This window comes from Typopeltis vanoorti, chromosome 4 (genome assembly GCF_054136105.1).
Source record: "Typopeltis vanoorti isolate ZY-2024b chromosome 4, IOZ_Tvanoo_1.0, whole genome shotgun sequence".
Taxonomy (NCBI): Eukaryota; Metazoa; Arthropoda; class Arachnida; order Uropygi; family Thelyphonidae; genus Typopeltis; species Typopeltis vanoorti.
The window spans coordinates 31,062,787-31,134,875 of record NC_143552.1 but is presented as its reverse complement, the minus strand read 5'-3'; the positions used below and the strand labels follow the sequence as shown (position 1 = coordinate 31,134,875).

Genomic DNA, 72,089 nt, shown 5'->3' with positions numbered 1-72,089 from the left:
GAGTTCGTTGAATGGATTATGGAACAACAACAAGTGGATGCTTATTTTTCGAACAAAATCATCTTCAGCGATGAGGGTCATTTTCATCTTGATCGCTTCGTTAATCGACAAAATTGTCGCATTTGGGGTTCAGAAAATCTACGAGTGATTGTTGAGAAACAAATGCATCCACAACGTGTCACTGTTTGATGTGGATTTTGGGCTGGAGGCATCATTGGTCCATTCTTCTTCAAAAATGCGGCTGGTAAGGCAATAACAGTTAATGGTGCTCGCTATCGCGACATGATAATCCAGTTTTTTGTGTCTAAATTGCAAGATATGGATGTGAACGACATGTGGTTTCAACAAGACAGTGCCACATGCCATACAGCCCGAGAAACAATTCAATTACTGCATGAATCATTTCCTGTTTTGGTGATCAGAATTGGCCGCCCAGATCATATGACTTAACGGCGTTGGACTTTTTTCTTCGGGTTTTTTTGAAGTCTAAGGTTTATGCCAATATGCCCACAACCACCCATGCCTTGAAGGAGGAAATTGAGCGTTGTATGAACGAAATTCAGCCACATTTATGCAAAATGGTCATGGAAAATTTCGACAAAAGAGTGCGTATGTGCCAGCAAAGCCGTGGAGGCCATTTACCCGATATGCTATTCCATACATAACCCTATACTGTATACTTTATGAATCACTAAGAAATTACAATTTTTAATTAAAAACCTGTGTTTTCTATCAAAATTACTTCTTGCGTGAATTTTGGGACACCTGTACAATAGATGCCAGCTATTGTATACCTCCCCCCCCCCTTCAGATTAGCCAAACAATTTGCAAAATTTTCAATCCTCCTCACTAGCTATACTTCTTAATGTATATATAAAAAAAAAAATCCACCCATTTCAAATCTTTGATCCAAATTTAATTGTAAGCTGATATGGTCAGTTCTGACAGTACTTTTTTTTATTCACCAGTATTTCCCTATCCGATTCCCCCCCCCCCCCCCCCATTACTGATCTTAAATTTTGCCATCTATATTGGTTACTTTACCTGGATGGACAAAATATATAGAGGTACAGCTATGGGTTCTTCGATCTCACCTACTGGCCTATTTTTATATGAATCACTTTGAAAACAAAGCCATGCTCTTGAAACTGCCATTCTTCCACCTTGTATTTAGTTAAGATATACATTGATGATGTGTTTTCCATTTGGCCATATGGGCTCAGACACAATAGATGCCTTCCTTCTCTACCTCAATAGCCAGAATACAGAGAAAAGGAAAATAATATTTGTCTTTCTAGACACCCTCAATCACACATTTTAGTAATAGTAAACCATCTTTCACAGTTTAAAGGAAACCAACTCACATGGAAGAAACATTCACCCCCCCCCTCTCAACCCAGCCCAATATGGCATTATTAGCCTCTCTCTGTTCTAATCAGGCTTCCTACACAGCAGCTGAAATTAACCTTTTTTATTGCTCCTTATTTGTTGCTATACTTCTTAGAAATTTAACAAAATACTTATTCCACTCTCAATCTGACAGCCCTCTCAACATACAGATTGGAGTACTTAGTATTTCCATTCCAGAGTACTTCAGAAAAAAACAGAACTTCAGAGAAATATAATAATTATGGGTGAGGGATCAGCATCCTAGCATATGCAAGAAGGGAGGTGGGACAGAAACCAGAGTCCCTGCTCTCCAAACACAGCAAAATGTGACTTCAAGGTGGTGCTTTACCAGGCAATGAAACAAATCTACCATGTCTTTTCACATTTTATTTTCTCATGGCTTTTATATTCTCTAGTACTGAACTATGAGTGCATTCTTTTGGGGTTGCTTTAAGGTCAGAGCTAGATAACTAGGAGGAGTCCATAAAGCCTCTGAAGAATGCAGACCCTGGATAGCATTTCTAATCCAATGCCCATTTCTCTCCATCTCATGAAGCATCCTAGTATTATTAATATCCACTGAATGTTAAAGGAACTAGAGTGGACTCAAAATTTGGGATTTAGCCAATCAAACTGTATTCATTTTTGGCTTAAATTATAAACAAATATCATGGTAAAGCATAATGGCAGAAGGATCAGGATCACTGGTAAGAAGTTCATTACTGTTTTCATCAGGGAACCTCTGAAAAGTCAGCTACTAGAATAACCTCAAACTCAACAGAATTGAAGATAGGCACCAGAAATAGAGGACACATCAATGAAAAGCAGGTAGAGGTAGTAGAAGAATTAAAAAATTACCATATTGGCATAACTGATATTTACTGAAAGAAAAGACAAACAGGTGAGATACGCCTAAAGAATGCAATGAGGAATAGAATCGGGAGGCCATATCAATACTAGAGGTAGATAAAGCTATCAAAAACCTCAAATGGGGAAAATCAACTGAAGCAGATAGCATCTGACCAGAACTGCACAAATATGGAAGTAAAAAAGTTTTGCAGTTGCTGAACTGCATAATCCAGAAGTCATGGTCAGAAGGTCAAATTCCAGATAATTAGCAGTAGTAGCCATCTATAAAAAAGAGGAAATTCCTGAGTGTCCAGGCAGGATTTATGCAAGCATACTTGAGAAGAGGCTTAAAAAATGTGGAAGGAAAACTTGTTGAACAAGCTGGATCTAAGCCAACCAGAAGTTGTGAGGATCAAATATTCACTAGAAGACAAATAGTTGAGAAATCATGGGAATATAACAAGGATTCTATACTTAAGTTTAGTATATTTGGAAAAGGATTACAGCAAGGTGCCAAGAGATAAGTTGTTGGAAATGCTGCAATTATACTATGTAAAGAAATTAAAAAAAAAAGTCTTAATGGCTCCATTATTGCTGGTTCATAACACAGGCAATTCAAAATAGGAAGTGATCACCATTTAGTATTGAGAAGAATAAAAATGAGTGACACTGAAAGAAAAATATGTATGCAAGTAGTGTTTGCAGTATTGGTAAATTGGTTAACCAAAATAAATGCAAATATGATTTTTAAATGTACTGGTAATTCAATATTTTATACTAATATTTCAGTAAAAGAAAAATATTTTTAATGTATATTGTAATAATTTTATTGTTGATTAATTCTGTTGAATATAGATCTTTGTCATTGAATTATTTATTGTCTCAGTCTAAGACAATAAAATTCATGATTCATGGTCTTGGTGCTTTAAAGGTGCTGCTTCACATGTCCATTGATTTTCAGTTAAATTCCATATAAAACATACAGTAGAGGTTTCTAATAGTGAGATATTCTACAGATCACCAAAATAAAATGATGATATATTTCAAAAACATGTAAAGAAAGAATTTTATAAAAAACTTTCATTAATATTGGATTCCAGAACATGTTGGTATACTTTTCTGACTATTATTATTATGTCACACCTCCAAGAAGTCCAAAGACTCATTGAGGGAAGGATCTACTGCCCACCACCACTAGTATTTCCACAGACAATCACAAACATCCATGCCCACAGCAGGATTCAAACCCGCAGCCTTTTGGTTGGAGAGTGGATACACTAACCACTCGGACAACCAGGCTGGCAAATGTTGGAACACTTCTTAAAAATTGTGTCAGATAGAGTCTCACAGAGTTGAAATCTGTTATCAATTAATGAATTGAATATCAGATAGCAAACAAATTTGAAATGCTCTCCCATACAATATTAGCATTGCAACTGATAAAAGTTGCTTTACAAGCACTATGATGAGAAAATGCGAATTTGTATATCACTGATGTAGTGTTAAAATGTATGCTCTATGAACCAACAAATCAAAACACATTTTTGATTTATTAGTTATCAAATAAGCTAGCAAAAGATGTACTAATACTTTGCACTAATAATAGAAAGAAACAACCAACATCTTATTCTAATATTCTGCAATATCTTTATGATCCCAAGAAATCAAACAATAAAGATTACAGATTAACAAAACCAGTAAATGTACAATAATGAAGAGAATTGTGCAGTTAACTAAGCACATTTATAATAAAAATGAAACAAATTAAACTGAATTTAGTAATTATAAGTCCAAGGATTATGCAACTTCAGATTCAGTTTCTTTGACATCATCTGCATTATCAATGACAGAAAAAGTTCATTTGGCAATAAAAAACACTAAAGTAGCCTATAAATATTCAACTCAAAAGCAAAAAAAAAAAAAGGACTAGAGGCCTAACACCAGTTGTTAGAAAGGAAATAATATATTTTCAAGAATAGAACATAAGAAAATATTTTAAAATGATTGATTTTCTAATGATCAGACCAACAAGTGCTTCATCTAAGAGAACTTTTTTTCCGCTGCTAGATTAATTTGTACAAAAATTAGGTCAAGTAAGGGAACACCATTGCCTTGCTAAAATATGTTTTCTACATAATCATTTTAATAAATTAAAATGAACACACAGAAAAAGACACTAATTAAAATAGATTATGTCGTGTATGTTTTCTTTATCTTTATAAAGTTTCTATTTATGTTTTGAAATAAAAACTTATTTACAATTTATATTAATAATATTCATTATCCGCAAGGGCTCACTTTAGTGAGTACGGGCATGGCAAACCCGAGGTACCTGATGCTGGACCATGCCTTACTTCATGTAATATATATCTGTTATATTATTCTGTAGACTGGTCCCTCCTCTTCTTTCTTTGCTTCTTTCTCCTCTCCTTGCTCCTCCCACCTGATGCTATTAGAGTATTCGAGGGCTAGAGGTGAGTCTTTCCTATCTTGCTAAGTCATTTCGTCTTATGCAGCCACTGAAGGAGGCAAGCTAGCCTCAATAGGTGCCGGTCCCAAGCCCGGATAAATGCGAGGGTTGATGTCAGGAAGGGCATCCGGTCGGAAAACTTCAGTGGCAACTCAAACTATGATTATGAGTCGAAGAGAAAATAATATAAGGGCTAGGGCGCAGCCCTTAAGCGACGCGCAGCCACATCACCCTACAGCTGTGAGAAGTGGACGAGGGCTACCGCATCAAGGGCGGGTGCAGTTAAAGAAGCGAGCCCAGCAGGTGGAGAGGATGTTGCGAGTGGGAACACTGAATGTTGGAAGCATGACTGGAAGGGGAAGAGAGGTGGCAGACATGATGAGGAAGAGGAAGTTGGACATTTTATGTGTGCAGGAGACAAGGTGGAAAGGGGGAAAGGCAAAGGAACTGGGAGATGGATATAAATTGTTCTACTCTGGAGCGAATAACGAGGGAAGAAATGGTGTAGGAATTGTGGTGTGTGGCAGAATGAAGGGTGAAGTACTGGACGTGGGTAGAAGGAACGACAGGATCATGCGAATGAAATTGGGTCTTGGAGAAGAGCGGGTGGTCGTATTATGTGTATATGCCCCGCAAGTTGGTTGTACAGCAGAGGAAAAAGATGAGTTCTGGAACGTGTTAGATGAAGAAATGAGGGAATTGGAAGAAAATGAGATGGTGATTGTCGGAGGAGACTTGAATGGGCACATAGGAAGACAGAATAGAGACTGTGAAAGGGTGCATGGTGGCCACGGAGTGGGAATGATGAACCAGGAAGGAGAGAGGATTGTGGACTCTGCAGTAGCGTTTGATCTGGCAATTGTGAACTCTTTTTTCTTCAAGAGGGAAGAACATTTGATAACATTTAGAAGTGGTAACAACAGCTCACAAATTGACTACATTTTGACTAGAAGAAAACATCTTAAGGTTGTGACAAATTGTAAAGTAATTCCAATAGATCAAGTAGCACAACAACACCGACTGCTGTGTGCAGACTTTAAAATAAGATCGAAGATAACGAGGGAAGAAATGGTGTAGGAATTGTGGTGTGTGGCAGAATGAAGGGTGAAGTACTGGACGTGGGTAGAAGGAACGACAGGATCATGCGAATGAAATTGGGTCTTGGAGAAGAGCGGGTGGTCGTATTATGTGTATATGCCCCGCAAGTTGGTTGTACAGCAGAGGAAAAAGATGAGTTCTGGAACGTGTTAGATGAAGAAATGAGGGAATTGGAAGAAAATGAGATGGTGATTGTCGGAGGAGACTTGAATGGGCACATAGGAAGACAGAATAGAGACTGTGAAAGGGTGCATGGTGGCCACGGAGTGGGAATGATGAACCAGGAAGGAGAGAGGATTGTGGACTCTGCAGTAGCGTTTGATCTGGCAATTGTGAACTCTTTTTTCTTCAAGAGGGAAGAACATTTGATAACATTTAGAAGTGGTAACAACAGCTCACAAATTGACTACATTTTGACTAGAAGAAAACATCTTAAGGTTGTGACAAATTGTAAAGTAATTCCAATAGATCAAGTAGCACAACAACACCGACTGCTGTGTGCAGACTTTAAAATAAGATCGAAGATAAGAACTTCTGGTTGCCATGGGATGAAGACAATTAAGTGGTTTCGCTTAAAAGAGGAGAGTGTGAGGAATCCTTTTAGGGAGAGAGTGTTAGAGAGGATTTCGGATGGACTGGAAAGTGTACAAGATTGGTGGAAACATAATTCAAAAGTAATCCTGAGCTGTGCAATCAAGGTGCTTGGTGAGACATCTGGAAAGATTAGAGAGCAGAAGGAGGGTTGGTGGTGGAATAATGATGTACAAGTGGCAGTGACAGCTAAGAGGAAGGCAAAGCAGAAGTGGGATGAGTCAAGAGTGGAAGAGGACAAAGAGGTGTACAAAGAGAGAAAGCAAGAAGCCAAGAGAGTTGTGGCACAGGCGAAGGCCATGGCATATCAAGATCTGTATGATCAATTAGAAACAAAGGAAGGACAGAGAAAAATTTACCAACTAGCGAAATGTAGAAATAAAGCAGCTAAGGACATCTTACATGTGAGGCAGATCAAAGATGCTGAAGGAAGAGTATTATGGAGGGATGTGGACATAAGAAACAGATGGAAAATATACTTTGAGAGACTTTTGAATGAGGAAAATGCAAGGACTCACAGAGGAGATGGGCAGCCTTCTGAGGGGATGGTGCAGAACATCAGTAGAATGGAAGTGACGGAGGCCATGAAGAGGGTGAGGAATGGAAAAGCGGTGGGCCACGACAGAATTCCAGTGGAGGCATAGAAGGCACTGGGGGAAGAGGGAATTGACCTGCTGTGGGACCAGTTCATGAAAGTTTGTCAACAGGAAAATATACCCGAGGAATGGAGGGAGAGTACTCTTGTTCCCATCTACAAGGGTAAAGGGGATGCACAAGACTGTAAAAATTACAGAGGAATAAAGTTGATGTCCTACACAATGAAGATCCTAGAAAGGGTTCTTGATGGTAGATTGAGGGAGGAGGTGGAGATTGCAAAGGAACAATTTGGCTTCATGCCTGGTAGATCAACAACAGATGCTATCTTTGGGTTACGACAGATGATGGAAAAATATCGAGAGAAACAAAGGGAGCTACATCTGGTATTTATTGATCTCGGAGAAAGCATACGATAGAGTGCCAAGGCAAGAAGTCTGGAGGTGTCTGAGGGAGAAGAAGGTGCCGGAGAAATATGTCAAGTTGGTGCGGGAAATGTACCGAAATGTGAAGACAAGTGTTTGGACCTGTTTGGGACAGACAGAAAGTTTTCAAGTAACAGTTGGCTTGCATCAAGGGTCAGCATTAAGTCCGTTTCTGTTTAATATTGTGATGGAGGTGGTAACAGAGGAGGTGAGAGAAGATGCACCTTGGACAATGTTGTATGCAGATGACATCTTGCTATGTGTAGATTCAAGAGAAGAAGCGGAAACTAAACTGGAAAGATGGAGAAAAGTACTGGAAGAGAGAGGTATGAGACTGAGCAGAAGTAAGACAGAGTATATGTGTTGCGCAGTGGGCAGTGGCCAGGAGACAGATCTGGAGCTGGAAGGAAATGTCATCAGGAAGGTGAGAGACTTTAGATACTTAGGTTCAACAGTGGAAGAAGATGGAGAAGCTGAGAAGGAAGTGGGATGCAGGATACAAGCAGGTTGGAGGAACTGGAGGGAGATGGCTGGAGTGTTATGCGATAAGAGGGTGCGGATCAATCTGAAAGGCAAAATTTATAGGACAGTAGTGAGGCCATCTATGACATATGCTATAGAAACTGTGGCCCTGAGGAAAAATAACATCAGCAGGATGGAAGTAGCAGAGATGAGAATGCTTAGGTGGATGTGCGGTGTGACCAGAAAGGATCATCTGAGAAATGACTATGTCAGCGGAACAGTGAAAGTTATGAACTTAGGAGCGAAAATACAGGAGGCAAGGTTGAGATGGTTTGGTTATGTGATGAGGAGGGAGGACGAATATGTGGGAAGAAGGGTCATGCAGATGGATGTGCAAGGAAGGCGGAAGCGTGGGCAGCCAAAGAAGAGATGGAGGGAGCTGGTAGAAGAGGACTTGAAGATGAAGAACTTGGATGTGGTGACAGCCCAAGACAGGAAGGTGTGGAGGAGACCAATAACAAACAGTGACCCCACTTAAGTGGGAGAAGCTGTAGAAGAAGAAGATTAATAATATTCATTATATTTTTCTTTAGAATAAAAATTTTTATACTGTGTATATTTTCATCTCATGTTTTATGTTTTAGCAATTTTTGTTTATTAATATTTATTGATTTTTCTTTCAATACACATTATTTTTGTTTTGTTTTTTTCTAGGGAATGTAAGAAATTACCAGTTAATCTACTGGCAAGCTGGCATTATTTATTTATTTACTGACTTATCAGTAACTGAAAGTTTTAAAAACAGTCAAAGTCAGGCAGCTTTCAATAGTGACTATACACTCAATCATGCAAATATTATTGGAGATAAAAGGAACCAAACTTTGGAGACTTGGTGGAAAATTTTGAAGAAAATACTGATTTATCCAGACAAGCATGTGATGAACTCATTGCATGGGTAGAAAAGTCAGAATTTCATAGTCCACTATGATATTCTCAGGAGTTCCTGAGAATATCATACTACATATTGATATCTGAGACCAAAAAACTCATTAGGAACTTGAAATGTAGAAAAGCAGACAAAGCAGATGATATTTAAACTGAAAGGCTCAAATATCAAGGTAGAAAAGTTTTACAGGGGGCTAAAGCTCTCATAGTACCCCTCCTATAAAAAGAGAAATAAAACAATGTGAGAATTATGTGGAAGAACTTCTCCACTTAGTATTCCAGGTAAGATTTATGCTCATATACTTGAGAACAGGCTAAGAAAAAGAGCAGAAGACAGGGGAAGTGGGGAAGAATAACAGGAATTCAGGCCAAATAGAAGTTGTTAGGATCAGATTTTCACTTTTAAGAAAAACAGGTGAGAAATCATGGGAATATTTTATTTTAATGTGAATCTCAACCATCAAAAGCTGTTAAAGCCTATGGTTTATTACTATTATTATTGTTATAATGTGACACCTCCAGGGAGTCCAAAGACTAATCAAGGGAGGACACCTACTCTACATCTCTCTGTCTCCACCACTCAATCCACCAACTACACCAATGCCATCTACTGCCCACCATCACTAGTATTTCCACAGACAATCACAAACATCCATGCCCACGGCAGGATTCAAACCCACGGCCTTTTTGCTGGAGAGCGGATACAGTAACTGATCGGCTAACCAGGCCTACTATGGATGGGGTAAGAATTAGATAATCTGAAACTTTACTCCAGAGACCAAACGTACAACTTTTTCAAATCACTTCAGGATTCTAATAAGCAGGATGGCAATCTCAGACAGGTGACGAAATTCACATACCACCTAAAGACATTCACAATACATCTATGCCCAACAAATTTAAACATGCAGCTTGTTGGTTGGACAGTCATCATCATCATCAAATTCCTGCTAGGTACCCTCAAGGGGTGTACAGGATATGATAGTACTACATGAAAAAAAAATTACATCATTATTAATTTCCTATCTACAATTTTCCTCCAAATCAGTCTGTTACTTGTCAAGACTCCAACATTATCAGATCTTATATTTCTATCGTCTAAGGCACTTTGTACCGTATCAATCCACCTATATCTTGGTCTTCCTCTGGGTCGTTTGGCTGCCAACATAGCAGAGAACACTTGTTTTGCTAATCTTTCCTCGCCCATTCTGTTTAAGTGACCATACCACCTGAGATTAGCTCTGCTAACGCATTCCTGGATGCTGACAATGTCAAGTTCTTTCCTAATAACCTCGTTTTTAATATGATATTGCCATTGATGTCATCTGTTCACGCCTATAATCTTTCTCAGGACTCTCATATCTGTGGTCTCTAGTCTTAGGTCAAGTGTTTTACTTCTGACCCAACTCTCAGATCCATAAGTTAAAACTGGTGTGAACGCTGTCTTGTATACAGCTAATTTAGTGTTCTGACTAATTTCTCTCTTATTCCATATGAATTTATTCAATTGACTTCCCACCATACCAGCTTTGCTGATTCTGTTGTCTATTTCTATATTTAATTTACCATCTTCAGTAAAAATCGTGCTAAATAGCTGAAATGTTTTACTTGTTCCACAGGTTCTCCATTCACAACACAGTTGACATTTTCAATGATTCTGCCTATTTTCATTGTCTTTGTCTTTTTATTGCTGACCTTCATACCATATCTATTACAACAGCTATTCAATTTAGTCAGAGAAGCTTGCAGACTTGTAGCGGATTTATTTAGAAGTATAACATCATCCGCATAAAGCAAAGAGCTGACATTAACATCTCCAAGTTTGATATCATGTTTCATACCACTTTCCTTCATAATGTGATCCATATAGATAATGAATAACAGAGGAGATAATGTACATCCTTGTCTCACACCGGATTTAACATTAAACCATCTTCCTGTACTTCCTTCAATTCTAACTGCTGACTTACAACTCAAATAAAGACTAAGTATTGCTTGATATAATGCCCCATTGACACCATATAACTGTAGAGTATTGAATAGGTTCTCTCTTGGCACCTTGTCATATGCCTTTTCCAAATCAACAAAACTTAAATACAGATCTTTTTTATATTCCCATGCTTTCTCGACTATTTGTCGTAAAGTGAAGATCTGATCCTGACAGCCTCTATTTGGCCTGAATCCAGCTTGTTCTTCACCAAGCTTTTCTTCAACAATTCTTCTCAACCGTTTCTCAAGTATACTTGCATAGATCTTGCCAGGAACACTCAGTAGGGAAATACCTCTGTAATTCTCACATGCAGTTTTATTTCCCTTTTTATATATGGGTACTATGAGAGCTCTTCTCCAATCATCGGGAATTCGTCCCTCTGTCCAGGCCTTCTGAACTATGCAGTGCAGCCACTGTAAGACTCTTATACCACCATACTTCAGTATTTCTGGTCGAATATCATCTACTCCTGCTGCCTTTCCACATTTCAAGCCTTTGATAGCTTTTCCTACTTCAAGTATGGATATGTATTGCTGACTGCATGCCTGGTCAGTGTTTTTTTACCACTGTGCTGTCATCACTTCTTGTTTCATTTAGCAGTTTTTCAAAGTAATTACTCCATACTTCAAGGATATATTTTTCTCCAGTTTTCATGTCACCTTTATCATCTCTAACTCCTTTTACAGCACACTTTCCTCCATTCCTAAGCTTCTTCAACAACCTCCAGAATATTTTGCCACCTTCTTGATATTTATTTTCTATATTCTTGCCAAAGTCCTCCCATGACTTTTGTTTAGCTAGTTTTACACAGTGTTTAGCATTCTTGCATTTGTCTCTATATTCTCTAAGAGCACAAGCTCACTTATTTGCCAGGAACTTTTGATATGCTTTCTTCTTTTCCTTCACTGCCTCTTTAACTTCCTGTGTCCACCAGGGAGTTCTGATTTTTTTATCCTTACATACAACCTCACAACATGCCTCTCTGGCAGAATTAATCAATGTTTTCTTCAGAGTTTGCCACTGAATCTTCAAGGTTTGATTCCTGTTCTCAAACTCTTTCATTTTTTCTGCAATAATCTTTGTGTATTTTAGTCTACAGTTCACATCTGAGAGTTGCTCAACTTTTATTCGCTTTAAAACTTTCTTACATGTTATTCTTTTCAATATGAAATTCAATTTTATCCTGCTCAAGACTAAATAGTGATCACTTCCGATTTCAAATCCTCTATACACTCTGGTGTCCTGCACCAGGGAGAAAACATCACTATCAACAATAACATAGTCAATGAGACTTTTCTTATTCCTAGCCTCTTCTCTCCATGTGAATTTGTGCACATTTTTATGTTGGAACATGGTGTTAGTAATAACCAGTCCATGTCCTGAGCAGATATCCAACAGATATTTGCCATTATTATTAGCTTTGCTCTTTTCTCCAAATTTTCCCAAAATATTTTTGTATGTCTGACAATCATTTTCTACTCTGCTATTTAGATCCCCAACAAGGACCAATTTTTCATTTTTCATTGTGTCAGTGACTTTTTCTAAACCCTCAAAACATTCCTCCACTTCTACCTTAGTAGAACCTTCTGTGGGACCATAGGCACAAATAAGTCTCATTGTCCAGTTCCCCATTCTCATATTTGCCCACATTACTCTACTTGAGACTGACTGCCATTCAAGAAGATTAGCCTCGTATTTTGTGTTGAATACTATGGCTACTCCTTCTTTTCCTTGATTGTCATTGCCTGAATATAACATTTTGTATTTATTGCTCAGAAAGATCTCACCAATTTTGGTCTTTTTTGTATCAGTCACACCTATTATGTCGATCTGGTACTTATCTAATTCCTCAGCTAGCTCCATTTCTTTGCCATTCAGGCTTCTTATGTTGATAGTACTGATCTTTAACTATGGTGATGTTGAGTTGGGGTTTGTTTTCAGATTTGTTCCAGTAGCTGACTTTTCGCTGTTCGCCCTGGTTCCCTGGCGAAAACAACGGGGGCCTTGTTTAACCGGGCGACGCCCCAGCCGGCATGAAATTTTGTCATGTTGTACCATCATTTTTTATTTTGGTTTAACCAATAAGAATACAATCTGGTCGGCTAAATCCCAAATTGCCAGCCCATCCTCATTCGTTCGGTATCCAAGTAGATACCCAACAGGGTGCACCACGAGAAGGTGAGGATTGGACATTAGGTCAGAGGCCCTGGTCGGTTCTCCACATTCCTTTAAAGGCTATGTGGAGGTCTCCTCTCAGTTATACAGCTTTGACCCTTAGCACCCCTGGTTGGACAGTGGATATACTAATCACCTGGCCAACCAGACTAGTAAAAGTTTCTGTAGATAAGTTTCAAAGATCTGGAAAGGGTATATGATAGCATGATACGATGTTCAAAAACACTTTATAATATACTGAAAAATAGACAGGAAGATTGTATCATATAGACAAAGGGTGCATATTATGTAGTTTGCACCCTTTGTCTAGAATTTAGAACTACATAATTTAGAATTATGTAGTTCTAAATTCAACAATTGTTATAACAAATTTAGTATGAAAATCAGCAATAAGAAGATAAGAACAATGAAAATACACAGGATATGGAAAATAACTGCATTTTCAATGGTCAACCCATAGAACGAATGAAATATTTAAATTATTTAGGCACAATTTTTGGAAAGTGAGCAAATTAAATTAAAACAGATAACTAAATAAACAGAGATAATGAGAAGTTATCTGAATAAATTTATATCGACTAAGAGAGAGAGAGAGAGAGAGAGATTAGCCAGAACACTAAACTAGCAGTATACAAGATACTGTTTAAACTAATTTTAGGGATTTGAGAATTGGATTAGGAATAAGACCAGTGGCGGCCCGTAAAGTTTTAAGTGGGGGTGCTGCCTATAGAAAATAATTTTAAAAAAATTATTTTTTTCCTAATCAGTAAGCAATTTATTAATAAATAAATTTACATAAATTATTTTGTATAGGCTGCACCCCCATTTAAAACTTCATGGGCCGTCACTGAATAAAACAAAGACTAGATCACATATGAGAGTTCTAAGAAAACTTTTGGAATCAAACAGCTGTCATTAGGCAGAATTATGAACTATATTAGAAAAGAGCTTGACATTATTAGCCTTGAAGAATACTTGTGAGTGTGTGTGTGGGGGGGGATATATCTAAACTGAGGAGAGCAGGTATGGCAACTTTAAACAGTCATTGAGAAAAGGTTGTCAAAGTAAGTATTTAATGTTAGCATGGTAGGAAATATCAGAGAAAGATGCTAGATGGATTCATACAGTTAAATATGCATTAGAAGACTGAAATATAAATTATGAATGCTAATGCAGACCTGACAAATAACGGATTAATTTTGAAGAAAATCACAGCTAGGAAGCTACTAATAATTTAAATGTAAGTATATCAGGAACTGTTGTTAATGATGACTGAATTTTTCCTGGATATTTTCTATCGCAGTTCTGGCTCCTGAATATTCTTATCATCAATTTTTATATCACCTTTATAATCTTTGATTTCTCATTTGATTCTATTTATTTATTTATTTTTATTATTTTTCTTTATATTGCTCCTGGAGCCTCCGTAGCTCGGTCAATATAGATGAAATCCTTTGGTCGGAAAGACCCGAGTTCAATTCCAGTCAGTGATGTGAGGAACCTTTATCTGGTCTCTTTCGACAAAAGGTGAGTTAGCCAGTTTCATATTGAGGTAGGGGATTTTTTCATCCCCCCTCAGAACAGGCAAACTGGCCTCGTGAACACACACTTCTACAGACATAGGACACCTCCAGGAATAAGGAGCAACCAACCTATTCCATAGGATTTTGGTTCTGAATGCCTACACGGTAAAATGTGTAGGTCTATGCATGAGTGTTAATTAGGATAGGATAGGATGCTGCTCCCTCCCACAAAAGGTTATTTGCAAACCTATAGTACATTTTGTACCATGGATGGTACAAAATGTACTAAGGATATATATATATATATATATATATATATATATATATATGTACTAAGGATATATATATATATATCAAATAAAAATAAAATCAGCTAATGCCTTTTTATTCCCGTATATAGGGAGTAGGCGAGGCCGTTTTTAGCTTTATCTAACTTTTGGAGACTGAGTGGGCAGTTCAATCTCCACTGACAGCCAATCAGAGATAGCTGGCCCAAGGCTATCACTAATTAAGCAGCAACAGTGAAGAGAGATGGCTCAACAAGTGCTGCAATCTAGTGGTCCCTAACCATAATGCTCGTATTTAATGTCTGAAATAACGTGGGTTCTACGGTTGATTTTCTTGGGTTTATGGGACGAAAAACCCGCTTACCCGTGCCAGTGATCAACTAACTTGGGAACTGGTCGAAAAAAGGCTTAGAAAAATTTCCTCTAGTCGCCGACTAGACTCGAAATCAAGTCTTCCTTTGTGCGGCCAAGTGCTGTGGTGTGCAAACCCCACATCCACTGAGCTACACAGGCTCAATTATATATATATGTGTGTGTGTGTGTGTATTTTCATCAATTTTATATATATTTTTGTATTTTCATACAATCACAAACATCATGTCCATGGCAGGATTAGAACCTGCAGCTTGTTGGTTGGAAAGCGGGAATGATAACCACTTGGCCAACAAGGCTGGCGATTTCCTGAAATATTTCCCCATATTTCATATATTTCATCATGTAATGAAATGATCAGATCTAAAACTCTCAATTCCTGTGTCCTTTACATACTGCTTAAGATAGTATTTCTCAAGAATTAAAGTAACTCATTTTCCTTATTCCTAAATGACACCTCTACATTCTAATCTATACTGCCATAATTAAAATCACCCATAATGATTGCTCTTTCCTTGTTCACTAAGTCAAGTTCTTTAGACTCTGAGGTATTTTTAAAATAATCATAGAAATACATGTTCTCTTTCAGGAGGAGGATATCTCTGCACTGATAACACTCTGGAGCTAAAGAAATAGTTTAAGACAAAAATGAGGAGATTGATATGGACAAATGAAAAGTCTGAATGAGCATGCACTTTGATATTCTAGGATTAAAGCATGACAAAAAAAAAAAAAAAAAAAAAAAAATGCAACCCATTCTGAAAAAGCAGGAGTCTTTCAAACTTTTAAAACAGGTACCATAATTGTCTCATAAATGATTTCAAAACATAATCATCTACCACAACATCAGGTTTTTAAATAGTATTGTATACAAATATATTTATATGTCAGTGCAAAAAAAAAAAAAAAAAAAAAAAAAAAATATTAGCTTACAGAGAGAGAGAGAGAGAGGGGAGAGAAAACTTAGCATTGTATGGTACTCACCAATAGATAAATGTCCAACTTGAATGATTTCAATAGCTCAACTTAAATGAAGATGTGCATTTTGCTCTTTCCACTGGAAAAGTGACATAAAAATTATTAATAATTATACATTAACTGTAAATCTTAATTTAAAAATTAAAAATAAATAAATGATACACAGTACTGCAGTGTGAAAGATGTTTTAGGGGAGAGTAATGTCAAATGCATAAGACTGATGAGCATCTTCTATTTCCTCAATTAAATTACAACACATGTATTTAATGACCAGTTCAGGAATTTTTTTGCAGATTTATGATATTGCTATTTGTTAAGATAAAATTGTTATAAATATACATATGAGAAAAATAAAACGTTTCCCATAGGAAGTACATTATAGATGCATTTCAATTATGGCAAAAAAAAAAAAAAATATATATATATATATATATATACATATACTAACTTAAACCTACTAAAACAGCTCAATTTGATGCAGCTCACAGTATTACTCACAGTATTACTATTACTGAATGGGTATCTTCATGAAGTCTGGAGACTCACTACATGAAGCCCATACTAACTCCATCCAAACAATACCTATCATACTCTCCTAGCACTGCACAAAGCACTAACAAGAGACTATGGAACTCATTCCACTCTTTTACCACTCTCTCCAAGTGAAAAATCTAGCGCTGATGTATCACTAGTTGACAGGCAGAAAAGATGGGATATGACAGGAACTCATACGTTTATATCATATACCCCCCTCTTCTCTGTCTAATAATCAACTTCTCCAACTAACAAATCCCTAATCTCTCCTCATAGAGCATCCACAGATCACTCACTGCTGATCCTCTCTGCCAGTTCCTCATTCCTCAGAAATCTAGTGACTAGATTTCTGAAGAATAATCCAGACATGGTTGTATCAAACTTTATAAAGAGGAATGATAATTAGCATTTGTTACATAAATGATATTTTATAATGTTTTTAATAATTATAATTTTTTATAATTTTATAAAGATATATTATTTCCCTATCTCTGCATGTCAGTGTCTGTTCTTCATTAACTAAGTAATCCTATGAGCTATATTTAGGCACTTTTGCAATATCCCATCAAACCACTCATTGACCGTCCTTGCTCTCACCACTCTATCAGGCAATGCATTCCATGGTTCAACCCTCCATGCAAAGAAACCTCTCCTTACCCTCTTGCTCCCAGCTTCCTTTCAGAACTTCCAGGGATGGCCCTTTGCAATCGCTCCTTCCTGCTGTTCCACCAAGTGAAAGAACTCGCCAGTGCCAACCCTGTAACTGCCTCTCAACAGTTTAAAAGTCTCAATCATATCACCTCTTGTTCTTCTATCCACCAAACTCTGCAGTCCACGTTCCCTCATAATTAACATTGTATAGTCCTGAAACCATCCTTCTCAGTATTGCAGCAATCCTCTGGGTTACCTTTGCAATATGCTCCCCGAATTTCAGTTTTCTATCAATCATCACCCCCCCGCCAGATCTCGTCTCCCCTACTTCCTCCAGTACAGCTCTTCCAATCGAGTATGCTGCCTCCCAAACTTTAAGACTTTTACGTTTTGCTGCATTTAACTGCTAACTCCATTCATTTGCACATCTGTCTAGTTTATTCAAATCCTCTTGCAGGGCTGTCACATCTGCAATATTGCTAATAACCCTTCCCAGCTTCACATCATCTGCAAACAACTGAATATCCCCTTGCAATCCATTGGCAATGTCATTAATATAAAGGTTAAGCAATACAGGTCCCAGTACTGAGCCCTGTGGAACCCACTTGTAATCTTCTGCCTCCTTGATATTGCCCCACCATACACAACTCTTTAATACCTATCAGACAGTCAATCCTGAATCCAGTTGACTAACATGACATCTAAACATCTGCTGCAACTTAAATATCAGCTTATCATGTGGCACCCTGTCAAATGCTTTTGCAAAATCGAAAAAAATGGCAGTACATGCCTTTCCCTCATCAACTGCTCTTGTCACATTATTATAAAAGGCAATCAAATTACTAAAACAAGAGCACCTTAAGAAATCCATGTTGATTCTCGCAGATAACATTACCCTCATCTGCCCAACACTGTATATAGTCCCTCACTAATTTCTCCAAGACCTTAACAACTATGATACACAAACTGACCTAGAATTCGACACTTCAAGTCTGCCACCACCCTTATGCAATGGCACTATCTTACCTTCCTTCCATTCCTTGGGTACCTTTCTTGTAGCCAGGCTTTCATTGAAAAGTAAGGTCAATGGAGCTGTCAATTCTTTAGCACATTCTCTCAAAACCCGTGGTGAAATACCATCCAGTCTTACTGACATCCAAAGTACTCAATATTTGGAACACACTCTCCTCTTAACCTCGAACCTGCCCTATCCCTCTAGTATTAAAACCTACTTCTCCAGGATGAAATACTCCAATAAAGTGTTCATTGAACAATTACAGAATGTCCTCTGCATCAGTCACTCTATTCCCATTTTTATCCCACAATGTCATTCTTCCATAATCATTTCTCCTCCTACTGGCCACATTGCTAAAAAATTCCCTAGGATTTTCTTTGGATCTTAGTGCCAATCTCTTCTCATATTTCAGTTTTGCCTTCCTCACCATACTAGTCACTCTCCTGGCCTGAGTCTTATATTCTTCATGCATCTGCTCTACACCCCTCCACTTATATATTCCATAAGCTCTTTTTCACCTGTAGTTCCTGTTTGATATTGTTTGTCATCCACTTTACATCAAATTGTGTCCTCTTCTTCACTCATGGAATAAAGCTTACTATTGCTGCTAACAAATATTCCTTCACAATTTCCCAAGCATTGATGATATCCTGCCCTTCCAATTCCACCCTCCATTGAACTGAGCCAAGTTGATATCTAAGACTATTATCCTCTTTGAACTTTAACTTCCTATCCACTAGCAATCCCTAATCTGTAGCTTCATCAACTTCCTGAAGTACATTTCTGCACATAGTATGTAATCTTTATCCCAAAATGTTCCAATTCTGAAAAGAAACACCCCAATTTTTTTTGTTTCATTTTTGCAAAGTAAACTAATTCATGATTGCTTTTGCATATTGTTAACCTATTTGAATAATTCTGTAAGATCACTGTATCACCTTATTTAACTATTATGACACACATTTTTTCATATTAGCAAAAAACAACAACAAAAAAAAAAAAACTGAGGTTCAAAACAGAAAGTGGGAGTGCACTTTATTTTTAATGAGTGCTGTTTTTTCGTACAGATGCTGGATGGAAGACCAGAGTAAATCAGAAGTATTTTTCAATGATACTTATGATTAATAATAGATGGTGTTGTTGACAGTAGTGTGGCAGTAAGAAAATTTAGTAGTAGTGGAGAGGGTGGGATGCATTTGGCAAGATAGAGTGTCCTCACACGATGAGTCCTTGGACTCCATGTAGGTGTCACGTAATAATAATAATATTGGAGCATCTCCACATCATAATTTGTCAAATACTTATTAAGAGTCATTATAAAATATCTTTTATGTAACAAATGCAAAATCTTGATGTACATTTTGCAAAATTTATATTATTAATCCATCAAAAGTCATTTCTTTAGTGTTAAAGTGTGGCATTCATAGTTTATCTCGTAAGTTCCTACTAAACGAGCAGGGCCATACTTACACTTTTCCTGTAGTGGATGTGACCTGAGGTACTACAGTACTCTGGGGCTCATGAATTGGCCCTTTTTTTCAGGGTCTCGTGCACTTGTGCATAAGTACAGCCATGTTTGTGAGTAAACTTATTATTTCCCAATGTTTCAGCACATGAGATAAACTACTGTTTTATAAGTAAATTTATTATGTTTTGACATTCACCTACCATACTGAGAGCATCCTTAAGATCACACAAAGAATATGTGGGTAGAGTTCTTGTTATTTAACCGAAAAATTCACATTTTTTTGTTCTGATTTTCTGGGGGATGATCCCTTCCCCAAGCATATCTAAATTTTTTTATTTATCTATTTTTAGAAAAATATATTTCACCACGGTTACTCATTCTAATTACTTGCATTTCCTCAGAAATGGTTCTATAACATAAAACTTTGCCTTGCCACCAACCTTGGGCAGTGCCCTCATCTTGTTTTCCTTCCCATCCTTTGTATATCAAAGGGAATTTTACCAGCGAAATAACGGTAAAAATTACCTCTGCTAGTTACTGTCTTCTCATACTGCATTTTCCACATTTTTTTGCTATTTGTTTACTAGTACTTCTCTAGCCTGTACTTCGTATCTCTCACGCATCTTGTCATTGCCTGATATCTCGAAGTGTAATGCATCTTATATAACTTCTTTTTTCAGACTGAATAATTTCAAGTTCATCTATTTCTCTCTTAACTTATTAATCCGCCTGACTCTTCGATCACATTCGCGTTCAACTAATTTCTTATCCTGTCTACGAGACCCTTCCAAATACCACATTATCCTCCCCCCCCCCCCCCCAATACACACGCAGACAAACCGAATTTTTCATCCGCTTTCTTAGGTCACAATTTAAATCAGACACAAATAAACAGAATTACATATTGAACAACCTAACTACCCTTCTTAATGTTGGCGGGGAAAAAATCCTGCCATCTAGCGGAAATGAAGTATTTAATAATAATAATAAATACAATATACAACACTGAATCATGTAAATTTGCTTCTGTGTTGTATTGTATGTGCTTAACTTCTTCAGATCTAACTTTTTCGAAATCGAGAAGCAACTTATCTTTCCCCTTGATCATCGTCTCATCAAGAGCCAACTTTACATATTCAAATGGCAATGACAATATGAAAAACAACTGCTGCCATCTCGTGTTCTCACCTGTAATCGATATTACTGTCCAACTAGTGCAAAATTCTACTGTCAATTTTTCTGAATCGCAGGGGTTTTATAACGAGTGTGTCCTAAAAAGGGGAGAGTCTAAGTTAAACAGCAATTAACTCGGGAAGGACCTGGAAAAGATCCTTTAATCACTGACTAGATCTGAACCCACAGTGATTTCTCTTCTAATGATCTAGTGTCATGGAAGTTTTACTAGGAGGAGATTGCATAAGCAAGTCTGTCTATAAAATGTATATGTCAATAAATATACTACCCATATCGAAAAGGATATCTTATTTAGAAAATTGATTTTCCTTTGAAAATAATACAGAACCTGTTGAATAAGAGGTTATTGATTAATCACCCAAATTAGACACGATTGTAACAGAACCATAAACATTGCTTATAAGCAGCGCAACGATTCCTTTTGACATATCATCATTCTAACATCAAGGTAGAGTTCCCTAAAGGAAATGATATGCAATTAGTTATGTTGTTTAAGTAAAAAGTGCATTTGTTAAGGTAAAATCCATAGAATCCGTTATTGCGCAAGTGGATAGACACACTCCCAAACTTTTCCAGTGCATACTTGGGAAGCTAGCTGAAGAGAAGGTACTATTTTGACCCAACAGACTGACTGTTTTTTTTTTTATATATATATAATTGTTGTGATTTATTTGAACTTTTCCAAGAGTATTTTAGCGAGGCCTGCATTGAGATAGCTTAATTATTAGAAAATTCAAACATTTAAACTTATATGAACCAATCCATGATCCAAACAAAATGTATTCATCTTTTAGCCAGCAAAATCTAACTTCAGTTTAATTCACGATAATGGAGTAAGTTGAAGAACATATTGCGAGTACAACATTAAAATGCGATCTGCTATTTTTTAATATTTAAAACATTAGCACTCTGGTAATATTTCCCGTTGATTATTGAACAGGAAGGTTAGCACTATTTTTCTGGTTGGTTGGGAATAAGAATTTATTATTATTATTATTATTATTATTATTATTATTATTATTATTATTGTTGTTGTTGTTGTTGTTGTTGTTGCATTGTTTGCTGTCTCTTCATTGAATGACACTTAAAATTAGTGATAGTCTTATGCTGGTTGAAATTGAAATAACTACTCATCTCCAAAGGTTAGGCAGGACTAAAACGGCCATGCTTGCTCCTTATAAAGAAGGAATAAAAGGCATTAGAGGATTTAACATTTTTCAGTTCCACTCGCCATAGTGCTTGTCTAGCCGTAAAGAAATAATATTTATTCAATAGCACTAGGCTGCTGGAAGAACTTTTCGAAGGCTTTTTTTAAGCCAGTTCCCGAGACAGTCGATCTTTGTTAAGGACAAGTAGGTTTTTTTCCTGGAAACTCAGTTATTATTCCCCGCAACTAAAAAAAATGGATTTAACTATTTCGGAAGATAATATATGGTATTTTCAAATACTCGTACAGCTTCCGCATTAGAAAAATTTAGAATTTTATTTAAAAATTCCGATATATTTCATTCAACATAACATAGAGATGTTTTTGAATGTACATAGTTATCAATCTTTCATCGATGTCTAAGTTGTGTTAGATGAAATATATTTGAGTTTTTGAATAAAATTATGTTTTTTTCTACATGTGTAAGCTGTATAAGTGTCTATAAATATGTCTAGTACACATGTATCCTTTAAACAATTCAGTATATGGTGTTAGGATTAGGGCCCATGAAGTGGCAGCAAATGTCTACTGTACTCTTCTTCCTGGATGCCTTTGGATCATTAATAATCTTGAACCAGCCATCAGTGATGGCTAAGGATAGTGACTGACGAGCTATCAATAAAGTAGGGATAAAACAGCCTCATCTACTTTCGTTAAGGGAAAAGGGGATTATCTGATATTTGACACATTGAAAAATACTGACAGTTCCAAGCACTAAAGCATTTCATCTTCAGATTAAATCATAAGCTTTAGTGAATGGATTTATTTATTTTTTAATTTTAGACAAAATAAATGTGCGATAATATATTTATTTAGATATTAAAAAATCCTCCTGAAACAAAATCATTAACTGCTGTACAGCCGGTCTTTATACAACAGTATACTGTGTGTGTGTGTGTGTGTGTGTGTGTGCGCGCGCGCGCGCGCTACCCTTTCTAGAAAAAAGATCTTGTCTCACCATTTCGCATTGTTTTTTTTTAGTTTTTTCCACCGTTAAAAAATAGACTATTCTATTAAACAAACAGCAATAGCAATTTTCCTACTTTTTATTTATTTATTTTTTTTTAATTTTATTTTCATTTCTCTCTTCCTTCTAGTGTCTTGCTACTGTTTCTTATCGTAAACCCACCCGGAGTAAATCTGCTTATATTATTCCTTTTTGTTGTTGTTATTGTCTTTTAATGGAATGAAAGCGGGGGGGGGGGGATGTTCAACCTTACATTATACTGATTTTGGATTTTATGAAGGCAATGTCCCATCAACACAATACAATCATATGTACATATATATGCATGATCCAATTTTAGAAAATACTTTCCTTGGTCAATGCATCGAAATCACTGCAGTTTTTGGTAGAGTTGCTGGAGTCATTAGGTGATACTGGATTCAAAGAGATACAGAACTCGGATTAACATCTCCACCGTACCGCCCTGTGCGATTCGGTATTGGGAACAGGAGTGTCAACTTGCTGGGTGATAATTAACGCTTCCAAATATCATGGCTAGCGAAATGGATAGTGTGCCTGCCATTCATCTAGCAAGTTGTGAATTAAAGTTCGCCTGTGGTATAGATGTTTATAGATGTCTTGAGGTAGTAGACAATTTTCTTACCCCAGTGTCTGATCACAACTTTGCATCCTATTTATTTCAGCCCGAATTCGATTGAAGAAAATTCCACGTTTGGTCTAAATAATAATTAAGAGCCTCCGTAGTGCAATTGGAAGAACGACTGTAAATTGCGCCCTTCGATTAGAATAAGCCTAAGTTCGATTCTCGTCGCGACGGGAGGAATCTTTATGTGGACAATTTTCAATCGAAGGTGAGTTAGCCGATCTCATACGGCGGTAGCAGGGTTTTTTCTGCCGGAAACTCGGGTTTTTCATCGCGCATACAGACAAAGCGGCCCTTCAGAACACACGCAATTTACAGACAAAAACTACTAGTTGTGGTGGAGGTGGGCGGTAGATGGCATTGATGGAGATGATTAGTAGTAGAGGTTCGGTGTAGTGGTTGAGACAGTTGTATAATAATAGTAGGTGTCCTCCCGCGATGTGTCTTCGGACTCTCCTTGGAGGTGTCACGAATAATAATAATAATAATAATAATAATAATAATAATAATAATTAAAAAAAATGGACACTTTCCATGAAAACAGTATGGATTATTTCTTTATTTCTTTATTTTTTACTTTGTCATTTCAATGATACCAATATCTAAAGATGTACGAGTATATCAAAATTTTATATCGCTTGTGAAATATTTGGGAAAAAATAACAAATTATAGCATCAAATTAAAATTTATCCAAATACTGGGAATGAAAATATTTCAACAGAATGAAGAAGCGTTAATATCCTTATGTTACTAAGGAAGTGCATATTTTGTATATTTTTATGTTATATGTTATAGAGGGCGCACATTTTTTCCCCTAATTAATTCGATTTTATGTTTGTGGACAAGAAGTCGTTTGATTGAAGAAGTTTAGATATCCAAGGTCAAAAATATAACAACAGGTAAATATAAGCTTCTATATAATAGTCAACATAAGAATATGAATTTGTTACTTGGACAAATTCGTCTAAAAAATTCTTAAAATTCTTCTTACGCTTAACGTTAAAATGTTAATTTTTCAAAAGTAGTATATCTTAACATTGCAGGTACTGCATACCTTGCCCAGTAATTATACATGAATATAATTACATGTCATTATAGCCTAAAAACTGAAGCTTTTATCTCATTTGTTATTGACAAAGATATTATAGAAATGCAGAAACGTGTGGAAGAAAGATGAGACATGAGTCCTTCAATTCGAAAAAAAAAAAAAAAAAAATCGAATTCGTTTGTTGTCATTGAAGAGAGGAATTCGACAATTTTATACAGAGATAAGTTTTTTTTTTTTTTTTTTGATGGAGGAAAAAACCTAGTTTTTTTCCTCCATAAAAACAGGAAAATTAGTCAGAGAGCACATGAAGTATATAGGCAAAAGGATTACGTACTGGATAGTAGATTATTATTATATTAGTTTAGGTGCATTGTTCAGTGTAGACGGTGGATCGTGTATTACTGTGCTTGCAGGGAAGGGAAGAGAATTATTGCCGAAAAAACTATCGGCGGAACCAAGTGTAAATGATCACTTGGATAGTCTTAGGAGCTGGGTGTTTTACATTATGAAAGAATATTAAAGTTAGTGAGGGATCTTGCTCCACCTTTGCATGGAGTTGCCCTAGTGTTGTACTATCCAAGTGATCATTTACATTTGGTTCCTCCGATAGGTTTTTTCGGCATTGAAACTCTACGGATGTCGATGGATTTCGACCGAGTTTCGTACCCGGCTGTAAAATAAAACGGGATTTAACATGCCGGTAAAATAGCCTTTCGGCTTATTATCTTTGATGGTTCACATATTTTCATCTTTGAGTATTTCAAATATACTAACCAAATATAGCATTCTCCTGCATCGTTGTTTTCTAATTAATCATAAAAACGGATTGTTCCCATACTCTACCCAGAAGTATTCAAAGTTATCCTGCAGTTAATTGCATTGGACCAATTAAGATGAGTGCTGATGCGCTATGCCCTCTCAAAACTTTCATACATCGATAAAATGCAATTTCACGGTCATGGGCGTCCGCGCGGGGGAGAGGGGGTCCCAGGGATCGAGTAAAAAATTCCACAAATTATAATCGTAAAATTGATTGAGATATGTAATCTTACACCCTCTACTCTGGGAACGCTTTGTCTGTCTTAAAATTTTATTATGGGTTGGCCTGTTGCGGGGTAGCCATGGAACACGTGTTTTATTGCAGTAAAAAAACACGTGTTCCTGTTTTTGGTTCATCTTTTTCATTTGTGAACAGTGACCGGTTAGTTTGCCCTCTGTGTAGTAAATTTATAGTGAAACAAATTTAAACAAAAAAATACATTTTTAAAAGGTAAGTGTATGTATATTTTAATATTATCTTACTTGTTAGTTTTATGATTTTTGCTTTTAAACTGAAATAATTTAATTTAGGATTAATTAATTAGTTTGATTTTTAATAAAATATGCCGGTCAATTTTTTTGTATATGAAATTGTGCTAAAAGCTATTAATTCTGAATACATTTTTTCCTCCCTAGAATTAAAGATCATTAAAATCGATGCAAAATGAAAATAATGTATATATAGTTTATATCGACAAATAATTACATAAAAAAAGCTAAAAGACGTTTACTGATGTAATTATTTAATTAAATCAATATTTATAAAAATTGATTGAAGTAATTCAATAAATTTGATTTTCTTGCAATATGAAGTCTGGAAATTTAAAATCCATTTTATTTATCTTTCTACTCTGCATTGCTGTTAAGCTTAAAATGGCCTGGCTCTTCATTTTATTTGTCTCTAAGCTCCCCCCCCCCCCCCCCTTTCCTGGAAAACATGACAGCACACCCAACCGAAATGATCACACGACGCCACTGGTCGTTAGGATATGAAGTTTGATTTTCTTGCAATATAGAGTATGGAAATTTAAAACCCATTTTATTTATCTTCCCACCCTTCATTGCTGATAGCCTAGCTCTTCATAATTTATATTATTATAGGGAGGTTAATCATATCTACGTAATCTTTGATGTTTGTCAACTGCACGTCTTGTGTTTTCTGGCTGATTTATTTCTTTGCAGAAAGGAAAATTTGAGTTTCTGGAAAGAGGGGCGACCATTCTGCTCTTATGAGGCCTTTTTACTCTTCAGACGAAAATCCTTGATAAAGGCTCTTCTAGTGATAGACAGATTCGAACCTATATTGTTCTAACCCACCGATTATTTTTATTTATTTTTAATTTCATTTTGCGGTGTAGATAGGTCTTAACTCACAAAACGACTCTGGTGTAATTATCAGCGTTTGCGAATCACCAAAGTATACTATGCATTCGCAGTAATTTGATTAGATTAGATTTGACATTCGTTCCATTTAACTGAGGCGATTAATTTTTTTTAAGTTCTTTTCGAAAAGTGCATTTTTAAAATGCGCAAGCGCCTTTTATATTCATTTTATCTTTCCATCCTTTTCTCATGCTATTCTGGTTCGACTTATTCTTAGAAATTTGATATTTGGCTTATGACATCATATCCTAACAATAATTAGTCGAGATCTCTGGACTTTTGTTTCAGTGTGACCATTTGCAGGGTAAGATTTGAATATATATGATTCAAATCTACAAGTGCATTATATAATGTCGACAAAGCCTGCCGATATTACATATTTGCAATAACTTCTGTTAGCTTGATAGAATTTAATGAACTTTAGTATTAATGTCTCTAGAAAAATGTGTCGGACCGTTTCAGATATGATGTCATAAGCCAAAAATGACTTAATAATGACGGATAAAGCATTTCATGATCCCCCTATCTCTCGAAAATTTTCAGCCTATCCGTTGGATTTTCACAAAAGTAACACTGCCATTTGGTAGAACATCCTTTGAGTAAAGCTGCCATAAATGATGATAGTTTTTGCGAAATAACCAAACTATCGGCAAATGAAAAGCTACAAACTCTGAACAATTTCAAAATGCATTGTACAGTATGTAAAAAATTATGAGCCATCTGCTGAGCCTATGTTTATTTGCTTAAAGTAAAAAAAAAAGTAGTTATATCTACATCACATATGACAAAAGTTGTTTTTGAGATTCAGTTGTGTTTAATAAATGTCTTCACTATACAAGCGTTCTATTAAAGCAGAACTTCCCAAACTGTGTGTCGCGACACGTTAGTGTATCGGCTGCAGTGTGAAGGTGTGTCGCGTGAACATAAAGCGTTAAACAGAATAATCGCTGAAAATTTCTACAGCGGAATCCATTTCGCAAAGTACCGGTACGACTTTTAGTTAGCGCCGTCAAAATTATATATACAAACTATCTTTTAATTATTTTTAACCTTTAAGAATATTTCATATCAATATATTTCGATAAATAATGGAGAATAAATGCAGCCGAATTCATCCCTGTGGTTTTATCACGTAGTAGTCGCTCGGTTCTTATTATCGTATTATTATCGTTCGACCAATAAAAATAAAACGCACTACTTATTCGTACAAATGTTATTATTGATGTTTATTCTAACTGCAACGTGAATAAACGAAGAGCTGGTGCTTGTATTTTATGTTTAGTTACTGTTAAAGCTTTACAATAAATTCGCACAGTTTTATTTATCAAATTGGTATTGAATTACCCGTAAAATGGATAAGTTTCTAATTAATAAAAGACAAGCTAAAGGTGACGTTTGTGATGAACAAAATGTATCGACTATAGAGGAAACTACGCAAGAATCAACTGTTGAACGGTCTGCATTAATACGGACCACGTGACCCATGAGAGGCACATCAGACTGAATTACTGTGCCGCGAAATTATGTTTGTCTAAAATGTGTGTCACCAACATGAAAAGTTTGGAAAGCACTGCATTAAAGACACTGTTCTTATGATTTTCTGCAATCGTTTACTTAAGTGTTTCAGTCGGATTTTTAATATTGAATAATGTTATGATGTTTCAATAAGTGATGTTTAAATTGATAAGAATAAACCAACTTATATTCTTATATGTAGAACTAGAAAACTTGAATAGGAAATTGACTCAATGGATGAAAGTTCTTTGGTTACAATGAAGCCTAAAAAAATTTTGAGGATAGCCAGAGAAAAGTTTTCACAAGTACGTATATTTTTAAGGTTTAACTATTTTATTATTTTCAAAGCACTTTTTATGTCTGAAATAATATCTATTTTTGCTCCTATTAAGGAACACAGTACATGTAGATATTATTTCAAATTAAATTTGTTCCATTTTTTGTAATTGAAGTTTTGGTTATTAGCCAAGGCGATAGTGATTGTTAACAAACACAAAATTCTACAGCGTAAGCGAGTGTTCTTCACTGCTATTACGTAGTCGTTAAAATGCCTCCGATGTCTCAATAATCGTTCAAGTACATTCTTAAGTAGCTGAAACATCTACTTACCATCTCTCTGTGATTGTTATATACTGTATATTTAACAGTAATTATTATGCGAATTAGAAAAAAAACGATAAACATCTACCAAATACCTGTATAAAGTTTTTTTTAATTGAAGATGAGTTAACTGGTGTCATACGGAGATTGGGGATTTTTCCTACCGGCAACCCAGCAACTCGGGTTTATCATTCCACAACTAGGCAAAAATAACGCCTGTATAGAAAACCAAAACTATATTTAGGCATAACACACACACACACACACACACACACACACACACACACATACACACACAATTTAAAGTACTATTATATGTCATTTTTGTTAATATATAAATATTAGGACATTTCATTAATAAATTTTTAATGCAATAAAATATCAGGCAATATATTTTAAATATTATGCAATAAATATGCAAACGCAGAAGATCCGCTTAGCTCAGTCCATATCAGCGATGCCCTTTGGTTGGAAAGTCGCAGATTCGAATCCTGTCCAGGATGCAAAGATCCAGGGTTTTTAAACTGAAGGTGAGAGCCGGTCTCATATGGAGGTGGCAGATTTTTTCCCTTCTGGAAATTAAGGTTTTCCATTTCCGTCATAATAATAAACGCAATTTATAGATATAGCACACAACGCAGATAGTATTAATCATCCTGTTATAAGCAGTAAACAAATTTCTAAGAAGCCAAGTTACTTGACTGTTACATGCCATTTGATCTAAACACGAAATGGAAGAATACGAGTATGTGAATACAAAAGAAAACTTACTTCTAATAAACGCAAATATTCTCTGAGGGAAAGAATCCTTTGAGATAATGGTTATTATTTAACAGCACTTTTGTTTAATCAAATAATATTATTCTTCTGATATTGTTTGGCTTCTCTTTTTATATTAGGGCCAGTACACAGAAGCGCAAGAATTACTCCAACAAGTTCACGAATTATTTCTTGAAGCAGTTTTCCTCCTGGGAGTGATTTTCTATGATGGTCTTGGCATCGCCGAAGATACCGTAAGCGTCCTTTGCAGTAATAGTGATAATCATATAAACAATTTAATTATCACATACTTATTAATTCGTTTTATGTTTTCAATAATGGTAGCTTACATTTTTGTTTTGTTAAAATGTGGTGATTTAAATATTTATTTTGTTAATGGTCTTAGCAGAATGAAAAAGTGTGTAGGGTTATATATATCTGGCACATTATGACGGTGATTACATAGCACGCCTGGAAGTCTAGGTGTTAGACACAAAAGTTAAGTATCTTAAATATCATTTCACAACCACACCGGAATATCAGTTGTTACCTAAAAACGTAATCTGTCCAAAACTATAAGAATACCCATTTTTCTTGGCTACATTAAACGGCAGGAAAAATATCTGCTGGCTTTTCTGACGTCTGTCTATATTTCTAGGAATAAAACTCTGTTTCAGATAATGAATCCTTGATCAAAAGCTCTTTACACAGAACACTGGAACCGTCATTCGTGAAAACTCTAGACTCTCCCACCCCTCCCTCTCCCCTCGCATTCTCCTGTCATCTCTTCTGCATCTACTGGATAGGGGCTGGCCGTGAAGTCTGATCCGTGATAACCAATCATAGATTTTTTTTTTTTTTTTTTTTTTTGGCGGCACTCCAATCCCGAAAGGGTTTTATAAACCTATGTTACGAGGGGGGGGGGTGAAAAGTTTTGATAAACACTTAGAACATGGTTCTACCTCAATTCCTTCATTGTGATTATCACAGCTTTTCAGCACACCCTGATATTTGTACCGTGGTGCCTTAAAGATGTTTTCTATGTTTTATTAATTTTATATAAGTTTTAAAAGAGGTATACCGTGAGTAGACATATAGATACAAAATTAATAACGGAAATTAAAAAATTATAAAATTATATATACAATAAAAAGTTAGGAAAGATTAGCTGATTTAAAAAGTACTATCTCCCATAAAGGGGGGATAGACGTAAACCATCTGTTTACGTCTATCGATTCCTCATGGAACGGCTTTATAAAGAAACATGTGAAACTTTACTTCATTCTCCTAACTTGAACAGATCCAATGGTTTACGTCTACCCCCTTTATGGGAGATAGTACTTTATAAATCAGCTAATCTTTCCTAACTTTTTTTATTGTATATATATATTTTTTTTTTTTTGTTAGGATATTTATTGACACCTTTTTAGTTATCTTACACCAGCTACTTAGATGGCGCTTTTTGGAATTGTCAGTTATTGTTTAATTTGAGCTTAAAATGTACTGAAGATGCCTGTGACATAGGCGAAAATTATACTATTAAATAATCTTTGTACATGAGTTTTCCGTTATTAATTTTGTATTAATTTTATAATTTTTATATTTTATAAAATATAATATATATATATATATATATTTACATTTATTAGACATTTTATACATTTATTTATATATATATATATATATATTTATATTTATTAGACATTTTATATATATATATATATATATATATATATATATTAAAAGCTTATGCGGGAAAATCTTCTTCTTATATTAAATATTCAACAGATTTTGTCTCTAAAATAAAGGACCTAAAACTAATATCTTCTGACATCATGGTGAGCTTTGACGTGGTAGCACTCTTTACCAACGTTCCGACACAGGACGTTCTCCATATTTTAAAAAACAAGATTTCAAATAAAATGTTCTCTCTGTTATCTCACTGTGTAAACTCTGGCTATTTTGAATTCGAAGGTAAACTATACAAACAGGTCAAAGGATTAGCTATGGGAAGCCCCCTCTCTCCTGTGTTAGCCAACATTTTTTTCGAGGACTTTGAACAAAAAGCAATCTCCTCTTTTACTTTAGAACCGAAAATTTGGCTTCGATATGTGGACGATATATTCCTCATATGGGAGCATGGTACTGAGAATCTTCACAAGTTTCTCGACCACTTAAACAACCGCCATCAAGATATAAAATTGACTATGGAGATTGAAGAAAATAGTTCCATCTGTTTCCTAGATGTTAAACTCACCAAGACGCCTGAATCAACTAAAGTCTCTATATTTAGAAAGCCAACTCATACAGACAGATATTTGCATGCGTCATCCCATCACCATCCAGTGCAAAAGTTGGGTATTATATCAACTCTAGCGAATCGTGCAAGATCGGATGAAGAAGAACTGCAAAAGGAACTACAACATCTTAAATGGACCTTTAAAAACAATGGCTACTCTCTAAAAAATATTAACAACCAATTATCCCACCGTCAACGTAGCAACGTAGAGACACAAGACGACTCCAAAGGTCATATCGTCTTGCCATATATCAGCACACTATCCAAAAAGCTGAGTAGAATTCTAAAGAAGTTTAACATAAAAACGTGCTTCTCGACTATGCCAAAAATAAGATCAAGCTTCAACAACTATAAACAACCTCACAACCTTCTACAATTCCCAGGTGTATACAAGGTAACTTGTGAATGCAGAAAGCCTTACTATGGGCAGACAGAGAAATCTACCTTACTACGCTCGAAGAGCACCAGCGCGACATTGCTTATAAAAGAACCAGAGCAACTGCTCTGTCAAGCCATGTCCTGTTTTCAATAAACATGAACAATGAAAGCCACCAACATGAAATAAATTGGACTTCAACTTCAAACCTACACATCTGCCATGATGAGGTAGAGCGTCGCATTGTCGAGTCAAAGGAAATAACCTTGGACCCTTTTCACATGAATAACAATCTTAGCTATAATTTGCCTGACTCTTTCAACTCTACTATTAGATACTGGAGATCGCGTGATTCCACACATGCACAGGTGTACAACAATAGAACTTTAACTCGGACTGTAGTTTAAGCTCATAATAACTGTAATTTACAGTCGAATATTATGGCTTTATTAATTGTATAGCTTTAGAGTGTGTCAATGTTAATTTCAGTGTCTTTTAATGTCTTTCTATCTTCTTATCGCCTGATGAAGTCATTCTTGACGAAACATGTTGCGTTTTTTCAAATAAATGTTATTGTGTTATAATTCTCGGGTTTTAAGTCGGTTAATTTAGAAAAATGAATATATATATATATATATATATTATAAATATATAAATATATATATAAATATAAATTATACATTTATATATATATATATAAATGTATAATTTTATAAAATAAGTTTATATTTTTGGTTCCCAACCTTTTTCCACTTGCGTACCCCTTTTAAATCCATTTCTATAAATTCTACCCTTTTTTTTAAATACTGACACTTTTGTTCAGTGCCTATCTTAATGTAAAAGAGTTTACTTTACTTGTTTCTCCGCCATTACTGATTAGTTTTCGTGTACTACTGAACGGCCCAGCACATACCCCCGGAGGTACACGTACCACCGGTTGGGAACCGACTCTAAAAGGATATCGTGGGTTGCTACATTTAACAGCTTATCATTGTCGATTTTTTAAAGAGCTTCTTACAAACTGAGCAAATGATCTTTAATGCAGTCCATTAGGATGAGCTGCATGAAAAACTTATTTTTTTTTTAATTGCAGAAAATTGTAAATTTCCCACATGCCTAAAATTTTATCTCACAAATGTTCAAATAGACTCCCGCCGAACGTGTAAGGGAAATACACTACCATAGGTTATAGACTAGTGGTTTAAATCACATGAACGAAATGGCAACACCCTCCTTCTGCTTATCTAAGTTAATGTCTATTTGTTCTGATTGTAGTTGAGTCATGTGTTTCACATGTTTCTAAAATAGATTTAGGTTCATGTCGTATCTGTGATTGGAAGAATTTTATAAGCTTTTTTTTTTTGGTGCATGATTTAGTTAGCCAGTCTTAGGTGGAGATTAACTAAACAGATGACAGAAATCATTGTCCATATAAATAACATAAAATAAATAAAAAAATAAAATGACAGATTTCATACTGTGCTATAAATCGAATGGCCCAATCTGACTGTCATCGGATTGGGTTATTGAATGAAAATTGAATAAGATTCGTTTTCACCTTAAAATGTCTTACTAGGTGATGATTCGGCTTTTGCGGCACGATACTGTTGTAACTACTGCTGCACACGGATGTGGTCATGGATTTGTGGACTGCAACTCGTCCGCAAAATATCTCTTATTGCTATGTTCTTCGTAGGCTAAGTACTTTCTGGGATATTGTTGTTGCATGTGTCCTGCGGTATACTGTAGGACTGAACAAAATCAAAGCTCCTTTCTTCCAATTAGTTTTTGAGTTCAGTAGCCCTGGAAATTTGAAAGCCTTTGATTAGTTCATTATTCAAAATTCTATTGTGACATGAAGCTACTAATCGATATTTGCAAGCACTTCATGCTTAACATGAAGTACCGTCGTACTTAAACACGCTCGCTACTAGAATTTCCTCGGTCACGATGGAAGCCAATATTTCTGTATCTTGTGATTTGGTCAGATTATCCAGTACTTTAGGAAGTATGATCTTATTATTTTTTTAAAAAGTTTTAATAGAATTATAATGTATGATATTATGATATGACATTTATTTGTTTATTTTAGACTCGTGGCGTAAATTACATGAACAAAGTGGCAACATCCACTAGTTTTGCTTTGGAAGATGAGCCCTTCGTAAGGCAAGCCCAGTACAATTTAGGTCTGGCTTATTTTCGAGGTACTGGAGTTCCAAAGTCGGATGAAGATGCTGAACGGTCAGTTGGCAAATATGATGCAACTTAACCAAGAATGTTCTTAATCATGCTAATTACTCTAAGATTATTATAAATGTGGCAGTGAAGTTCGGAGTGGCTTAACTGAATCACTTATTTAAATAAAATAGGTAAATATGGGTGCTGAAGATGATTATAGACACCAAATGTCTCCATAATCACCTAACCTTTCTCATTTTCTTCCGTTTTTACCCAAATGAATATTTTAAAAAAACTTCGCAGTAATTTTTTTTTTTTTTGCATCCAAATCCGTTAAGCCTTCCTCCTTTCCATGCCTGCTAAAGGAAACCTATATGAATCACTCAGCCACTCCGACTTCACAATATAGCTTCTTTCACACCTCTGTAATACTACATTCACTTATATATCCGAAGAAAAGCACTCTGGATAGTTGTACTATGTGGAAGCAATTCATTTGACGACTACTGAAAAAACAGGCCCTGGCTACCATTAATGATGTCATGATATGAGGGCTGATATAGCATGGAAATACATATATACATACATACATCTTCAAGGCCTACCTTTTCTAATTGGGTTGTGGGAGCAACAGCTGCAAGAAGAACTTCCAATGGTCACGATCCTCTGCCACAAAGATCAGGTGTTCTGGTGGGATTCCCAAACGTGTCCACCCAAGGTTTTGGATATAATCTATCCAGCGAGTCCTTGGCCTTCCACGTAGCCTCCCACCCTCTGGCTTGGCAAAGAGGGCCTGCTGAGGGAGCCTCTCTTGTGGCATTCTGACCAGGTGCCCGTACCAACGTAACTGTGATCTCTCAACGAGAAGCAGCGGTTGAGTATTGAGGGTTCCCGAATTGCAGAGCTTCTGACTCTGTCGAGTCTTGTCAGCCCCGAACCACTCGAAGGAACCTCATTTCAGCCGCTTGGATTCGTGTCCGCATTCTTTCGGTCATTACCCAACTCTCATGACCATAGTTGAGGATGGTGACATAGACTGTATTGAAGACAGCCAGCTTTGCCTTCTGGCTTAATTCCCGCTTCAATACTACCGAACGGCCAAGCTCCCGCAATATCAAGCTTGCTAAGCCAATTCCAGTATGAATATATGAATATGGATCCAAGGTATTTAAACTTCTCCACTTGCATCATTGGGACTCCACTTACATGTAGAGTTTACTGGAATGGTTGTCTTGAGATCACAAATGTTTCAGTTTTGGCTACACTGATCTTCATTCCGGCGTCTGCACAAACAGCTACAAACCTATCCAGGGTCAGCTGGAGGTCATCTGTGGAAGAGCTATGCAGAACTAGGTCATCTGCAAAAAGCAGACACCCAGTGCTACATCTTCCAATTCTGACACACTCACTTCCTCTGCTGTGCCTAATCAATCCAGTCCATAAATATTATGAAAAGGAGGGGTGACAGAACACACCCTTGGCGGAGGCCAACGGAGTCTGTGAAAGGTTCAGACTTTGTGCTGTTTACCCTGACACAAAACTCTGGGCATTCATACAGGGACTTGATGGCAGCTAATAGTTGGCCATCCACTCCATACTCCTGTACTACTTGCCGAAGCTTATACCGAGGAACCCGGTCATATGCCTTCTCCAAGTCCACAAAACATGTGTAGAAATTCTTGGCATATTCCCAAGATTTCTCAAAGACGTGCCTAAAAGTGAAGATTTGGTCAGTTGTGCTTCTACCAGGACGAAATCCACATTGTTCTTCCTGGAACTTTGACTCAACTATGCTCCTGCACCGTCTTTCCAAGTACCTAGCATACACTTTCCCAGGCAGGCTGAGCAGAGAGATGCCACGATAGTTACTGCAATCCTTCTGGTCTCCCTTCTTGAAGACTGGTATTATTATGCCTGTCTGCCATTGCTTTGGTGCTCGCCCAGATATCTAAGCAGCCTGACACACTCGGGTCAGCCAGAGAACACCGTTTCAATTTAAGGCTTTTAGCATTTCGGGCCGAATTTCATCATCGCCAGCAGCCTTGCCCGATTTTAGCGATTTTATTGCTAAATGGACCTCTTCTGCTGTGAGACTAGTCATTGCCCCGATCTGCACCTCTTGGATGTCCAAAACTGCTGGGCCACCCAGGTTAAGAAGGCTCTCAAAGTATTCCCTCCATCTGTGGAGGATATCCTTCTCGATTGTTAAAAGTGGACCGTGAAAGGCCTTAATTGCCCTTGCTGTGCACGATTTCCTCCCTCGAAAGCGGCGGATGGTCTGCCAGAATACTTTGTTTGCATTTGCATAGGATGAGTCTAACTTTCTCCAAAGGATTCCCAAGCCTTCTGCTTTGCTGTCTTTACTGCCTCAGCATACCGCAAATGCATCTCAGGTGACCTGACCCTAAGCCATGTTAGGAAGGACTAATTTTTTCCCCGGACAGTTTTTTGGACTTCTTGGTTCCACCAAGGTGTCCTTTTCTCACTGCCCGTTGCCACGCCGAGCCGCTTTCTGCCACAGCATGAGAGTGCAGAGGCAGAGACAGCTGTTCTGAACAGTTTCCACTCCTCCTAAACATCTGCAGTATGCTTGGGAATCTCTTTGAACCTGGAGAAATGTCGTCTGATAATTCTTCCTCACAGCCTCATTTTCCAATGCCTCCCATTTCACGCGGTATAGCTACTTAGGCCTACCAGCGTTGATAGTAGCATCTGGTTTCTGAAGCCGTAGGGTGCACACAACAAGGTGGTGGTCAGTTGAGAGTTCCGCCCCTCTTCTCACACGAACGTCCAATACTGAGAAAAATAGGTCTGCCGAGACTATAAAGAAGTCAATCAGAGACCTTTGTTCTAGTGTATCCCTATACCAGGTATACTTATGGACTTCTCGGTGCTGGAAGAAGGTGTTCATTATGGACAAGCTGTTAGTACAGCAGAAGTCCAATAATTTCAACTCATTCGCGTTAAGGTCAGGGGTGTCGTTCCTCCCAACCACACCCGCTCCATGTCTGGTCATCTGTTCCAACATGTGCATTGAAGTCACCCATTAGCAGGACTGATTCCATGTCTGCCACCCTGTCAAAAGCAGCATCCACTTCCTCTAGGAAGGCAGAGTAGTCTGACTCCAGATTAGGTACATAGGCTTTGGTATTTTTACATAGGCACCACAACCAAATCATGGTTTTTCATCTGAAGCCTTAACACACATATCCGTTCCCCCTAATGGGATCCACTCAGCAACACAGTCTGACAGCTGGGGGCTTGTGAGTATCCCCACACCCGCCTGAGCAGACATTGTAGGGCTCACACCAGAGCGGTAGAGCTTCCACCCCTTATTCAGGTCGACAGTTCAAGAGCCTCTCCTCTTGGTTGAAGAAAGCCCGACTAAGTCTAGCCGGTAGCTCTTGGCTTCCTCGACCAGTTCCAAATCCTTCTCTGTCAGAGAGATGTTCCAGTTGCCTAAAGCCATAGTCTGGTGCCGTTGTCGTTGCCATTTCCGTCCTTTTGCAGAATCATTTCTTTGCGCTTCCCCTAAACACCTCCCCCAAACGGGTAGCGGGCCCATTGATGGAGTTTCCTCTAGCAGAGTGCTGAGGAGTAGTGTCTAAGAGAAACTGTAACATATTTTTCGAACGGGTCCCTCTGCCTAAAACCCGAACGCGTCCCTTGGTAACCCGCGCGACGGACGATGCGGTATGAACATTTTTTGATGGCCTGATTATGTTACAGTGTTTGATAGTGTCCTGTTAGCACAAGACGAAATGACACAGCAAAATAGGAAAGATTCCCCTCGAATACTCTAATAGCATTTGGGGGAAGGAGCAAGAAGAGAAGAAAGAAAAAGCAAGGGAGGAAGAGGAGGGACCAGTCTACAGATAATATAACAGATGTATATTACATGAAGTAAGGCATGGTCCAGCATCAGGTACCTCGGGTTTGCCACGCCCGTACTCACTAAAGTGAGCCCCTGAGGCTAGCATGGAAATATACCCACTAATTCTTCTTCACGTCATTAGTTTGATCCACATCTGAGGTTATCACTAAATTTATATCAGTAACTTGTCCACCTAGAATTTTGAAGGAAAAAAAAAGTATAAATTAAAAGTTAAATAAATAAATACGCAAAATATTTAAAACCTTTCTTGGACAAAATTCACATAAAATGGTGTGGTTTAATATGGTATAAAATCATGCTTGCTTTTCAGAGCAGAATACTCAGCTTCTGATATTTACTATACTCATGCTTCTACCAATTTGCAGTAGTTTTTAAAACTGTTGGGTTGAAATAACATAAATGCTGCAGTCAGAAAGAGGTCCACTAGGCAGTATTCGGCGGTTTCTTTTGCATCATTCATTATCTTATTTTTCATTACTTGTTATTTTTCTAACTTATTCTCTGTTACATCGTAGATCAGTTCAATTCATAATTTATGTATTTATATATAATTTTAATCTCACATATTCATTAATTGCTCTTGTACTCTGGTTACGATATATGGAAAAAGCTTTACCAAACTTTGAACCTCTTTTGTTGTATCTTGGAGTAGGATGATGCTGATATTGTGGTATTGAACAAAAGTGAACCCTTTTTTTATTTATGTGGCTCCTACCCACGAAAAGTTTATTTATAAACAAGCAGCACATTCGTACCGTGGGTGGACTAAAGATTTATTATTCTGTTTTTATTAAATTTTATATATTTGGTATTTTTATTTATTTTTTACGTGAGGAAGAAACTCTGGCTTAGAGACCAAACGTGGAACTTTTTCACGTTACTTCCATCCCTCAATAAGTGGGTCAGTGGTCTCCCTATTCAAGGAAAATTCATCGCGAGAAAATTCAAATAATATTGTAATAATATATATATTATTACATTATTTATTACATTACATTACATTACATTATTAGTTATATACAATATATAACTAATGCAAGACAAGACATATTTTAGAAAATATAGTTTCTTTCTGTATTAATTATTTAATTAGATTTTATTTCACTTTTTTATAATTTTATTCTGTAGAAAGTGAAATATTAAGTTATTAATTTCAAATTAATTTAATTTGAAATGCATGGAGCCGTTTTTTTATTTTTATTTTTAAGATTCAAGTTTCCATTAATTTATAAAATAATTGTTTGATAAAAATAATTATCTTGAATCAAGTGTTTAGAGAAGAAATAAAATGTATTGTCTACTAAGTGATTAGATCTGGTTTACACCATGAAAGCATTTATATAATTTCACTCTCACTTTGTTTAATACGATTACTCTGAGGTGCACGTATAGTCTTACAGCGTCCCTATAAAACAATAATTGTCGTCATAATCGCTTTATTATGCAGGAAGAGTGGAGTTAGTTCCAAAATATACGGGTGTACTATAATAGAAAGCACCTAACTTTTGAATTAATTTAGTGAAAAAAAATCACAATTGCATGGGTGTCTTAAGTGCGTAGAAAAATAGCGAAAGATTACAAATATGAATACAGGTAACCCCCGTATAACGCTGATGTTAGGTTCCACAAAAATGCCGCGTTATATAAATCGCGTTATGCAAGACTCAGATCAAATAGAAAAAGTAGGGTTAGGTTCCGAAATCGTTTTTTTTTTTTATTAAGATGATATAAACAATGACATATCCAACAAAAAAAAATATTTTTATTTAATTCAGGTAATTCATGTAAAATATATAAAATTATAAATTAAAAAAATAAACTATGAAACAAATACATAGTATAAAATTATAAAAAATTATAAATTGTACGTAAACTTCATTGCACATAATACATAAATATTTTGGGCAAAATAAAATAAAGTGTATATTTTAATCGTCATCACTCTCTTCAAAACTGACGTTTCGTAGATGTTCTTTATTTACGAGTGGCCGGGCATCGTCATCACTTGAAATCTCTTGGACCTCATTAGTATAATTCTCATTGCATACTTCGGTTGGTTTAGTTGTCAAGAAGTCAGTAATGAGATCTTGTTTACCACTATGCTGCAATTTTTTATTAAGTTCATAATACGTAGCTAAACAAATATCCAATTGTCTCGTGATTTTTCCGGAGCGCTCCATTGAGAGATCATTATCCATAAAATAATTTTCTCCAAGTCCAATCCTTCTGCTAATTTCTTTAAACTGAATTCTTTAACAGATTCATTACAATCAGAATCTTCTGCCGAAGATTCTGATTGTAACTTTCTCCGCCATTTGGTTCGACGTCATCTATTAATTGTACCAGTTACTCGTCATTTAAATCTATTTCCCAATCAATTAATTCATTAATTTATTTTTCAACCATATCGCAAAAGCGCTCTAAGTGGACATTACTATAAAAATATTTCTTTTTACATAAAAAAGCATTACGTATTGTATGTAACTCATAAAAAAATAAAATGCTCAGCTTGAGATTAACACACTTATGATTTTTAATGCGCTTTCCTCGCAGAAAACGAAGACAATTTTCAACAATAAATTCTTTATACAGTAAACAATTGACGTACATGCGTGCTAAAGGGTATTTCTCCCTAATATAAATTCGCTAACTACATGCGCGGTACGGGCAGACGCAAATTTAACGAAGATAAAATTTGATTTTTAAGTCGCGCGTTGAAAAATATATGAAAAGATAAAGGGTTACAGGAGTGTGTAGCTCAGTGGATGTGGCGTTTGCACACCACGGCGCTTGACTGCACGAAGGAAAACTTCTTGGTATCGGATCTAGTACAGGAAATTTTTCTAAGCCTTTTTTCGACCGGTTCCCTTGTTAGTCAATCTCTGGCATGAGCAAGTGGGTTTTTTCTCCCGTAAACTCAAGAAAATCGACCGTAGAACTCACTATTTCAGACACTATATATATATATATATTGTGTTAGAGTTATAGACCACGAGATGGCGGCACTTGCTGAGCTGTCTCTCTTCCCTGCATGTTGCTTAATTAGTGATAACCGTGGGCCAGCTATCTCTTCTGATTGGGTACCAGTGGAGATTGAACTGCCCACTCAATCTCCAAAAGTTAGATAGGGCTAAAACGGCCTCGCCTACTCCCTATACGGGAATAAAAGGCGTTAGCTGATTTTTTTTGATAAAGAGTTACTATAGTTTGTAGACCGTCTTATATCGAAACCGCGTTGTATAAGTACCACGTTCAACAAAGGTTACTCCAATTTGTAGACCGCGTTATACGAGGGTTACCTGTAAATATTCCTAAATTTTGCGCTCTTACTTCCTGACAACCCTATCATACTTTTGCAAAATATCAATATCCAATGAATTATCTAAGTAAGAAGAAAAAAAAAGATTAATATTTTAAGAAACAAACAGAAATTAGGTAATTCACTGATCAGTAAAAACAAAATATTAATTTCACTTTATGCAGAATAAAAATATAAAAAATTGAAATAAAATCTAATTAAATAATACATAAGAAACTATATTTTCTAAAATATGTCTTGTTTTGCAGTTTTTCATATATGTGTATCATTCCAATATATTATTTCAATTTTCTTGCGATGTATTTTCCCTGCGAAGAATATTCTTTGTGATGAATGGTACGGACATAGGTCTCACACTGGACGATGAGATTCATATTCATATGAATCTCATCACCTAAAGACAATCACAAATATTCATGTCCTCGGCAGGAATTCGAATCCACAGCCTGTTGGAGAGCGATACGGATTAGGATGGTACACATAACTATAGGATTTTTTTTTTTAGACTAGAAAAAGCTGGTTAAATAGCATCAATAATACACGCGCAAACCATATGATGCCAGTTAATATTCACTAATACCTCAATCAGAATGGCGATGTCACCATTAATAACGTTAACTTTTCATTCAATTTTACGGTAAAGCGTTTTGTATTCTTTACTAATTTTATCGGAAGTAACTTACAAAGGTCATCGGTAAATGTGAACTGTGTTAATACTTTTTAATTAAATATTCTATTCCTCATCCATGTTTTTTTTTTCTCTGTTTCAGATGGTGGTTGCAGGCAGCTTATGGTAACCTTACTCCAGCAACTGTTCGAGCCCAGTCGGCTTTAGGTATGCTTTATAGTGGAAACGGTACACAAAATATCGAAAATGCTTTCTTCTGGCATTTGAAAGCGTGTAGTAATGAAAACCTGGAGTCGCAGGGTGAGAATGAGCAATGCTAAGAATTCCTCATCAATGCTTACAAAAATGAATTAGTGATGAAATTTTAACAATGTATACATTACGCGTAATATTAGCTTTTTATGTAAAACAGCTTATTTTTCCATACAGAATCTAATTTTTTTGAGTCAGAATTTTGGAATATTCCTACTGAATGAAAGCTGTGTAAATCTGAATGAGATCAATTCATATAACACACGTAACAGACAGAGCAGAATATAATATAATGTTCTGCTCTGTCTCTATCATTATATATAATTTTAATACAATTTTTTTCGATAGACGATAAATTATTATTACTACTACTACTATTCAATTCATAATATGAGTCATCTATTTATCACAGCAATCTCCTATATATCACACTGTCCTAAATTATTATTTACCTTAACTATATTATTTTAAATTTAACTAGTATTAATTTCATCCTGCTGGTTATGCATATTTAATTTTTGTTCTGTTTAATTTTCTCTTATTTATCATTACATTAACCGAAAACAATATTAAAAGTTCTATTTCATAATACAGCAAAATCTATGTAGCTCTTTATTCCAATTGTAGTAATTTTGCTTGAATCTTTCACACTATAAGTGTAATTTCTTTGAGAAATAGTAAAGATAATTAAGGTCCTGCAACCATTGACTCATATTTAAAAAATGGTTCATCATAATCATAATTATAGAATGGAGTATGGTTAGACACAAGAGAAAATTATTGACATTTGTTTTAAATGATCAGATTGTAGTTTAAATATCGATGGAAGAACCAGGTTCCAGCTCAAGATAATGGATGAAAGAGGTAATAGGAGGTTGAATTTAGCACAAGTGATTCGAAATTCGAAGTTCGCGAAAAAAAAAAAAAAAATCTCACGAACGTGCTTATGTCATCCTAATGCGGCCAGATGATTTTATTTGGGATTTTTGTGATTCTTGCTGAAGTGAAAGAAATAATCATGATAGCCATTGACCCATTAATGATATACATATGCCTGCAAATTAAATCGCGTACGTGTTGAGATGAATATGATATTTTATAAATGAAATTTTAAGTGTTCTCAAGACTTTAAGTTTCACTTTCCTAAGTTTTTCATTTCGCATTAATTGTGATAAAGATTTAAAATGTAAAGTTCACTTGAAATAATCATCTCTAATTCAAGCTGCATACACTGCTTGGAAAGAAATTAACGGACACCATAATTGTGAGGAACAAACGGCCATGGTACCCGCTTTAATAAGATGTAGGACCTACTTTCTCTGCGATGACTTCAGCAACCCTACGGGGCATACTTTCTTCGAGCGTACGATAGCGATCAATGGGAATTTTGGACCATTCTCCTGTAGGCATTTATAGATGTCCTGGACTGTTGTGGAATGGAACAGACGTCCATTGACCCTCATCTGAAGCTTCAGTTCATCCCACAGATGTTCAGAAGGGTTGAGAACATGGCTCTGTGGAGGCTAGTCAAGTGTGGTGACATTCATGTCCACAAACCACGCAGTTACAGTAGCAATGTTATGAAACACGGTGCATTATCTTGCTGAAAGAGACAATGGCCATTTCCGTAGAAATGACATAAAAGTTACATTGTCCAGAATGTTCAGATATCTTTAGTAATTCAATGTACGTGGTACCACAAACAGAGGTCCAAGCCAAACCAGGAAAAAGAGGACCATTCATCACATCGCTACTTCTGAATTTCATAGTTGTGGTTACACACTCTGGTAAGAGACGTTCACCGGGCATCGGCCACACCCGTCCATCTACTTGATAGAGGGTGTTGCCTGATTCGTCGCTCCATAACACAGCTTTTCAACCTTCCACGTCTTACTGTACATACACGCTCTTTGCAGCTTTGCAGCTCTGAAGACGCCGCTACATGTTGGTTCGGGTAATGTGGAGGCTTACATATTGCGGTCCTATCATCAAAACCCATGTTGTAAGCCTCTGTTCTGAATGTTTTTGTGCAGATTCGTATTCCAGTCTTTGCCCGAAATTCCGCATTCAACGTTTCGGCCGACGAATGGCAGATTTTACATATTATCCTTTGTATCACCCTACGGTCACGTTCGGTGAGTGTGGTGGTCGTTCACTGCGGATAGCACTTGCAGTCAGTAGCGCACTCAGGATTTAATCTTGGAGGGGGCCCGAGCACTCAAGATTTAATCTTGGGTGGGGGGAGAATTGAGTAGACGATTTGAGAATGCACACTGCATTGCATACGACCTATGACTGAGCATCTGCAGTGATTGCCAATACATGATACCAATGATCTCCTCTGGCCTGGCTCGAGCAAACGAAGTAGCGCTCGGTCCCCAAGAGCACTACTTCGTTCGCCTCGCATTCCCAGCGGAGGGGATTCCTTAGAGCTATAGGGTATTCCCACCTTATGCGGCGGCTAATTCATAAGTAGTATAGAAATAGAAGACACAACATAAATAAATAAAAAAAAGAGTTTTAATTAGGAAAAGATTTTTGGAAAATTTTCTAGTGTTTTTCCCTTTTTCTTTTGTGGGTGCCAGTGCCCCTTGGCCCCCTCCCTGGGTGCGCCACTGCTTGCAGTTAACTCCTTGCACTTCCATCTCAGTATGGTATCACTAATTGTTAACTTAGGATGGCCCAGTTTGACAAAACTTTGCCGAACAGATAGGCCTGAAACATATCATCATATCATAACGCCTCTTTCAAACTCCCTCAGCTCCCTTCTCGCAATCATTTCATCTGGACACTGACTCGTTACAGGGCATGATACACTTTGCCCATGGAGGTGTCCGTTGACTTCTTTCCAAGTAGTGTAATCCCCTTTTAGGTGTTTGCAACATAAGGCGTTTTAATAAGGTCCTGTTATTAGTATTTTGAATTCTTCAGACTGCTTGTTTCATAAGTCTGGATAATTAGAGTTCTACCTAGTAAGAAAAATTTTGCTCTTACTTTTGAGATTTTATTTATTACAGATAAGCTGTTCTTATTTCTTAGTTTCTTTGTAGCATAACAGAGAATAGAGAATAGAATTTGTTGTATATCTTTGTATAATCGTGTCTGTTGTTCTTTTAGGTGCCCTAGGAGTGATGTATATGTTTGGTTTTGGAGGACGATACGATCCTTTTTGTGCAATTGGATGTTTACTTGAATCATCTGTTAGAGGAAATTATTATGCAATGGGATATTTAACCGCCTTTTACCACCAACAGAAGATGTATCGCATGGCTATTCAGCTTGGTAGAAAGTGAGTTTGTTTACTTCTTAGCAATCTCATTGCTTTATTGTGATTCTTCTGTTTTCTCTTTCCTGCCAGTATAGTTAAATTTTACTGACTAGTGATGTAGCCGTTGTCTAATGAAAAGATTAGATAAATTGAAGAGACTAAAGGTCAAGGCTTTATTTTGTTTCCGCTTGGTATGAATACTTCAGTTATTGATTTCGTTATCGACAGGAAAATGGTATTCAGGCGGTGCAAGAAAAGTATTTCTGCTGTAGAATTAGAAAAGAAGATTACGCGAAAAAATTATCATCAACAAAGGAAGAACTGAAACCTTAAGTAGTACCAGTTTTATGCTTAGGTGAACACAGATTCAGCAAGGAATGCAAGTGCGCGATTAGTATAGTTTCTGATATTTTTGTGATCCAAAGATTTTTCACTTCAAATCAAGCTTGCCGTAAACCTGTGCGGACCACGGAAGAAGTGACGACAAAGTAATATCCGAAGTATTCATTCCACAGAATTGTAGCTGGTGACAAAAAAAAAGATTCGTATACTGTAGCTGTACAATATTGCAGGTCGTTCATGATGTGGAGAGAAATTTCCATTTTTTTCACAAAAATTAGTGACAAAAATCGAAAGTAGCCTTTAAACAAAAGTCAGATGCACTGTACGCACCGCAAATCAGTGCAGTGAATTTCGAAGCTATTAAGTTTGTTTGGAAGCTACATTTGGAGAAGAAATGTATTTCTCTGACACGGCCTCCTCCCCCCCCAACAAAAAATTACCCAATGTTGATTAGATTTTCTTTCTTTCTTTCTTTTTTTTTTTTTTTTAACAAAGAGATTCTGCAATTGGAATCTCGTAGTGAATAAGTAAGTCGTACACTTCCGACGATTAGTCTCAGTTGCAATCCAATTTGCTCTATCTGAATAGTATGCATACTTCGGTATTTTCATTTTTTTTTTTTTTTTTTTTGAGAAAACGGCACACTGATCGTCTTAAATACACTCATGTTTAAACCTGGAAATCAGTTCAACTTGTATATCTATAAAAAAAAAAAGCAAAGAATACTTACCTAATTCATAGCTTTAATGGAACGTGTGCACTAGAGATATTTAAATAACTTTACGACTTACACATGCAACAAACATTGTATAAATACGTGGGCATCGTCAGGGAAATAGAACGTTAATATCTCGTGTATAATTGATATGATATTACACTATTAGAGTTCAAAGGAACACTCGTAGAAAGGCGCATAGATAAAATTATTTAAATTAATTATTAATTAAAAACCTTATGAAGAATTAATAGTGGTCACTTCCGAAATCTTGGATGTTGAAATATATTCTCATCGGTTCAGATCGGGAAATTCCTTAGCATTTCACGTTCCAAGTAAACGATGATCAAATTTGAACTTGCTGGAATGAAGAAGTTTTGTCTGGTTCCAAAGAACTCTGTGCCTAGTGGCAATAGCGTAAGAAGCAAGGCCAGACTTGTCAGATTCCAAAAATGTAATATAGTCTTGATGTTCTTCAATTCTAATCAATGCAGAACGGCCAGTCTCTCTAAAATAGGAGAGATGACATGTGTAGGATACTTGATAAACACCCAGTAAGGAAAGAGGTGGTAACGTATCCTTCGTTAATGGTAGGAAGGAAGACAGTTTCCAAGCTGGTTTGAAGGAAGGAAGCATATAGATTAAATTTACGAAAAATCCTTGCCGTTTATTCGGAGGTCCCTTTAAGGTAGGGCACTGAAATTCTTTTCACATCGGATTGTAGTCTAGTAAAAGAATGATAATTATCAATATTTTTTGAATGGTAGTTTTGTTGCATATCAGATTGCTTTTAATTTTATTCAATTCATCTAATAAAAGGGGATCAGAAGAGCAGATCGTATAAGCTTTGTGTACAATACTCTAGCCATTTTTTGTGATGAATGATGGTGGGAGGATGAGTGAATGTATCTGCCAGTAAAGGTTGGTTTCCGATAAACTGAAAATTCAACATGACTTGTGGGATTACAAATTATTAATATATCCAAAAAAGGGTAGTTGATTATTGGATTCACATTCAATAGTGAACTTGATACGGGAGTACAAGGAGTTTATTTTCTCTAGGAACTGAAGTAATTCTGACTCGGTGTGGGACCAGATTGCAAATATATCGTTCCACTAAACGTAAACATATACGAGGCTGAAGGAACATAGTGTCAAAGAGTTTGTTGAAGATTCTCTTGTAGTGAGCTGGTATTGTCAGTGAGATTCCGAAGATGACGAGAGAGTTGCTTTGCAAGGTTGTAAGTTGGAGAGCCACTACAGTCCACTACTTGTCGTAGTTGGCTGCTATCCTTATGTATTTTAGGAAGAATGATGAATTCGTAACTTCTCAACAGTAGTGGCACCCCACTACTGTACATCGTCTCATAATTTATTTAATGTGTTAATTTGGTTGTTTTTTGTTGTATCCCTGCTAATAACACTGTAGGTTTTGATCTATCTCTTAATAAGATATTCATTTTACAAATATGCTCGGTAGTACTCATGACAACAGTGGCATTACTTTTGTCAGCCTTCGTGATGACAATATTATATTAATATTCTGTCATAGGGAGGACGACGAACTTATACTTCTGAGAAGGGTATATCTAAAGGAAGTGGTTTTGCTTTGCATAAAACGTAATTTATTAGCTTCATCTATACGAAGTTCTCTGAAATCTTTTTCTACATTGAACATGCTTTATAAGTAAGGCACCTGCGTCTACTTCGTTTCTTGGGGATTGGGAAGTTGTGGAGAGGATTCAGAGACGAGTGACCAAGCTGGTGATACGTCCGTGGAATGTTCTCTATGAGGATAGATTGAGGATGTGTGGGTTGCAGAGTTTAGCTGACAGACGGAGAAGGAGATATGACAGAAACTTATAAGTTACTAAAGGGATGCTATAAGATTGACATAGAAGAAAATTTTCAATACACAGGGAATAGGGGTGGGGAAAGGAGTCACACTTGAAGTTGGCTAAGAGTGTGGTTATTAAGAGTGCGTGTTCTTTATTTGGAGAGTGGTGAATGAGTGGAATACATTGTCAGAGGTCGTTGTGAGTGCCCCCAACAGTGAATAGGTTTAAGGACAAATATGATAGGGATTGTGTTAATGGATAGAGTGGGTCTCCCGCGATTAGTCTTTTGACTCCATGGAATACCCATAATAATAATAATAATAATAATAATAAAGGCATATATCGAGACCTTTAGCCAAAACATTGAGCTCATCATTTTTAGTGTCTATTGGTTAAATTTATAACCCAGCTGTTGAGGTTAGACTTAGTTATCGGTTGAATATTGTGGCGGTTACTGAAACTTTTGGAGCTAGCTTGAAAGTACTCTAAAAGACATCTTCAATCAAACCATTTTGAGTTAATTTGTCGTATTTCGCTATGTGCTCTTCGTCGGCTAGAAGAGCACGCTTAATCCATAAACGTAGACTACTTCGAGTTTGAAATATTAGAAGGAAGAAACCGCCACAATATTCAACCAGTAACTGAGTCAACCTATTTAAATTTACCATCAACGCAGGCTATTTTATATGTCATAATAAGTTGTTCCAATAAATAGAAGACACAGCAATGGGCAGTCCTATCTCAGATTATTTGTTCGTGAAGATTCTTTTTCTAGATTCTTCACGAACAAACAATGTTTCCTCAGCCTCGTATATGGTTCCGTTTGTGTATGATTTCGTAGCGTTTCACGTTTCAAGGAAAAGACGATCGAATTCGAACTTGCGTGAGAAGCAAGGCCAGAGTTCCAAAAATGTGATATAGTCTTGATTTTCTTAAATTCTGATCAAGGCACAATGGCCAATCTGTCCAGAATAGGAATAGGAAAGATGACATGTACAGGGCTACTGATAAACTCGGTAAGGAAAAAAGTGGTAACGTATCCTTTATTTATGGCAACACTCTTCAATGTTTATAATCTGATTTCGGGATATTGTCAACCTATTTAAATTTCCCATGGTATTTAACAAGTACCCTTTGCATGTCATCTTTCCTAAATAAAATAACCTGAGTTGATGGTAAATTGAAATAGGTTGACAATATCTCGTAGGAAATCAGATTATAAACACTGAAGAGTGTTGCCATAAACAAAGGATAAGGTACCACCTTTTTCCTTACCGAGTGTTTATCAAGTGTTTATTTAAACGCTCTCCGGCGTTTAAATAATATTAGCCATCCTAACCTGATCAGACTGTACGCCAATCTTCAAGTTATGGGAATAGATCGCTATTAATTGTTCATAAGTTTTTTAATTAATTAAAATAATTATTTAAAATAATTTTTGCACCTTACTGCAATTGTTCCCTTGAATTCTAATAGTGCAATACAGAGGCATTCAACCTTTTTACCTTATGGCACATTAAAGCTACTTACTAAAATTCTACGGCACACCATTCAAGTATTAAGAAATATATCGACTATTTCAAATAAAGACGAAACCCATCGCAACCCTCTTTTTGAAACTTCATTTATTTATGACACGTCGTAATCAATGAGACCTCTGAGCTTGGCGTTGTTTCATTATGTCCTTTGTATGAGATCGGATTGTAGATAGTGGAAAACTCGTAGTCTTCATTAAAATTCAACACCGTTGAAACACAGCGAAACAGATCTTACAGAATTGAAACCGATTCAGCTGTGTCGGCGAGAAAAATGCTCAAACATTTCAGTTGTTCATTGATTAAACCTATCTTGTCTTTATACGACGCCGATGCTACAGTGTAAGCGAGTCGTATGCTATAATTGTCGCACAACTGGAGGAACTCGTAAACACATAACAACGATGCATATCTATAATAACAGGTATAATAAATCTATATTATATTAATATAATCCTAACTGTTATTCACTCTTAACAATTCTGTTCGATGCAATATAAACATTATGACTCCTCATATACTTTGTAGGTAAAATGAGCAAAAAAAACTTCTTTTACATTAATTTTTATTCTTTTATATCAAAATCTTGCGGCACACCGGTTGAAAATCGCTGGTGTAATTTCTTGTACTGTATATAAACTGCACGTATTTAATTGGTATAAATGCAGCGTGATTTTTTGTTACTTACTCAAAACAGAGCTAAAGCTTTATTGAGTTTTCAAACTAATTTTTTTTTCTTGGTTATCATTCTGTATAATTTCTAGACTTTCTGAAACAGAAGATTTTTCCTGTATTGCTGAAGAGACAGAATGTGAAGTGGGAGGCGTCATACAAGGAGTAGCCCTCGGCTGTTTCTATTTTGCACTCTGTTTGCAGGATGGTACTGGTATTGCAAAGGATATTGAGCGTGCAAAAGAACTGTTTCGGAAGGTACTGTGGCTTTATTATTTTTGTTCAAATAGATTCATGCTTAATTTTAGTGTGCTCCCTCAGCATAAACTATAGATCATGGGATTTCCTCCAATGAGAAATACAAAAAAAAAAAAAAAAAAAAAGAAATTTATGAAAATAGAGTTTAAAAATATATGTTTGTATCTAAAATTTCTATTAAGTTTAATATTTAAAGTAGAACTCTAGTTTCTTCATCCAGTGATAATTCTTTTACGGCGTTGGGTTTGGATTTTGGAATAATTGAAGCTATCAGGTCAGAATATTATGTTACTTGTATGTGTTCTCGGCCTATTTACCAGCTTTGCGAACTGCAAAAAAAAAAAAAAAAAAAAAAAAAAAAAAAATTCAGGAGGAAAATCCTTCCACCACCGTATGAGATCGGTCTTTAACACTACAAAAATTATGGAAAATTAAATTAAATTAATATGCAATGCAATAGTATTCTTACTGGCAGGACCTTCCCTGCACCGCCTGGATTCGAATAACCTAGTTGCTTTTAGCCAAAGTAACTAAGTTTATGAAGAAAGTATATTATACCTGTCAGTTTTGGAGATTTAGGGAGTTTTTATCCATTAAGAGTGAATAAAATCCGAGATGAAAAACCTTACTTCCTTAAAATTTGCATACTGAAAGAACAGAAAAATACCCAATAATGTAGACAATAGAAAAGCATAGAACTAAATGCTAAGAATATTCAGAAGGAATGACCGTCTTATGCTAATGAAGTACATATGAAAGAACATTCAGAAAGATGATGAATTACATACCAAAGTGGAAAGGATTATGTGTTCGTCACACATGTTGATTGGATTTTAACGGTATAGATGCGAACACAGATTGATAAAAAAAAATAACTATTTATTAACTTAAACGCTAATATTTCGCTGGTATTATATCCAGCATCTTCAGAGCATACAAACAAAGTTTGTTACAGCAGTGAGTTTGTAACAAACTTTGTTTGTATGCTATGAAGATGCTGGATATAATACCAGCGAAATATTAGTGATTAAGTTAATAAATAGTTATTTTCTTATCAATCTGTGTTCGCATCTATACCGTTAAAATCCAGTCAACATACATACCAAAGGATCGAAGAAACAGATGCAGAAATTGAACGATGAAACGCTGCTCTTGACCGAAACAAGCCACTTAGCCTGGATTCGTGAGCATGTGAAAGGAGACACATGCAATCGACAGATATAAAATAGCGGCCTAGTTTTGGTTACGTGAATGGTAATTCAAACCAAACTAGCATTTTTTAGTGCAGTATAATAAATACTAGCTTATGAATGAAAGTAATGTTTTTATTCTAAAAGGTTAACGACGTTGAAAATAAAATAAAAAAAATCAAACTAAACGAAGAAAATGACATCCAAAACATTGTCATTTATTTATTTTTTTAATTATATAAAAATGAAACAACACACGATATATATATTCAAATGTCTCACTATTTTTCCGTTACAGACCAGAGTTTTGAGTACAGAACATAAAACAGTCATTAACATACAAGTATAAAATAGTTCCATAAGACCTAAGTGCTATTTGTTGTGTCCTTAATATCTCGTTGAACCATCACTGAGTATACTATTGACTGAATCCTATTGAGTAGCAATACTCGGTAGAATCTTAATCCTGTTGAGCACTGCTACCATTGAAAAAACTGCAGGAGGTGGGGGCATTGATGTTTTATTCCTGCAGTTATGATTTTGTCTAGGATGATGAGAGACTATCAATGCGTTACTGAAAATTCTAAGATAATAAAATAACATCTATTAGTAATTATAGGAACGAAGAGTAGAATGTTACCTTTTTATCTCGATGAAATGTTCATTTGAAAACAGTTTTCGAATACTTCTCTAGTAATTCTCTGATTATTACTGATTATTACTTGATTCTCTAGTAATAATCAATTCAAATAGTTGTCTTGAGTTTTTTCCTTCTACGTCGTGATTTCCCCTTTACATTAACTGCGAAACCTTGGTAGCTCATTCGGTATTGAAGATGACCTTTGGTCAGAAAGACCACGGTTCGACTCCCTTATAGGACTCAAAGGACCTTCATAAGGTTTTTCCATTTGAAGGTGAGTTAGTTGGTTTCATACGAAAGTGGAAGGAATTTTTCTCTCTGAAATTGTTTTTCATCTCGCAAAACAGGAAAAATGGCAGACGAATGAACAAAATTACAACACTAGGTTCGTAGCCATAGTTATTTTGACTGTAATTCCTAAAACCACAATCACATTATCTGCTTCTCCTTTTTCTTGGAGAGATTTATTACAGTTTTTTCCCTTAACCTTTTTTCCCAATGTTCTTCAGTGAATATACCTCCTCACCAACAGCAACCGTATCACTTACGTAGTGTTAGCGGTGCCATTGCATTCGCAAGTCCCCGATAAAATTATCACATATATATAAACGGTGATTCCTCAAAAACACCACTACCAAAAAGGGTAGTATTTGGTATTTTTTTGAGGAATTATGGCAAAACCTGACCACAATAGGCATTAGTTTTCGAGATCCTAAATTTATTAATGTTTCTTAATTAAAATTCCTAATCAAAGTTCCTAATGGATTAAAAGAGTTTTCTTTTTCAGGCTCTTGAGTTAGCACCAACAGTCGTGGTGAATTTACACGTGAACGCTGTTCACGGGCTCGTTTGATTGCTCCGGAGCGACAGCTACAGTCTCACTGAAGATTCCACAAATTAAGGCTTTTAAGTCTAAGATGATTATTTTGGTTTAATTATGTTATATTTTTGATAAATGAATGTGGATCGTTATAAGACGAAATTAATAATAAAATGGATGTTCTTACTTTTATAAATAATTATTTTTCGTGTATGAAATTAAAAAAATAAATTACTGAGATTACAGTATTAATGTTAATTAAGAGGAGCATATACAAATTGTAGCAATATTATCAAGCTGTTACAGTTTGACAGGTTGGGTGAATCTTGATTACGGCAGTCACCACAGTCTACCACAGTAGTAAATGGTAAAGTCAACCAATGGACATTAGCTTCTTCAGCATGCTTTTTTTTACCGATATTTTAACGATTGTGAGTCATCTAATTGATCTCTGCCTGTTTTAATCTAAACCTCTTGGAACGATTGTAGCATCCAATTACTACACTCATTGACAGCTCAACCAAAAACATTTTTAGATAAGGTTTTTACTTCTTTTCCACCCTCTCCCTTCCTCTCTTTTCATCTTTCGTACAATTCTCACCGGAATTTGCAAGGTATTGAAATGTAATGTTAATTTCTTCTTTCTATGCAAGGCGTTCACCATTTCGTCCTGTAAGATGAACAAATTCGCACTTGAAATCGCCCTAAAATTTAACGTCTAGTTACATGATATAATAGTTGGATATTCCTTCACTAATTTTTCACACTAGACTGGCTATTCGATTCGCACACTGTGATAGATGTTTTTGAAAAATGTGGTGGAACAATTTTTTGAGAAACTAAACATTTTCCATAGTTTAGCTTTGGCCAAAGTGCTTCTTGGTTTTTCTTTAATGACCAAAACACGGATCGTTCTGTAGTTAAATCCGAAGAGAAGAAATGGTAGTTTATCTCAGTCAGGGAGCAATCAGAAAACGCTTAACCCAGCTGGATACAGAGATATACGCGTGATACAAAAGAGTTGGTCGAAGAGTATTTATTTATTTATGAAGAGTATTTACATAAATCGCATTAAGCGACATAAATCGCTTAATTCGATTTATGTCGTTTTGTGTTTTTCTTTTTATTGTGGTACTTGCCATATAAATATCAAGATTGTTATAAGAACGGGAGCCATAAATGACAGCAACCTTTATTAAGTGTATAAAGTAAACTCAGTAGAATTTAGTTTATATTCTAAGAACAGTCGTAATAGTGCTGTAATTTAATCAATGTGTATCAAATTACTATTTGATAAAATAATTTGTTACTAGTTACTAGTTACTAGCAAAAGAGCGGCAAGAGAGAGAGAGAGAGATTTAGAATATTTCTAGAAACTTTGAGTGATTGGCCCGGTTAAATGTATAAGTCTCAGACCGGTTTGTTTGCTTTTCTAGAGGCATTTTCTAAAATTCTCAGAATATTCTAAAAGAAAATCCTGCAATTTCCTTATGCGACTAGCTAATTCGTCTTAAGATAAAAATCCAATATTAATATTCTTTGCATTCTTCACTGCATAATGGACAAATTAACACAACAATTTTGTTTTATTTGTTCGCTTTCAAAAGTAAAAACAGATTCCTATCCTATCCTAATTTACGCTCACGCATAGACCTACGCTTGATACTGTATAGACATTCGGAACAGAAATCCTACGGAATAAGTTGGTTACTCCTTATTCCTGGAGATGTCCTATGTCTGTAGAAGCGTGTGTTCATGGGGGTTGGTTCTGACGAACGAAAACCCGAGTTTCCTGCTGAAAAAAAACTTACCACCGTATGAGACCGGTTAACTCACCTTTCGTCTGAAGAGACCAAATAAAGGTTCCTCACGTCACTGATGAGAATCGAACCCAGGTCTTTCCTACCAAAGGGCTTCGTCTATACTGATTGAGCTACGGAGGCTCTAAAACAGATTAAAATAGTAAAAAGAGTAAAAATTATATTCATATGTGCTTTTGTACTACTGTTAAGCTCATTAATAAATTTGAAAGTTAATGTCATTTTAACCTCTTTTTATGTTGATTTGTTTTTAAGTGTTATACTTAGAATACAAGAAACACGTGATGTGTTTTTGATGAACAGATTCCTATCCCAGGAAATAAGAAATAACCAAACCTGACGAATCCTTCTAGGTGTACAATATTTCACTAAATGATATCTTTTGATACTTTTAGTGATAGTAGTAATTAAATACTGCTAAACATTTAAATATTTAATGCCTTCAATTAAATATTGAAGGAATGACATTGCCAAATGCTGCCATTATACTTGATCCATCTTTTCTATGCTTATGTGGAAATTCTCTCTCTCTCTCTCTCTCTCTCTCGGTAACGTTCGTTACAACGAGGAGGGTTCTTGTTATTAGTTATTAGCAACCAAGTGCATAATTGTTGTTAGCAACCGCTGTGCTGCTAAATCTGACGGAGTTAAGGGTCAGCTATTTGAAGGACATCTCAGTGCAAATGAAACGGAATCACCTATGAGACGATAGAAAATGGTGCCTCATATGTTACTAAATATTCTAGTGCTGTTGAAAATCTTTACGGTAAGTATTAACTGGTTATTTTCAGTGTTGCGAATTATTTGGTCATAAGATTACATCCGTTTTCAAAATTTGTTTTGTTTATTCTTAAATGTTTGTTTTTAGGTGTTTAATGATAAATGTTTTGTATTCATATGTATCTGAAACATAACTTAGGTACGTTACTAATGCTTCATGAAAAAACAGTTCAAGCGATTATAAACTGTGCTCAGATGACTAGCTAATTACGAAAAACTTATATAACAACAGTTAGTACATTAGTACCTTTGGTGAAGGGTTAAGTAATCCGAAAATGCTCTAGAAAGAGAACATGAAATTATCATGGTGGATGAATTTCGCTCTTACAGGATTATAAAATGATATAAATCATTTTATATTTCACGCCCTTGCAAAATATAAATTTAAAATTGGTTTCTATCAACCATGCATCCCAAACACATTTTTCATGATTGTAGTATCAAAATAACTTACAAAGGAGAAAATAGGTTCAAATAATTGTTTGAACGTTAACGTATCCGCTCTCCAGCCAATTTTCCGGAAGTGCTAACAGTGATGGGCGGCGGTAGCGAAGTTGGTGGATTGGGTGGTGGAAATAGGGTTTTAGAGCAGGTGCCCTCCCTCAATGAGGTTTTGGCTCCCTGGAGGTGTCTCATAATAAAATAAAATAATTTCTGTTATAAAGTCTGCAAAGTAAAATTTTGAAGGGAATTTTTAAGATTTTTGCTGAATTTGTGCTTTGCATTTTTCCGAAATAGAATATAAAATTTTATATTATTTCTTATATATTTTTCTTTTCCCGAAGTACAAAAGTTTCGCTTTAAAAAATAAATTTTCGAAAGTTTATGATAAGGACGGCAAATGGTCTCTGTTTTCCTCAAATTTCTGCGTAGATCTGAATCCTGTCTTAAAGATGTCGAAGGAAGGTACCCACAAGAATAACAGTCAGAAGTTAAAAACACCAAAAGTTCTCGATTGATCTTTTTGAAACCTAAGTATTCTTGTTACTTTTTTAAAACTTGGGTCCACCTAAGCTTTCCACTTTTCCCTCATTGAGATTTCACGGTCTTGGAGTCACGCCTCTTGTTCGGTTCACCTGAATCTCCTAAAGCAGGCAGAAAACGCGGTGTTCGGGCACACCCTCGTGACATTCTCTTATATTCTGGTATAAAATTGTTGTGATATAAGACAATCTTGAATGTTATTTTCATTCTCGTTAGATTTTAATGTACAAGATACGTTTTTAATTAAAATGATTTTGCTTGTACATTTACCGAGATTATTCAATTTATGTAAGCTCGTTTAGTTGTGCACATGAAAAAATAAATCCATTCTTCGTCACCTGCTTCGAGATTTACAGAGAAAGCAAATCAACGTTCGAAAAAGATGGCGGTTGCTGTGAAAGCATTTCATGTGTTGTGTGCCGAATACGTTACTCCAGAAGTTAAGTGTTATGAAAGAAATGGATTTTTGTATACCGGAAAATTTGTGAGTACCGGGTTGAATTACCATGGTTCTCTTTAATGAGGTCATATTGTTTTCCAATAAAATTCTCTTGTGTCGAAGACCTCAAAAAGTTCAGCGGACAGCTGAGCCAATCTGGTTCAACTATCAAACCTACAAGGAAACAGTGCATTAGAAATAGCGAAACTAAGTAGATGGCATTGATGAAACTACGAAGTATGGATTGCTTTGTAAGGTTAGTACATGTGCTATGGCTATACAGTAGTTTGATAATATACTGGCAAGTTGGTATAACGTAAATAATGTGTAATAACATTCAGTTACAGGGAATTGATTTTTGTGCATGTCTGGCTACTCTAAGATTGCGGTATCATGTTTTGTGTTGACACATTTTTGTTGAAAAAAAAAAGTGTAACAAGAGATTGTATTTAATTTTAAGAAATGGACAAAGTGAAAGCGAATTCCGTTTAGGTTGTAATAAAGGTTAATTATTCTTAATACTGTTTCTGTGAGAGTGACATTTCTTTCTTAATTAAATTCCTGTTTTTTTTTTCATGTTTATCCTAATATAAATATAGTTTGAATTAGTAATTCAGCGGAGCATATAAGAATTCGAATATAAGGAATGGAACACTTAATTACGGCAGACGTTTACTAATCATTTTGTTTAATGTGGGTTATTTCTGACAGAATGTTTTACTAATGATTAAGGATATTCGAAAATCGTTTACTTAGGATTTATCACTTTCGCACACGTAACATTTTGGTAATGTCGGGGGAGGGGACGTTACATTTGCAGGTGTAGGAGCAATCAGAAAATCCTAGTCTCTGTCCTCTCCTGTCACCCATATTCATATGAATCAAACAGGAAGAATGTTCTGTTTTAATTTGTATAACTTAACAATGAAAATCTAATAGTGAACAATGCTATAATATTGTAAGTAATTCATCATACAAAACTAAAAGTTTTGATCTGTCATTCATATAATCACAGGTTAAAAAAATAATTTCTAGCTAAATAATTGATTTTTAAAATCTTAAAAATAAAACTTTAAAATAGCGTAACGTTTAAAAAAAGAAACTCATGAATACTTGTATCACTCGACCCTAAAATTATCGATCCCCCCCAGTCGGGGAGATCGATAATTTTAGGGTAGAGTCCCCCCCCCCCATCTCACGTCTCGGACGCTAAGAATTTTTCACGCCTTTTTCGACTGAAGACGAGATAACAGGTTTCATAAGGATTCCCTAGTCGGATTATTTTCTTCCGCTAAATACTGGTCTGAAAACACGTAATCGGACAATACACTCATCTTATAGTAAGAGGATAGTTTTTTTTTTTTTTTTTTTTTACTTATTTGCAATACGTGTGCGTTGACGTGTTATTCTAATTATTTACCTCCTCTTCTTGTATATTCACCTCTCTACTTTTTTCTAATTACGTTTTCGTTATGACAATACGGATTATATTCTCACAGCGGCGGAAGAACGAGACACCGCCATACAGCTAGCTTGATGAGAATAACCATCTATCATAATTCTTTTCCGAACCATTACAACGAAATCATTATTACTGTGACTATCTTTTTAAAAATCGCTAAAGACTGATGATGATCAGTATTTAAACTTGGGGTCTGCAACTTTGGAGTTTATATATCCAAACTAATACTCGTAATGGATAACTTAAGTCTCCTTAATATTTTAGGAGATGAGTCAGAAATTGCTTTCTCCCCCTTTTGGAATGGACACTAAAACGTTCGCCTGTTTTTATGTTAAGTCAAAACAGGCGAACGTCTTAGTAAAATACGTTAACTAATATGGCTTCATGTTTGGACACTTTTCATATTATAAAAGAAGCTAACCAACATCAAGTCTTAAAGCAGGTTAAAGATGAGAGAAATACTGAATATGAAAACAAAATCTAATTATTGACTTCTTATTTTAGAAATGTGTTAATATTATTATTATGTACAATTCTTAATGTTACAAGAACGGTAAAGTTGCTTGGAATTATAAATATAAGCCTTCATGAATTTCCCTAAAGTTTTCCTTTCTTAAGAACGACGTTGTGCACGGTCAAGACATCTCGAAATAAAATTGTATTATTTGAAGATTTTCGTAATTAGAATATCTGATAAATATTAATTTAGAACCTAATACATTTTTAATAAAACACTTAAAACCGAAAATTTTATGAAAGTAATGGTCGGAATGTTTTCACTAATCTTGTAATGATTAGCAAACAATTTTCGGTCCTTCAAATGTGTAAGATTTTATCCTTCTGTCCAGTAGCGTGTGTGTTTATATGAAAGTGGATAACTATTTCCATTCCTAATTCCTGTTTTCTATAGTGTGTGTGTCTATATCACTATTTGCGTGCACATATGTATATATACAAATATTTATTGCTTTCTTATTCTCCACTCCATTGATTATTATAGCCGATAAAGTGATTTCGAAGGATCAACTTTAAAAAATTGTCTTAGAAGAAAGAAAGGGATACAGTACTATTTAATTATTTATAGAATGACTGCTGTTGAAATTTGCTGCGAGACTGTTCTTTCTTGTTGGTTATCTTTGTATAGAAATTTGTTGATGATGTTTCGGGGATAACCATTTTGCGACAGTTCTGTCTGAATCAGAAACTTTATCTCCGACGACGAAGAAGTTCAGACAGAACTGTCCCAAATCGCTATAACACTGTCGCTCTATCATGTCAAAGTTAAAATTATAAGCAAACAAACAGTGTGAATTGTTACCTTTCCCTTTACTTTTGTTTTGCAGCTTAATCTAATCAGTCTCAACTACACTCTCTGATACAGTTTTGCAGATGAATCTGCTTCCGAAAAACTAAGGAAACGTAAAATGTGTACTGAAACCTTTGGTAGTAGCTCTAAAGTTATCATCTGTTTGTCCCACCATTTTGAGAATAAAAATACAAATGCTGGTTGAGTTGTCGTTGTAGAGATACATAAGTGATGAGATTATTCTTCAAAAAGAGGCGGATCCAGAGTGTAGTATTGAAAGGACGATTTAAAAATGTTGAGGGCAGTGAAACATTAGTCGAAGGAATGGCTGAGAAGTGTTTTTAATCAAAGTTAATTCATTTTTTATATTAATCACATTTGTTTTCAATTGTCAGTTTGTATTATACTAGTGCTACGAGTTTAAAAAAAAATCTCTATAAACTGAAAAGCGACCCTGCACTAAATAGATACGTGATTGCTCGGAAGCCATATCATCCAGTAACCCAAATGAAGTAATTGATTACGTAATTTACATGTAAATAACAAGCAGGCAAATAAATATTGATGTTATATTTCACAAAAGCGGAACCACACACACATTACATAGAATCGTAGTGTCATCACATCCGTCTCAGCTCCAAGAAACGAAAAAAAGAGAGAGAGAGAGAGAGAGAGTACAAAATCATAAGGGTTATTTTTAGTTAACCATAAATGTTCACAATATTTTCTGATTTTTGGCGGGAAGGGAGAGTTACCCTTTCGATCCGCTAACTATTCTAAATAGTCGTCAGAATCGTGTTTAATAACAAATGACAGCGGAAGCATATTTTAAAAAAATCACTTTGTTATCCATGGTTTGGTATGTTGCTTTATTATTATTCATTACCAAATCTATCAGAAAAAAAAACCTTTTCATTTGTAAGAACAGCAGCTTCGTATAAAATTTATTTAAAAGCATAATTTCGCAATGTATGGAAGAGTGCTCTACGTTTTTCAAAAACTTTCGAATGAACAACGCATTGTCTAGAAAGAATTTTTTTCGATATTCAGAGAGGAACGCCTCAAACGACTTAAAGAAATCCATAAAAATATTTGCCATCCCGATCATCTCCACCCCCCCCTTTCACTTGGCCGACTAGCAACGTCCACCCCCTGACTTTCAGGATGTTGCTCTAGTCCGACTGTGGTATGGATGTTTGTAAATATCTTTAGGAATAATGTGATTTTCATTGCGTAATGGGAAACAATTTTGCTTATGGAAGCATCTTGAAGTAGTTCTAGGGATGAAACATGGAAAGTTTCTTCTCTAGAGGAAGCGCCTATGTTATCTAACCTTTAGTCCACACATGATTCTAAAATGTGATGTAGGTTTAAACCTTTAGGTGGAAATGACGCGCGCACACACACACACTGTACTCTCTTCTCAATAAAAATATAAATACTTTTTTTAGCCTGAATGCTAATATACAACCTAAATTTTTTATATTTACTAATGTCCAGAGAATACTGTTTTGAAACAAATATTTATCACCATTGATAACTGGAATTATGAACACATTAACAAGAAGAATTATAAAATCCGGATTTCTCGTTTGAGATGCACTATTAAAAAACTCATGCTAAAATATATCACCAAAATCTAAATAAAGTTAAGTGCGTCGTGATAAAGAGAGAGAAAAACACTGCCTTAAAATGACTGACATATAAGCTGAAGCTGGCAGGTGAGTGCTGCTACTTTCCGATAAGGGAGCACGGAGTATCAAAGCGAAGAATTTACTAAGACCGTGTGCAAAAATAAAGAACACCACGATGTGAGCTAATACTTTGCGCCGAAAAACGACCCCACTATAAATAACTGAATTTTAGATGTAAAATGATTAATGTATTTAGGTTCGCAATTATTTGAAAAATTAAGGCGACATTAATTTTGAGCATTATGATATTCACAATATCTAGGAAACTGTAATCACGAAATATATTTATTATATTTACATAAATGAAGTACATTACAGTAATTATTTGCAAAAATTATTTCATGGAAAAAAATACCAGGAAAATGATATAAGATAACATTTTCCTTGCACTATTTTCGAATCCGATACTCATTAACTAAGGTAAACATAATTTCCTTAAAATATATTGCTTCTAAATTTATAATGTTCGGGAATTAACTGGAAGCCAAATCATAATTTCTAAAAAGTATGTGGATGTACTTTTTAAAATTAAAAATGTTGGGGAAAAAGTTCGAAAATATATATTATGTCATTAAAGGATTCGAGAACGGAAAAGTATGCAAGTTAAGTTGAGGAATTTCTTTCCTGCTGAAGAAATTTAAAAATGTTGTTAGAGTAAAAGAAAAGTTTAAAAAATTAACATTTATTGATCTAAGGATTTAGACAACAAGACTTGCGCTGTTATTAAATTAATTTATTGGAGTATGGCGTTTGACACCACGGAGGCTCTAAAATTAAGGATGAATATGTTTTATTGCAATGAAGAAGATAGAATCGGTGTTAGTTGTTTTTAAGCAACATGTATATGAACTAATGACGAGCAGTAGGATATTGGATTTATTAATATTAGGGAAATTAAGAATGTGCCACATGAGTTATGTAGAGGTACCGCTGCATAGAGGTCATCGACAAGTGAGTGAAAATGAAAGGGAAGGCTGAAAATTTAAGATAAGGAATTGGGCGTTTAATGGAAGGAACATTAATAGCAAACGGGAAGCTTTAAGAAAATTTTGCTTGCTGGTCAGTAATCGTCAATAGTGTTGATCACAAAGGGAAAAACAAAGGATTGTGGGTGTCCGTCTGGAGCCATGATATTGAAAACAGTAGAGCAGACTGGTATCTCAAAAGGTCATCCTGGGCGTTTATAATCAGGGGGAAAATAAACCACGTTGCTTGTCTAAGAGGCGTAACTATGGCCCTAAACCAGTCTGTCAGGAACGAGATCGCCTGAGAAGGCTTGTACGGGCAAACAGAACCTCTTGTATACAATAATTGACCGAAGTATTTAATAAAGGCTGTTCCAGACGCATATCTCACAGGACTATGCACGGGAAATTGAAGAGGATCGGTATTGTCAGTCTGGCGTGCTTATACAGAAACCACCGATTTCATGGTGTTGGTAGCTCGAATTACTCGAACGGGTCTCCTGATACTGCTAGAAGGTCGGGTCCTTTAAAGGCATATCTGAACATCGTTGCTAATCAAGTCCATCCTGCAATGTTGACTTTTTATCCAGCAGGTGACAGTTGTTTCATTGACGACAATGCTGCTGTCCATCGTGCAAGAATGGTTCAACAAGTCTGGCATAGATTCCACAATCTTTATGTCTAAATCTATGACAAACTGCACATATGCCGCAATTCTAGCTAAAGGAGATCCAAACACAGTATTTTAAATAAAAGTATCTAATTCATTGGCCGTATGTGTATAAAGCTAAAAACCTATGGGAAAGAATATTGATCTGAAAAATCAAATGTGTTATTTTTTTATTAATTTTATGCCTAAATACAGTTATTATTAATCAAATCCTCACTTAAAGAGTGTATCTAATTAAAAGACTCTCTTCGGTGAGCCATATTACTTGACTTGATTTCATTTAATACTTTCATTTACTAATTATTGCTCACGTGGAACGATGGAGTTTAATTGCTGTTTCGGTTATTTTATGTAATAAGCGTAATCTAGTTTTCTAAAGCTATTGCTTATGAGGGTGGTCTTAAATGCTCTCGGCCTAACAACGAAAAAACGAATTTATAATTTCAAACTTATTTTTATTTTTCAACATAATCTCCCTTAAGACTAATACATTTATTCCAGCGATGCTCCAGCGCCATTATCCCGTCTCAGTAAGATATGCAAAATACCCCTCTACCACCGCAATCACCTCTTGATTCGAAGTAAAACAGATCAGCGAGGAAAAGTTTTAGTTTTGGGAAAAGATAGAAGTCAGAGGTAGCCAAATCTGGGGAATAGGGTGGATGTTCCAACAATTCATAGTGCAGATCCCTTAATTTTCTTGTGTGCAGGTGCATTGACCCTGATGAATGATGATTTTTATCTTCTGCAAACTGGGTCCAGTCTGGTTAAAAGATCGGAATATTATTCCCCGTTTATTGTGTTACCCTTTTCAAGATAATTAATAAACAAAATGCCTTTAGAATCACAAAACACCGATGCCATGACCTTTCCTGCTGATAGAAGAACCGACTTTGTCTTCTTTGGCACTAAATAACCGGCTTCTGTCCGCTGTTTTGACTGCTGTTTGGATTCTGGTGTGTAATGGTGAATCCAAGTCTCATCTAAGTAATAAATCGACGCACAAAAAATCAGTTTTATTCTTGTTAAAACGCTCGACGCACTCGCATGAAAATCTCTGAACAGATAAAGTCTCTCTTCAGAGATTTTCATGCGAGTGCGTTTTTGATCTGCTGTGGGCAAGCGTGGCCCCCATCTTGCGCAAAGCTTTTTCATTTGCAATTCTTCCTGCACGTTCTTTTCAAATGCCTATAGTCTCAGCAATTTTACGCACTTTGATTCGCCGATCATCCGATACAATATCTTGCACTTGATCAATGATTTCTGGTGGTGTTACACTTTTTGGACGTCCTTCACGTGGGTCATCTTCAAGGCTGCTACGGCCACGTTTAAACTCGCAGCCCATTTCTTAATTGTCGGAAATGAAGGAGAAGAGTGCGCATAAACTTTTATGAACTTCGAATGAATTTGAATTTCTTTTGGCATCAAACCTTCTTTTACAAAGAATTTTATAACTGCACGATACTCAATTTTATCCATTTCAAGGGATACAGACAATTAAAGCCAATCACTTTTGCTTCAGACAGCTGTATAAAAAACTACTTGATATAATGACTTCCAATTTCACATGGATGCTTATGATAGATGTACCAACTTAGAAAAAAAAAATCATGCCGAGAACTTTTCAGACCACCCTCGTATAGAACAAAATTCTGTTTTATTTACAAGAGATTTCGAAAAAACAGGACGTACTAACTTAATTGTTTCGCATTTCAACCAACAAAGAATACTATCAAGATGAGACAAAGAATGGAATACTGGTAATTATGTCTAAATTATTTAAAAATTAACGGTAGTCACTGTAGCGAAATATTGTAGTGAGTCACTGACTATTTCTATTATGCAAGAATCACACTGTGCCAAAATTTGATCTGCTAACGCCATTAGCATTTATTCGGGAGAGGTATTCAGCAGCACAGTCTACCAAATTTAAAGCATTGAGTCGATTTAATTAAAGAATTGAGCACTTTGAAAATAGGGTAATACATCCTAAAAGCGTTTTTTTTTCTTCCTCTCCTGAGACGCCTGTGCAATCGCATTGCTCAATCACTTTTGACCGAAGTTCGAATACAGCTTATTACTGAAGTTTCTCACCGTGAAAATTGAATAAAAGTGAAGAGGACTTAGATTGGAAGAAATTGCTCTTCAGGTATTTTTCAGGTCGCATTGTTGAATCGCTTTAGACTCAAGTTGAAACAATTTCGGTGAAACTGAATTAAAGCCAATTAAAGCCACTTTATATCTCCTCCTTAATACAATATTAAGTTGAAAATTGAATATATAACTCGTTGATTATCTATCTTTCCAATATTCCTATTAGAGATATGAAAAAAGATCTGCGATAAAATTTCGTTGACATGCCTGATGTTATTTTATTTTATTTTTCAGATTACGGCTGTTCCCATGAAAGGTGAGTTCATTTTTTTTTTCTTTTAGATGAAGTTGATGAGTTTTTTTCTAAGAATTAAGTTCAATATCTACACAGCGACCTCGTCATTGTGTGACAGTGACATGTTGAAAAAAATTTAAACGACTCGATTTTACAGTACTATCAACCAACTCCTGTTATGCTGTCTACAAAGCTTAGCCTATTCAGTTGTCGAATGTTGTTGACTAAATTTCTTGCTTGAAATCGATAAATTACAGGCCGGTATACTCTGGTCTACAAGCTCTGTTTAAATGATAATTTCTTACTCTAAGCAGGAGAGACTGTTGCATTTTTGCTATTTTTATCCTAGCGAAATCTTATGGCTTTTATATTGTTGAGAGAAGCATAAGAGTGGTATTTTGATATTTCGGTTTTACTTGATCGTTTTACGTTTTTCTCCTCAGACTAACGTTTAGCATCACCTGCAGATCGTGGATTTGATTTTGATTCACTTACAGAGAGCGTGATGAATTTTCATGGATTGATTATCTGATTTAGCCTCTATAAATTTCCGAAACATTATATATTTTTATGGACGCAACTGTGGATAAATGTTATAATCATATGTTACAGTGGGAAGGAAAATAATCTGTGCATAGAAATATTTCCTAGATGATTAAGAGCCGTAATTCCTCCTTTACTGTTTTAAAATTGCAAAAGTATTCAAATATATCTGGCTTTTTCCGACTCTGGTGTAAATTGCCTATATTTGAAATAGTAATGATATAAATCGTATTAGATTCTTTCAGCGGTAATCTTTGTTCTTGCTGATCAGTTATCGTGCACTTAGTTTGCGTGTGGTCATTAAGATTATTGCTGTGCTTGTGTGCATTAATCTTTAATAAAATAATCACATTTACGGTAGACTACCTGCACGCTACACCATGTACTATAACGACTGTAAGCTGCGTTTTTGTCTTGTTACTAAGTGATCTTGAAAAATATACGTTATTTCTTTTCCTGTTGTGGAGACCCTTATTTTCAGGTCGACATTTCAGCGCTTATTGCATTTATTTTTGGCCTGTTGTGTGAATGAGAGTTGTTATAGGTGGACTGGGAGCGAAAAAGATCATTATAACCACTCCACAGTACTTCTTCAGTCACTACTGCAAGATCGACTATAAATATCTGAAGAACATATTTCAATGCGTGGCTGTGACATGTATATCCTGTATATCTGAAGATTAGAATATCCATAGTGTTAACATACTGTCGTTTATCAGGTGGTTTGATTGAGGATCATTTCATTTGTACTACCCAGAATATCAAACCTGTTATTATGTTTCCCTACCAGGGGTCCTCAATTTACTATCTTCGTCGCAATTTTTCCTACACTACAGATTAATTTCATGAATAATGCAAAACAAAGATTTAAATCTAAAAAACTCTATAGAATTAATATTGCAATTTAAAACAGATTCGAATTAATCCAATTTATTTCTTTTTATTATAATTATATTGCTAAAAACAAATTTCAAAACCAGTTTGCTTGTAACATGAGGTCAATGTTTTTAGAACCTGTATTGATGAGAAAGATTTCTAGAAAAAAGCATATATTCAATAGAAACATAGAGCTAAATTATCACAACACCAAAGTAACTTTTAAATATCGAGACAACAAACTGGATACATTTTGATTGGATTTTATCCCAAAAAGCATGTAAAATTAATATTGTTTGTTGCTGCTATGTTGTTCCTGACTGAAATCACAGGTCCATCAAGGTAATCAAATAATAGATGGAGAGTTGAAGTTTAGAGGGCATATTGCTAAAGTATCCAAGAGTACCTTAGAAGGTGAATAGGTTATTGAAGAACACACTACCAAGCAGAGATTAGGGAGTTATCATTCCTCTTTATAAAGTATTGATATGACCACATCTAAATTACTGTGCTCAGGTTTGGTCACCTGGGTTTCTTGCGATGAGGAAAGTAGTGGAGAGGGTCCAGAGGCGAGTGATCAAGATGATGAGTGGAATGCTTCCTATGAGGAGCATTTGAGGGTTTGTGGATTGCAGAAGTTGGTTGAGAGGTGAAAAAGGGGGGATATGATATAAGGATTTTATAGGACTGATGCAGGAGAAATGTTTCAGCACTTGGCTAGAGGGGAAGACAGAACAAGACGTCATCCCTGGAAATTGGGTAAGAGTGTGGTTAGTGAGGACTGAATTTTTCGCTTGGAATGGGATGCCTGACGCGGCTGTGAGTGCTGTTAGTGATTTCAAGGAGAAGTACGAAAGATATTGTGTTGATAGTTTGGGTCTCTCACAGTGAGTGTTAGGACTCCATGGAGGTACCCTTGCAATAATATTATTATTTTCATTCACGTATGTTGAGACAGACAACAGAATATGATTGTAATTATATAGATGAAATAAAAAGCAAACAATTCTTTCAGCTCAGATAAAACAGACCACTCCAGTCTTTTTTTAATTGAGAGCTATATTTAAAATTATCTTCCACTGAAAGATAAATTTTTTCTTTCAGTTTAAAATTAATTTCTTTAGTTTTCCTGACTTTACACTTCCACACCCTGAGGTCTGCAAACTCATTTTGCATAACCTTCGTATTGATTAATTAGCTATCATCGTCATTCTCGGTTCGCCCCTTTCATAGTATGGCAGGAAACTCACAAACTTCACCTTTCGCTCTTCTTTTTTGCTTCTTCCAATAATTTTTTCACATCCTCCCTCATACAATACTTTTCACCTCTGACGTCATTGGTTTTAGGCTAAGCAAAATCTGTTCTTCCACCTTCCCTTTCTGCATTCTTAACACTATTATTATTAGCTAATTGTTCATAATCACGATAACAGTTATTGACAAACAAACAGAAGGAAGCACTAAGTCAATACACGAGTACTTGAAAATTGGATCAAAATGGCAGCATAACTAGTTGCAGTTTTTGTACACAGAGCCAACCAGCGACGACCGGGATTCGTAAATAAGCTTGTCAGCGTGTATTGCGAACGTTCATGATGAATATGAAACAAATAAACGTAAGTTTCTGTAGTTTAGCAGTTCTGTGGGAAGTTTCGGTATTGATACCACATTATTATGTAATTAAAGAGTTTAATAAAAAAATAAGCAATTAAAACCCGACAAGTTTCGTAAGTCTTACATCATCATCAGGGGTGGTACCTAAACGTTTTATACAACAAAAGCCTATTAATAATCAATTACACATATTAGTTATTTATGATAACTTCACAACTGTAACACATAATAGATAAACCAGAATACAAATTGCTCAATGCGTGTTGGAACGTTGCTAGTTGTTGTTATCACGTTCTGTGGTATCACACTCGTTATATTCCAGGTCCGTAGCAGTTCAAGTTTTGATGAAAGTAGACCATACTTGATGTAAAACTAAGCCTTGATTTCTCTTACATTGTGTAAGGATCCTAAGCATATGCGAGGCTTCTTTAAAGTTTCTTGTAAAACAGTTACGGTCAATATATGACATTTTTGTTTGTTGCCAAAGTACTTGATGGCCAGTAGTGGCTGTGTGGAATGCCAAGCCTGATTTATGCTCTCTTCTTTTTTTCGACGTCTTTTACGTGTTCAGACATGCAGAACTCGCCCAACCTTCCTGTCTGGCCTTCATAAGAAATGCCACAATCGCAATGAATCTCATAGATGGTTGGTTTTTCTCATGGGGTGATGTAGAGGTTTTGGTGAGTTTTCTGTATACGGAAAACCTCCTACAACGAAAAGATTTTTGAATGCCGTTTCACATCACCATTCATTGCAAAAGATAGGCATAATTAAAACTTTATTAAATGTTTAGGATCCCTACACAATGCAATAAAAATCAAAGCTTAATTTTACATAAAGTATGGTCTGTTTTCATCAAAACTTTAACTGCCACGAACTTAGGATATAACACGTGATACCACAGAACATGACAGCAACCACTAGCAATGTTCCAACACACATATAGTAACGAATTTACTATTTGTATTCTGGTTGATCGATTATATTTAACAGTTGTGAAGTTATCAAAAAAAAAGCATCTGTGTAATTAATTGTTAATAGGCTTTTGTTGGTAAAACTTTTAGGTCCCAGTACCCTTGATGATGTAAGTCTTACGAAAGTTATCGAGTTTTAATTGCTTATTTTTATTAAACTCTTTAATGAAACGAATGTATTTCAAACGTAATTCCATGCTTTCATGGAATTACGTTTGAAAAAAGGTGGATAAACGTGGCATCATTGTATGCTTGTCCATACCATGGGCAGTATGGAATGTAATACATTACTTGTATCACATTATAAATATAGCAACACAATATTCATAACAAATTTTCAGTTTGTCCTTTTAGTTTACCCAATCACAAGATTTAAATTTTCTTTCCTAGGTGCTCCTGAGTGCATGAATATCAGTCCCACATCTGGGGAGTTTTTATCAACTCCTGGTGGGTATTCAGTAGAAGATCTCACCCATCAGATATGCAAGTACGCCTGTTACAATGGTGGATATCAGTATGCAGGACTTCAAAACGGGCAGTTCTGTTTCTGCAGTGAAAGCGTCTCCCGTAAGCTATTCTACAATTTGCCTCTTTCAATATATTATAGTTGAATGTCTATAATCTTTTAATGATGATAATCAGGAACTGTTGACTAATAAAATATTCAAATTCATTAAGGTAGGACTTGCAGTTAAATTACTTAGAAAAATAAACCAAACATTTTAATACTAAATGGTTTACTTATATTAACATCCACTGATGGGTTACTAAAATCGATTATTACTTGTATTGACATTCACTGATTTTTTTTTAATAATTGCTTTGGGTAATATAAGGATAAAACTTATATTACGACCTCATGAAATCTTATTTTACGAAAACCTCTGTTCTACCATGATGCGGAGTTGATATATAAAAATAGGGTTGATATTAAATGACATATATAATACTTATATATGGTCTTATTGCAAAACTCGCATTATAAATCTGATATCTGTAATGCTTCTTAAGGTGGTGGTGGTAATAATCAACCAAAGGCAGTTTAAGCAAGAATAAATATCAAGCTTTAATTCAAGTATTCATAGCGCATCATTAATTTGGTTGCTTCGAATTGCTTCCGACGCAACTAAGACTATGAGACTAGTGTATTATGCCTTTTATATGTTATATCTGATTTCGCGAAAATGAACAGTGACATCCCGTTTTTCTGGGACGAGTGTAATAGAACAATTTTTTTTTAAAATAGGAAGGTTTGGACCTAAAGTGCTGAAGGTCATAATCATCGTACAATCAGCAGAGAGATAATCCCGACAGTAGTCATTACGAAGATGACTAGATCAAAGAATTGTGCAGCTCGGAAAATCATGAGGCTCTTCTTGATTCATATACGATAATG

General features: G+C 35.6%; 2 protein-coding genes across 2 annotated transcripts; both read left to right on the top strand.

Annotated features, from left to right (window-relative positions):
* Positions 1-28,821: 28,821 nt before the first annotated feature.
* LOC150107200 (LRP2-binding protein-like) lies at positions 28,822-42,967 on the top strand. The gene is made up of 4 exons (XM_090391683.1): positions 28,822-28,898; positions 30,093-30,206; positions 34,720-34,868; positions 42,790-42,967. The coding sequence occupies exons 1-4, from the start codon at positions 28,827-28,829 to the stop codon at positions 42,965-42,967; spliced, it is 513 nt and encodes a 170-aa protein (XP_090247809.1). The 5' UTR covers positions 28,822-28,826.
* Positions 42,968-46,076: 3,109 nt separating this feature from the next.
* LOC150107199 (LRP2-binding protein-like) lies at positions 46,077-54,216 on the top strand. Its single transcript, XM_090391684.1, has 3 exons — positions 46,077-46,188; positions 51,362-51,527; positions 54,145-54,216. The coding sequence occupies exons 1-3, from the start codon at positions 46,121-46,123 to the stop codon at positions 54,208-54,210; spliced, it is 300 nt and encodes a 99-aa protein (XP_090247810.1). The 5' UTR covers positions 46,077-46,120; the 3' UTR covers positions 54,211-54,216.
* Positions 54,217-72,089: the final 17,873 nt, after the last annotated feature.

What these genes read in the sequence shown, in the direction of transcription:
- LOC150107199 (XM_090391684.1), top strand. Translation starts at nt 46,121, where the DNA reads ATGGGATATTTAACCGCCTTTTACCACCAACAGAAGATGTATCGCATG. An exon ending in GCTATTCAGCTTGGTAGAAA is followed by an intron (nt 46,189 to 51,361) that starts GTGAGTTTGTTT and finishes TATAATTTCTAG; the next exon opens with ACTTTCTGAAACAGAAGATT. An exon ending in CAAAAGAACTGTTTCGGAAG is followed by an intron (nt 51,528 to 54,144) that starts GTACTGTGGCTT and finishes TTTCTTTTTCAG; the next exon opens with GCTCTTGAGTTAGCACCAAC.
- LOC150107200 (XM_090391683.1), top strand. Translation starts at nt 28,827, where the DNA reads ATGGATGAAAGTTCTTTGGTTACAATGAAGCCTAAAAAAATTTTGAGG. An exon ending in CCAGAGAAAAGTTTTCACAA is followed by an intron (nt 28,899 to 30,092) that starts GTACGTATATTT and finishes TTTTTATATTAG; the next exon opens with GGCCAGTACACAGAAGCGCA. An exon ending in TCGGATGAAGATGCTGAACG is followed by an intron (nt 34,869 to 42,789) that starts GTCAGTTGGCAA and finishes TCTCTGTTTCAG; the next exon opens with ATGGTGGTTGCAGGCAGCTT.